At 39.4% G+C, this 72,089-nt stretch overlaps 2 protein-coding genes and 1 long non-coding RNA gene across 8 annotated transcripts; 1 reads left to right on the top strand and 2 right to left on the bottom strand.

Moving 5' to 3' along the window:
- Positions 1-15,776: 15,776 nt before the first annotated feature.
- On the bottom strand, positions 15,777-53,002 carry fam114a2 (family with sequence similarity 114 member A2). 4 transcript variants are annotated; one of them, XM_043703518.2, is made up of 14 exons: positions 52,983-53,002; positions 39,548-39,872; positions 38,772-38,871; positions 35,198-35,299; positions 33,572-33,678; positions 32,181-32,315; positions 29,335-29,493; positions 28,017-28,140; positions 26,412-26,497; positions 25,111-25,260; positions 22,323-22,462; positions 19,910-19,982; positions 19,424-19,477; positions 15,777-17,708 (listed from the first exon to the last, which is right to left on the bottom strand). In XM_043703518.2, exons 2-14 carry the CDS (start codon positions 39,860-39,862, stop codon positions 17,607-17,609), a joined length of 1,647 nt encoding a protein of 548 aa, XP_043559453.2. In that variant the 5' UTR covers positions 39,863-39,872; positions 52,983-53,002; the 3' UTR covers positions 15,777-17,606. The 4 variants fall into 4 exon arrangements, with proteins under 4 accessions (XP_043559453.2, XP_043559451.2, XP_043559452.2 ...); XM_043703516.2 differs by lacking the exon at positions 52,983-53,002 and adding an exon at positions 52,941-52,962; XM_043703517.2 differs by lacking the exon at positions 52,983-53,002 and adding an exon at positions 52,824-52,941.
- A 110-nt stretch (positions 53,003-53,112) lies between these two features.
- Positions 53,113-66,657, top strand: LOC122556614 (microfibril-associated glycoprotein 3-like). Of its 3 annotated transcripts, none has more exons than XM_043703522.2 (3): positions 53,113-53,580; positions 59,769-60,242; positions 64,065-66,657. In XM_043703522.2, the coding sequence occupies exons 2-3, from the start codon at positions 59,948-59,950 to the stop codon at positions 64,859-64,861; spliced, it is 1,092 nt and encodes a 363-aa protein (XP_043559457.1). In that variant the 5' UTR covers positions 53,113-53,580; positions 59,769-59,947; the 3' UTR covers positions 64,862-66,657. The 3 variants fall into 3 exon arrangements, with proteins under 3 accessions (XP_043559457.1, XP_087851433.1, XP_087851431.1); XM_087995307.1 differs by lacking the exon at positions 53,113-53,580 and adding an exon at positions 57,046-57,066; XM_087995305.1 differs by lacking the exon at positions 53,113-53,580 and adding an exon at positions 57,259-57,638.
- Positions 54,765-57,351, bottom strand: LOC148147523 (uncharacterized). The gene is made up of 2 exons (XR_015759728.1): positions 57,228-57,351; positions 54,765-55,642 (listed from the first exon to the last, which is right to left on the bottom strand). It is a non-coding gene; the product is annotated as an uncharacterized LOC148147523 (long non-coding RNA).
- Positions 66,658-72,089: the final 5,432 nt, after the last annotated feature.

Below are 72,089 nucleotides of genomic sequence, written 5' to 3'. Positions count from 1 at the left end.
ACTCTCACTTAGAAGATACTCTGAGTTCCAGCAGCATGTATAAACAAATCAAGGAAGAACCACAGAACAATAATTTGCCTAATAAGCTGCAAGTAAGAAATCTTCCACTTATATCACAGATCCACAAGGGAACAGATGGAGTTAGTGCACACAACACATCTGGAATTATGTCCAGTACTATCCAGTCTATCCTTGAGCTTCATAAATCACATGGTGACATACATGTTCATATTCATGATAGTCCACCACAGACACATTTTAAGTGTATCATCATCAGATCTGAATGTGATGATGACTAAGTTTTCTTCCACCAAAAAAACGTAATCTTTACAATGTAAATATGACATTATTAATGTTGCATTTATAATTTTGGAATTTAAATTTTGCATACCAAATTTTGCAATTTGGTATCTGTTGTGTCATTGTTTATTTTGTTAAGAGATTTAACCTCTGCTGTATTGCCAAGTTGTATACTGTATTGTACATAATAATGAATGAAAAACTGTATCAGGTATTTAATCATTAGTTTCACTTGCCATTGGTTAGATAAGATTCCTTTTAAGTATTTAGACTGCTGTGAAACCACAAGAGAAAAAAACCATCTAGGATCATTTATACTATTCAATTTAGATTATTATTCTTGATTGTAAATGCTACCATGGAAAACTTGATGGACATCACCTATACTGACATATATCATGCAAAACATTAAATACTGACTCTGTGTACTGTCTGTATATATGCTGTTTCTGTTGTGAAACTAAAGTTGCTCAATACCTTTTAGTTACAACCACCGAAATGGAGCCCACAGATTTAAAATTAATTGACTGACATTCAATCCTGACTGTGAAATTATCTTATTGATTTAATGTAAGGGGGAAATATTTACATTAGATTGAAAGATTTTCAGTGTGATGTATGCTAGGATTGAAGTTAAATTCACGGTCACTTTATTATACTACTCAGTGCACCCAGAATTCTGAACTCAAATTTAATCAGAAGTAAGATTGTACTTTATTTAATGGGAAAAAAGCATGTTATTTTACCTTTGGGACCTGGGTTTAGACCCAGCCCTGAATTAAACTGCAAAGCTATTGTCTTTTTGTACTCATTAGTAAAAGGCTTGGACATTCTGAAGCCTTGTTGCAGCATCAAGAGTTCAGAACAGAACACTTTCTGTATTTTGATGTCTTTCAGTTGTTTCACACAGAGACCAAACAGTATACCAAAAATAAAAACAGTAATTTCTGTAGAAACTCAGGGTCTGGCAGCATCTGTGAAGAGAAAGTAGAGCTAACTTTCTGGGTCCAGTGACCCTTCTTCAGAATCAGCAGTAGCTAGGCAAGTTGGCCTTGCTACTCTGAGTTCTGAAAAAGGATCACTGGATGACACTGCACCCAAAATGATAACTCTGCTATATCTCCACAGATGCTGCTAGATTTGCTGAGTTTCTGCAGCAATTTCTATTTTTGTTTCAGATTACCAACATCCACAGTTTATGTCTTATATCAAAGACGACTGAATGTAATCTTTAAAAGAGACCCAATCTACTTGCAATAATGCTATGGGATTTTATGAGAACCTTTTGGCATGCATGTGTCTGAAACATATAGAGTATATGATTAGTCATTGTCGAATACAAAGCATGAGCTGCAATCAATTGCTCACCTATATAGCTACTTCTTTCATTATGATTGGCTTAACCAGAATTTCCAGTTCAGTTTTGTTAAGTTTCTAATTTTAAATTGTAGTATCTAATTGATGAACATACAAAAGGTTAATAAACCTTTTGACTTAAATCTTTTAACTCATTCACTGCCATTTTGTTTATTGATATGTATTTCTTCTAAAGAATTTGGCAAGGTAGGACCTAATATGGAAGATTAATGCACAAAACAATCTGTCAACATAATTCATCATGTATTCTGTTCAGATAGGGATTCACATTATTATTAATTTGTGACTGAAAGCTAGTGACTAATAATGTTAAATAAAACATTCACATGAATAACTTTGTTTTCCAGTTTCTGGTTATATAAAAAATGTGCTGTCACTTACACCACTTGGAATGTGAAATGTGTCGAGCTGAGGAGTTGAATTTTGATTGGGAGATCACTTCTGTCTGAGTCAAAAGATTGTAGGTTCAAGATCCATTTTGGAGAGCAGCATAAAATCTAGACTGACACTAAAACACATTAAAGGGGAGCTTCTCGTATTGAGGATAAGACATTAAACCAAGATCCTGTGTGTAGCTGAGGTGAACAGAAAAGAACACATGATAACTGAAGGGGAGCAGATGAGTCCTCCCTGATGTACTTACAAATATTCATGCCTTGCTCAAATAATGAGAACAATAACTTGTATTTAAGTGGTACCTTTAACATTATAAAATGTCCAAAAACATGTCCCAAGAAAATTATAAAATTTGATTCTGAACTGCATAAGAGATATTAGGATCCATAAAAAACTGTCAGACAGTAAGGTGATACAGAGCAATGTTTTGGATTATTTAAAGCTCACAGAACATGTAGTATCAGAAACCAGCCAGGAGTGCATAGATGTAACAGAGAACTTACATGGTCCTAGATGATGGTGGAGAAAGACAATCCAGCCGGAGCTCATCCGCTCCACACCTTCTTCCTGTTCTTTTCTTTCTTTTCCTATTAGTGTTTTTTCTCTTCTTCTCTCCTGGCCTCAGATGACTCTTAGCCTCCAACAACTCCTGGCCTGGAACAGCGGCCTCCCGTAGCAGCCTCGTGACATGGCATTGTTTCCTCCCAGCTTGGCACAGCCGCCTCCCGGCATGGTGTGGCAACCTTCCAGCCTGGCACAATAGCTTTCCCAGATGGCCTCATGGCATGGTGTCCTCCTGGCATGATGTGGGCATCTTCAGCTCAGCGTGATGGTCTGAAGTGATCTCTCAGCCCTAAGATCCTCAAGGTGAAGCCCGGCTCGGCCTGGAGTCAGGCACCAGTGCGGACTGGAGGCTAGGTGCCAGTGTGTTCTGGGTTGGAAGACCATGGTTCTGAACTTTTATTTCTACAATACTGTACCTTTTATTTCTCCATTTTCTAAGAGAATTAAAGTAATTAAAGTTGTAGAGTTGAAGAGTGCGGTGCTGGAATCGCACAGCCGGTAAGGCAGCATCCATTGAGCAGGAGAGTCGACATTTCGGGCATAAGCTCTTCATCAGGAAACTCGGATGCTGCCTGACTGGCTGTGCTTTTCCAGCACCACACTTTTTGACTCTGACCTCCAGCACCTACAGTCCTCAGTCCTCAACCTTATATGATTGATTGTAACCTTACTGCGAAGCCTCTTCCAAGCATGCCTACCTTGAACAAGTTCTCCTCGTCCCTTTACGAGGATCTCAGTGAGTCTCTCTCTCTCTCTCTCACTCTCCCACCCACCAAAGTCATTTCCTCTGCACTGAAGCTCTTCAGCCAGATCCTGAAGCAGACTCGCTACCACAGCCACATCTTCTACAGCGCCTGCCTGCGGAATGGACCAATGCCGCATGGACTCTGGTCTACATTCAGACCATCACAATTTGGACATGACCAGGACAACAGCAAATCCAAAGCCTCCAGAAATGACTTTCCCTCCGAATTCTCCACTCCATGCTTGCAGCCATGAACTTCCACCTACACTCTCTACAGTCATCCCTGCCCCAGCTCAGGGCCACACTTTCCCAGACGTGCAAAGGACCTCTGTTATTCTTCATCCTTAGAAGAATTCACACCCTCAACAAATGTTTTTTTTTCTCCATCATATCAGACATCAAGGAACTTTCATGTACTTACCTCTGAACTCGAGATTTCTCAACCATTCCAGAAGCTTCCTCTGGCACTGGAACCATTTGGGTGCCGTTAGCCATGTGGCTGCTCCAGCCAACACTACTTCAGTGAATGATGACATCACTCCTGCACCCGTCACCCCACAAACTGCAGTCACTGCTGACTATGCTGCCTTCATGATCTTTGTCCATACAACTGCCTGCGCGACCGCTGCAAGATCCACCACTGCCGAAACCAAGGTGAAGTATACCCAGCATGTCACTTCCACCCCCGTTGTTGCTGCCTCTGCAGCCACTTCCGCCCCCACTGATGTCACTCACCTGAACACAGACAGCCAACATTGCCTACGTCCTGAAGGGCTTATGCCCGAAACATCGACTCTCCTGCTCCTCAGATGCTACCTGACCGGCTGCACTTTTCTAGCACCACACTCTTCGACTAGATAGACAATAAAGGCTAATTCTAATTCTAAAAATTACATAGTCAGGCAAAGTTGGGTCTTATAACTGAGGCAGAAACTGGTCGTCTTTGTAATTAGATTACTTACAGTGTGGAAACAGGCCCTTCGGCCCAACAAGTCCACACCGACCCGCCGAAGCGCAACCCACCCATACCCCTACATTTACCCCTTATTACCTAACACTAAGGGCAATTTAGCATGGCCAATTCACCTAACCTGCACATCTTTGGACTGTGGGAGGAAACCGGAGCACCCGGAGGAAACCCACGCAGACACGGGGAGAACGTGCAAACTCCACACAGTCAGTCGCCTGAGTCGGGAATTGAACCCGGGTCTCTGGTGCTGTGAGGCAGCAGTGCTAACCACTAATGTCTTGCATATGTGCTCAAAAGCTCATCTCAAGATCAAATATGATATCAAGATTGTGAACAGCCTGGTTCAATGTCAGGTAGATGCCAGGGAGATATAAAGACGAGGTACCAGGACTAAAGGCAACAGCTTTGTGCCTTCCAAAACTTAATCAGGAGATATTTCTGTTCCTGCAGCACCAGATATTGGACATGCAGTCTAATCATTTACCAGTAGACAGTTGAGAAGTCAAAAGACACGATGGTGAGGTGGAGCTGAATGTTGACAGCATTTGTATGAAAGCACATGCACTTCTGTTGGTGTCACCAAGGCAGAGCATATCATTGTGAAATGGGAGGATTCAAAGATGGATCATCCAGGCACACCAGTGGTAACTAGGAGAAAGTGAGGACTGCAGATGCTGGAGCTCAGAGTCGAGTGTGTAGTGGTGGAAAAGCCCAGCAGGTCAGACAGCATCTGAGGAGCAGGAGAATTGACATTTTGGGTATAAACCATTCATCAGGAATGAGGCTTGTGTGTTGGGGCTGAAAGATAAATGGGAGGACGTGAGGTTTGGGGGAAGGTAGCTGAGAAAGCAATAGGTGGATGAAGATGAGGGAGAAGGTGATAGGTCAGAGTGGGGAGTGATGGAACGGGTCCAGAGGGTGGTGCTGAGTTGGAGGCTTGGGACTGGGATAATGTGGGGGCAGGGGAAATGAGGAAGCTGCTGAAATCCACATTTATCCCGTGTGGTTGCAGGGTCCCAAGGCGGAATATGAGGTGTTCTTCCTCCAGGCATCGGGTGGTAATGGTTTGGTGGTGGAGAAGGCACAGGACCTGCATGTCCTTGACGGAGTAGGAGGGGGAGTTGAAGTGTTCAGCCATGGGGTGTTTTGCCTAGTTGTAACTTGGCAAAAGAAGGCAGATAAGTAATTACAGAAGTAATTAAGGCTGGAATTAAATAAATGTGCACGGAATCTACAGAGAATAGTTCCACATAAACAAATAATGGAGGAGACACTTTGGAAAAACATAGTGTTATGATTGTTGGCTTTTAATCACACAGGTTGTAATTGTGATAAGAACATAACAGTATAATGGAAATTAAATAAGATTTCATAAAAAGGGTTACAACAACAAGACAAATTTTTTGTTCTAGTCTTTGCACAAGAATGAAATAACAATGGATGTACATAAATGTCAATGAAGTTATGTACATATTGGATTGGTTAGATCAAGATTGGATGGATGTGGGCCACAAACAGCATAAGACTATAAGACCATAAGACATAGGAGCGAAAGTAAGGCCATTCAGCCCATCGAGTCCACGCCACCATTCAATCATGGCTGATGGGCATTTCAACTCCACTTACCCGCTTTCTCCCCATAGCCCTTAATTCCTTGTGACATCAAGAATTTATCAATTTCTGCCTTGAAAACATTTAGGGTCCCAGCCTCCACTGCACTCTGTGGCAATGAATTCCACAGGCACACCACTCTCTAGCTGAAGAAATGTCTCCGCATTTCTGTTCTGAATTTACCCCCTCTAATTCTAAGGCTGTGTCCACGGGTCCTCGTCTCCTCGCCTAACGGAAACAATTTCCTAGCGTCCACCCTCTCCAAGCCATGTATTATCTTGTAAGTTTCTAATAGATCTCCCCTTAATCTTCTAAACTCCAATGAATACAATCCCAGGATCCTCAGCCGTTCCTCATATGTTAGACCTACCATTCCAGGGATCATCCGTGTGAATCTCCCGCTGGACACGCTCCAGTGCCAGAATGTCCTTCCTGAGGTGTGGGGACCAAAACTGGACACAGTACTCCAAATGGGGCCTAACCAGAGCTTTATAAAGTCTCAGTAGCACACCGGTGCTTTTATACTCCAACCCTCTTGAGATAATTGACAACATTGCATTCGCTTTCTTAATCACGGACTCAACCTGCAAGTTTACCTTTAGAGAATCCTCAACTAGCACTCCCAGATCCTTCTGTACTTTGGCTTTACGAATTTTCTCACCGTTTAGAAAGTAGTTCATGCTTGTATTCTTTTTTCCAAAGTGCAAGACCTCGCATTTGCTCACGTTGAATTCCATCAGCCATTTCCTGGACCACTCTTCCAAACTGTCTAGATCCTTCTGCAGCCTCCCCACTTCCTCAGTACTACCTGCCTGTCCACCTAACTTTGTATCATCGGCAAACTTCACTGGAATGCCCCCAGTCCCTTCATCCAGATCATTAATATATAACGTGAACAGCTGCGGCCCCAACACTGAACCCTGCGGGACACTGCTTGTCACCGACTGCCATTCCGAAAAGAACCTTTTATCCCAACTCTCTGCCTTCTGTCAGACAGCCAATCCTCAATCCATACCAGTAGCTCACCTCGAACACCATGGGCCCTCACCTTGCTCAGCAGGCTCCCATGTGGCACCTTATCAAAGGCCTTTTGGAAGTCTAGGTAGACATCCACTGGGTTTCCCCAGTCTAACCTACTTGTCACCTCTTCAAAGAACTCCAACAGGTTTGTCAGGCACGACCTCCCCTTACTAAATCCATGTTGACTTGTTCTAATGCAACCCTGCTCTTCCAAGAATTTAGAAACCTCATCCTTAATGATGGATTCTAGAATTTTACCAACAACCGAGGTTAGGCTAATTGGCCTATAATTTTCCATCTTTTGTCTTGATCCTTTCTTGAACAAGGGGGTTACAACAGAGATCTTCCAATCATCCGAGACTTGCCCTGACTCCAGTGACTTTTGAAAGATCTCAACCAACGCCTCCGCTATTTCCTCAGCCACCTCCCTCAGAACTCTAGGATGTAACCCATCAGGGCCAGGAGATTTATCAATTTTAAGACCTTTTAGCTTTTCTAGCACTTTCTCTTTTGTAATGGCAACCATACTCAACTCAGCCCCCTGACTCCCTTTAATTGTTGGGATATTACTCATGTCTTCCACTGTGAAGACTGATGCAAAGTACTTATTAAGTTCTCCTGCTATTTCCTTATCTCCCATCACTAGGCTTCCAGCATCAGTTTGAAGTGGCCCAATGTCTACTTTTGCCTGTCATCTGTTTCTTATGTATTGAAAGAAACTTTTACTATCATTTCTAATATTACTGGCTAGCCTACCTTCATATTTGATCCTCTCCTTCCTTATTTCTCTCTGTGTTATCCTCTGTTTGTTTTTGTAGCCTTCCCAATCTTCTGATTTCCCAGTGCTCTTGGCCACTTTATAGGATCTCTCTTTTTCTTTGATACATTTCCTGACTTCCTTTGTCAGCCATGGCTGTCTAATCCCTCCCCGGATAATCTTTCTCTTCTTGGGGATGAACCACTGTACAGTGTCCTCAATTTTACCCACAAACTCCTGCCATTTTTGCTCTACTGTCTTCCCTGCTAGGCTCTGCTTCCAGTCTATTTTTGTCAGTTCCTCTCTCATGCCCTCATAATTACCTTTATTTAACTGTAATACCATTACAGCCGATTTTGCCTTCTCTCTTTCAAACTGCAGACTGAACTCTACCATATTATGATCGCTGCTTCCTAAGTGATCCCTTACTTTAAGATTTTTTATAAAGTCTGGTTCATTACATAGCACTAGGTCCAGAATAGCCTGCTCCCTTGTGGGCTCCATGACAAGCTGTTCCAAAAAGCCATCCTGTAAGCATTCCATGAATTCCCTTTCTTTGGATCCACTGGCAACATTATTTACCCAGTCCACCTGCATATTGAAGTCTCCCATGATCACCGTGACCTTGCCTTTCTGACATGCCTTCTCTATTTTCCAGTACATGTTGCGCTCCTGGTCCTGACCACTGTTAGGAGGTCTATACAAAACTCCCATTATGGTTTTTTTGCCTTTGTGGTTCCTCAATTCCACCCACACAGACTCCACACCATCCGACGCTATGTCATTCAGTGCCATAGATTTAATTTTGTTCTTAACTAACAAGGCAACCCCGCCCCCTCTGCCCACCTCCCTGTCTTTTCGATAAGTTCAAAACCCTTGGATGTTTAACTGCCAGTCCTGACCCCCCTGTAACCACATCTCTGTGATGCCTACAACATCATAATCATTCACGATGATCTGTGCCATTCGTTCATCTGCTTTGTTACGAATGCTACGAGCATTCAGGTAAAGTGCCTTAATGCTAACTTTCTTATCATTAGAGATATTGGAAGTCATAAGATGTCCTAAGTTATCCTTCCTTTTTGCTGCATTCCCAGTCTGTCTCAAGTTTAAATCTGCCTGCACATATGCTATCCTGCCGCTTATCTTTCCATTTAACTCCATACTCCCTGTCGCTTTCACTTTCCCTTACCCCCAACTCAGAAGTTTAAAGTCCTACTGACCACCCTATTTATCCTCTTTGCTAGAACATTGGTACCTGATCGGTTCAGGTAGAGACCGTCCCAACAGTACAGATCCCCCCGGTTCCAAAACTGATGCCAATGCCCCATGAAGTGGAATCCCTCTTTCCCACACCAATCCCTTAGCCACGTGTTTACTTCCCTAATTTTCTTATCCCTATGCCAATTGGCACGTGGCTTCGGCAGTAATCCGGAGATTATGACCCTTGAGGACCTGTACTTCAATTTCCTTCCTAGTGCTCGATAATCCCCAAACAGGTCCTCCACCCTAGCTTTGCCTATGTTGTTAGTCCCAACGTGGACCACAACAACTAGATCCTCCCCCTCCCGCTCCAATATCCTTTCAAGCTGGTCAGAGATGTCCCGCACCCTGGCACCGGTAGGCAACACACCATGCGAGACTCCCGATCCAGCTTGCAAAGGATACTATCTGTCCCCCTAATTATAGAATCACCTATAACAACTACTTGTCTTTTTGCTCCCCCCTCTTGAATGGCCGTGGTCAGCTGGCTCATCCTGTCCAGAGCCCTTTTCCTCATCCATACAGGGAGCAAGAATCTCATACCTGTTGGACAAGGTCAAGGGCTGAGGCTCCTGCACTCCTGAACTCAGGTTCCCCCTACCTGCCTCACTTACAGTCACATTCTGATGTCCCTGATCACTAACTGAATGTGAATTACTTAATCTCCCAGGTGTGATTGCCTCCTGCAACAAAGCGTCCAGGTAACTCTCTCCCTCCCGGATGTGCCGCAGTGTTTGAAGCTCAGATTCCAGATCATCAACTCTGATCCGGAGTTCTTCCAGCAACCAACACTTGCTGCAGATGTGGTCACTGCCATTCACAATGGGATCAGCCAGCTCCCACATCATACAGCTACAGCACACCACCTGCCCAGCCATCTCTGCTTAGTTAATTACTTTATTACTTTGTACAGGTTTGAGTTAAAATACTTTCTGATACCTCTCAGCAGACAGATATGGAACAGAGCTGGGACAGAATATTACATAAAATTCTGTTTAGCCAGTCTAAAACTGAGATTGTTTGAACAAACACAAAATTAACCTACATGTTGTAGCCTTTTGTGATTTGTGTGAGAATAACTACAACAATTGGCATAGGTTGCAGGATATTTATACCGGATCCTTGGTTTGGCTCCCTTGCGATAATTAATTATTTGGTTTCTTTCAGAGCTGCAATCGTTTTTGTTTTCATATTTTATACAGGTTCAAGCACATATGAGAACGGTGAACTGACTGCAATCACTTACGTCTTGAATATAAAACCACGAAGCCTAGACGTAATTGTTTCTGAAAAGGAGATTGATAAAATTATTTGAAAAATTTGCAAGTGCATGCACACAATGGGAAATTTAATTGAAGTTGGGATAAATTTAAATTTATTTAAAACAAGAGCCAATAGAAATAGCCTAGGTGGTTTTAATTTATATCAAAAATGAAAAAGATTGTTTGGAAAGAAAACTAATCGACCGTTTACAAAACCTGTCAGCCCAACTACACTACTGTTAACCAACAATGACAAAAGAAAGGTGGCAATATCGAATGGGAATGAGTCATTTGATGTTTAGTTAAAATGTAATATATCAAGTGAAAGTAAAATGTAGTCTTTGCCCTGAGGCTTTGTTTTTAAACACAACTGAATTGGATGATTTGACCACCAGACAGAAACTAGCAGTGAGGGTTGACATGCCGTGCCACTCCTTCCAACCTCCCCAAATTTCTATTTTTCCCAAAAGATTATCTGAAAGTCAATAATGCACGCTGTGATCTTCGGATGCATATGTAAGTGTACAGAAGTGAGTGTAACATTTGAAGTAACTTATGGGAGGGAACGCATGATGAAAATGCACTAAAGAACAGGTCTCAGACATGTGTACCTACTTGCAAAATGGTTATTGTGGTCTGAACAAGAAGGAAACATTTTTAATGATAACAGTTTAATGCCTTTTGCCAAACAAACGTGTGTCGTTGCATTAAAGAAGAACAACAGTTTTCTGTGATTATTTTTAGTAATGATCCACCATGGTAATCAATTGCAAATATTAAACTTCAGCTATCAAGCATCATTTTACCATAGGATTTGACTAGTCCAGAATTATCAGAATCTTAAAAGATCACAACGTGAATTTAAAATAACTACAGTTGTGGTTTTGTCCAATTCCACTTTGGATCCTTCTCTTTTCGACGAACTACCACACCCAGTTTTGATTATTTTCAAAGCCATCAGATTATCATTGGTATGCATATGTCTAAGTTGATAGCTGGCATTAACTGCAGAATTCACTCCACTTACAACCAGTACACAATTGATTAACAATTGTGGGCGGCACGGTGGCACAGTGGTTAGCACTGTTGCCTCACAGCTCCAGAGATCCGGGTTCAATTCCCGCCTCAGGCGACTGACTGTGTGGAGTTTGCACGTTCTCCCCGTGTCTGCGTGGGTTTCCTCCGGGTGCTCCGGTTTCCTCCCACAGTCCAAAGATGTGCTGGGTCAGGTGAATTGGCCATACTAAATTACCCGTAGTGTTAGGTAAGGGGTAAATGTAGGGGTATGGGTGGGTTCGCTTCGGCGGGTCGGTGTGGACTTGTTGGGCCGAAGGGCCTGTTTCCACACTGTAATGTAATCTAATCTAATCTAATCTAACACAATTGTCCTCAATTTTAGGATAAATTCCATGACTGGACAGATAGACCAACAGATTTTTTTGAGATCACAAGCTTTCGAAATGCTGCTCCTTTGCCGTACTTCACCTGACAAAGGTGCAGCTCTCCAAAAGCTTTGAAATACATCTGTTGGACAACCACCTGGCATCTCATGACTTCTGACTTTATTTCTGAGCATTATTTATATATTACAACTGTGTTTGGGTTTATAAACTAATGATTTATCATTTATCAAGTTTATCATTTCCAATTACCAAAATTCTTTAGTGACTGATTTTAAGTTTGCTCTCTGAGCTGGTAGATTTGTTCTCAGACGATTCGTCACCATGCTAGGTAACATCATTGAGCCTCCATGAAGTGTTGATAAATGGGGGCCAAATCAATGTGTTTGCTGATGGAGTTCTGGTTAGAATGCCAGGCCTCAAGGAATTCTCACGAGTTTCTTTGTTTAGCCTGTCCCAGGATGGATGGATATATTGTCCCAGTCGAACTGGTTTCCTACTTTGTTTGTAAGGATACTAGTGATAATTGGTCATATCGTTTGGCAGCTAATTGGTGCTTGTGTATCCTGGTGGCTAGTTACCTGCCCGCCTGTCCAACATAATGTTTGTTGCAGTCCTTGCAGGATATTTTGTATACGGTGTTCATTCTGCTGGTTGTTGGTACAGGGTTGTTTCAGTTTGTTGGTAGGTTTGTGGGCTACCATGATGCCAAGGGGCCAGAGTAGTCTGGTCATCATCTCAGAGGTGTCGTTAATGTATGGTAGTGTGGCTGGAGTCTCTGTGCATGTTGTGTCTCTTTGCTTAGGTTTGTTGTTTAAGAATGAGGGGAATTGTGCTTATTGGATACCTGTTGTTCTTGAATACATCGTAAAGGTGTTTTCCTTCGGCTTCTCGTAGTTCCTGGATGCTACAGCATGGTGTGGCTGTACAGGACATTAACTAATATCCTGTACAGCCAAAACATGACTTCCCAAATCCTGTACTAAATACTATGACCAATAAAAGAAAGCATACCAAACACCTTCTTCACTATCCTATCTACTCCAAGGTCTCTTTGTTCAGCAACACTCTAGCACCTTACTGTTAAGCGTATAAGTCCTAAGATTTGCTTTCCCAAAATGCAGCACCTCGCATTTATCGGAATTAAACTCCATCTGCCACTTCTCAACGCATTGATCTATCTGCACAAGATCCTGTTGTAATCTGAGGTAACCTTCTTCACTGACCACTATACCTCCAATTTTGGTGTCATCTGCAAACTTACTATCTGTTCCTCTTATGTACATAAATGATTTGGATGCGAGCATCCAAAAAGTAGAGGACCCAGCATCAATCCTTAAGGCACTCCACTGGTCACTGGCCTCCATTCAGAAAAAACAACCCTCCACCACCACCTTCTGTCTTCTACCTTTGAGCCAGTTCTGTATCCAAATGGCTAGTTCTCACTGTATTCACGCAGCGGGTGGTACGGGTATGGAATGAGCTGCCAGAGGATGTGGTGGAGGCTGGTGCAATTGCAACATTTAAGAGGCATTTGGATGGGTATATGAATAGGAAGGGTTTGGAGGGATATGGGCCGGGTGCTGGCAGGTGGGACTAGATTGGGTTGGGATATCTGGTCGGCATGGACGGGTTGGACTATAGGGTCTGTTTCCATGCTATACATCTCTAGGACTCTATCTAACCTTGCTAACCAGTCTCCCATGGGGAACCTTGTCGAATGCCTTACTGAAGTCCATATAGATCACATCTACCGCTCTGCCCTCATCAATCCTCTTTGTTACTTCTTCAAAAAAACACAATCAATTTTGGGAGACATGACTTCCCACGCACAAAGCCATATTGACTATCCCTAATCAGTCCTTGCCTTTCTAAATACACGTACACCCTGTCCCTCAGGGTTCCCTCTAACAACTTGCCCACCACTGAGGTCAGGCTCACTGGTCTATAGTTCCTTGACTTGTCTTTATCACCCTTCTTAAACAGTGGCACCACATTAGCCAACTGCCAGTCTTCCGGCACCTCACCTGTGACCATCTATGATACAAATATCTCAGCAAGAGGCCCAACAATCTTCTAGCTTCCCAGCATTCTAGGGTACACCTGATCAGGTTTTGGGGATTTATCCACTTTTATGCATTTCAAGACATCCAGCACTTGCTCCTCTGTAATATGAGCATTTTGCAAGGTGTCACCATCTATTTCGCTACTTTCTATATCTTCCATATCCTTTTCCATTTAGTATCTCCCTTATTTTCTGTGGTTCCACACAAAGGCCGCCTTGCTGACCTTTGAGGGGCCCTATTCTTTCCCTAGTTATCCTTTTATCCTTACATGTATTTGGAAAAACCCTTTGGTTTCTCCTTAACTCTATTTGCCAAAGCTATTTCATGTCCACTTTTTGCCCTCCTGATTTCCCTCTTAAGTATACTCCTACTGCCTTTATTAAGTAATATCCTTGTGCAGCTCCGTTTGTGGGTATTAGGATGATTGCTCCTGTAGTTCAGCATTTGGTCTGTGTATCGCTTTCCTGTAGATGCTCATCTGCAGCTCTACATTGGCGGTTTGTTCTACTGTGGCATTTCGGAAGGAGAGTTTGTTGTTGTTCTGTTCCTCTCGGGTGAACTTTATCCCGGAAGGATGTTGTTTGTGTTTCTTCTAGTTTGTTCCATTTCATGACAACAAAGGTTTCATCCACATAGTGGATCCAAAGCTTGGGCTGCATTGTGGGGAGGGCTGTTTGTTCCAATCTCTGCATAACTGCCTCTGCCAAGAATCTGGATACTGGTGACCCCATGGGTGTCTTGATTTGTTTGTTGGTCTTGTCATTGAATGTGAAGTGGGTAGTGAGGCACAGGTCTACCAGCTTGAGGATACTGTCCTTGATGGGATTGGTGCTGTCTGGTGTTTGTGTCCTTGGTTCATCTAATAATGAAGCCAGTGTTTCTTTGGCCAGGGTGATGTTTATGGATGATACGAAGGAAACCTTGACCTCACCATCCTCTACTTTAGTGTTGCTGATGTTCTGGAATTCCTAGGTGGAGTGGCGTGAGTCTTCTACTAGGTATTTCAGTTTACATTGCAGTTCCTTTGCTAGTCTGTATGTCAGTGTGCCAGAAAGTGAGACCATGGATCTGAAGGGGGAGAGATTACCTTTGGTAATCCATAGAAACAGTGTGTGTTGGATCCATAAGGTTTCATATTTTGGAGGTGTGTCTGGTTAATTTCGCCCAATTGTTGAGTTTCTTCAGGTGATGGTGTAATACAGTTTTCTAGCTGTTGAGTCAGATCTAGCGCCACTGTTGGTAGGTGTCGGTATCTGTAAGTAGTGTGTTTTTTCAATGTACTGTGTTCTGTTCAGGATGACGGTCATGCGCACTTTGTCTGCTGGTAGGATTACAATATGTGTCTTTTCTGACTCCTTCCAGAGAGTTCCTTTCCTGTGTCTTTCTCCCTGCTTAGTGTTGATGTTACTGCCTGTCTGATGGCCTGGTGGGTTTCTTCAGCAAGTCCATTGTCCTTCAGGGTTGATTTTAGTGTCACTAGGAAGTCTTTTTGTCTGCCTACCTGTAGTTGTAGTTCATCCCTCATACTAGGGCAGCTTTTTCCGTATCGAAGTGTGGTCGGTCCAACAGGTTCTTTATCCAAACTTCTGAAGTGTCTGTTATTGTCCTGATGAAGGGCTTTTGCCCGAAATTTCTATTTTCCGGCTTCTCGGATGCTGCCTGACCTGCTGTGCTTTTCCAGCACCATTGTAATGTGGACTACTATTGTGTGAAAGTTTGTCCAGTTTTGCTTGTAGAGCTAGTCTTTTCTTTGTCTTGGTCAGCTGTTGTTTAGTGTTGATGGCTCATTCTAATATACTTGTCCATTCCTGGACGGTAATGTTAGTGTAGAGTTTTTTGGCTCAAAATTTCCCCTTTGTATTTGTGTACACCATTTATCATTTCCTGTAACATTCTGCAGCCATTCTGTTCTGCTGTTCTTCTGGCTTGTGGGGTGTTGAGAAGTAGTTTATATTTGACACATCGCAGTAATATCTTTTTTCTGACGTAGTGACGTAAAAAGATTTACAAAAAAAGGAAGCTTACATAAATGGATAACATCAATAAACAATAATGTTCCATTTATTTTTATAAATGAAACCAAAATTGATATACATCACTACATATTACAGATTCTAAATTAAAATGCAGAATATTTACGACAAAATGAATTAAGTTCCCCTTATTCCTTGGTGACCACCAACTTCCTGATATTGAAAATAAGATTTAGTAAATACTATTTTCTCTAGGCAATATCAGACTCAGTTAAAGGAAGAAGGTGCTATAATTTGTAGTAACTAATGAATGGGAACCCAAGGAACTAAGAATAATATATCCTCCATTTGCTGGATGTGAATGTAATATTGCTGCTACTGCAGGTGAGTGATTAAACTTAATTTAAGATGATATATTAAAAGGGTTGTATAACTAGATAGGCCAGCACCAAAAGATCAGGCTTGAACACTTAAAAGCTTCTTAATTCCTTCACAGAAGAGAAGCAAATGCTATAAATTGTGGCAGCTACAAATATACTTTACCCATAACTATGAGCTGAACTCACAGATGATCAAGCTATCTTGATTTACATAGAAACATGTTTATATAAAATGCACATTTTATCCAGAAGAGTCATGGGCCATTGCATTTTACATGTAATTAATTACTTTGAACTGCATCTGCTTTAACACACAAGATGAGGGACTAGTTTATCTTTTTCTTTATAAAAAAAAAGGTTATGGTTGAACAAGGAATCAGGTATGACACTGACATAGCTCCCTGCTGCTCTCTGAATGGTGCCAGAACTATGGCATTATGAAAAAATCTAGAACATGTTAATAATAGCTCATCTGGATAAAAGACAGACAAAGCTCCATGGGTTTCTCACAGCATGAATTTAGATCTATTTATGAGTCAATTCTTAGTGTATTCAAAATAATTCACTGAATTATCTCAAATATTTGAGATGCAAAATAAGAATGTTTAAATGCACCTAAAGTGAATTTAGTTAAATGATCAGACTGGCAACCGACATTAAACTATAGTGAAATACTGCCACTAGGTTAATTACTTCTGTGCATTCTCCATTACTGTATTTACTTTTATAAAAGCTGATTTCATGTAAACTTAACTTCAAAATTTGTGGCCTAAAAATAGAAAAGTTTCATTTAAAAGTCACCCCTAGAGTTTGAAGGTTCAAATGACCAAACATTTCAGAACAGAAATATAATGCTGGAGACCTTAAATAACTTGATTTGACTGTAAATATATAAATACTAAATGAAAATAAAAGTGTAAATAAAACCTGATTTATTTACAAAGTGGGCAATGTTTAAAAATGTTAGCTAATCAATACGAAGTCTTTAGTGTTTTTTTTACTTTATTCCATTACAATGTTTGTTTATGTATTTCATTTGGGGCCTAATCTCAAATATTTGATTTTTACACAAGTCCTTTATATTGTATATAACATACTTACAAATAACATTTCATTTTGTACAAATGCAATTAATAACTGAAAAAATATGTATTATTTTATACTGGACAAAAATATATTTAGAGGCAATTAAGGCATGAAGCATTCTGTCACTTAAAGACAAAAGCTTTAATTTCAAGAAATCTGAGCTAACTCTTATCCTGACTTTAATATTGGAATCTTGCAGAAATCAGACCAAAAGAAAGAAAAATGTTTTTCCAAAAAAAATTCAAACTCATCAAATGTCCAGCTTTTATTTGGAGCAGGATTGCTTTTCCTTCACTGTTAAACTCCACCTCCCATCAGAATCTGTCTAAAACAGCCTCCACTGCTCACAAAATGCAACCTTAAATAATCCGCACTTGTTAATCAAGTTTTGGCAGAGAACTTGAACAAAAATTTCGTATCAGGCAAATGAATAAAGTCAGTGTACAGTGATGTCCGAGCGAATCTGGATTTCAGAAATTTGAAGAACTGGAAGCAGGAGCTGAAATGCGTCCTGAATGTAGGTTGCACTATTGGAAGCCTGAAAGAGAAGTGAAAATATGTTACAAATACAGCTGGAGAGATTTACCTTTGCACAAAAATACATAGATATTGACTAGCATGACTGAAGAAGGATGAACTGCTAAGTTTTGCAGTTCTGCCTCTTCATTTGAATTATTGAATGAATCTTACTAGCATAATATTGAGATCTCAAAGTCTGAATGCATCCAACTTTGACTATTCTCCCCGCCCCAAGTTTTATTTTATAATCAACCCAGGGTAAAAATCAATACTGATTATCAGACATCCCCAAATGTTAAAGGAAATTGAGTGAATACCAGGTAAATTACAAAATTATGTTCATGCAAGATCAAGTCTTCTGGCTCATCAGAAATAGCAAACACCAAAAATTGCAAGAGGTGTGCACTTCAGGATCAGCATTTCACGTGGCCACCAGTGTTTTCAATATTTGATCCTCTGAATAATTTGATGTTTTCTTTTGTGCTGTTAATGGCTGCTTTACACAAAACAGTTGTTTCAACTGGCAGTTTTCTTTTGTGGTGATGATAGAATTGCAAAAATAAAAGATATGCATTTTAATATTTCACCTTGTGTAACTTTGCAAGTTAGATGCATATAAGCACAGCATTTAATAATTGGGGAACAGTTGCATTGGAAGAGCAATGGGCCACAGGTACAAGATAGGTGATACCTTTTATTAAGAAGCATTTAAAGGAAATTCTCTCCAGTAAATTACGTAATTTCCCAATATATTTTATGGTATCCTATCCACATTGGCTCTTTTTACTAGCCTTGCTGTAGACAAATATATTTACAGAGTTCTGCAAAATGTACTAAAAATATTTCTGCACAATGAAATGTTGTGGTAACTCAACTTCAATAAAAAAAACTTGCCTATATATTATATACCTGGGATGTTCTAAACCACTGGTGATGCAACAAAGTACTTTTGAAGTGTCACCACTATCATAAAATCCCTAAAGTGTGGAAGCAGGCCATATTGGACCAACAAGTCCACACCAGCCCTCCAAAAGAGTAACCCACCCTTTATTCAAGTAAATTGAACAATCACCTGGACATGGGGCAATTTCTCAAACAATGTGAAATGACTAATAGTGTTCTTTGTGATACTGTGAACAGAGATATTGTGCTAAATTTGTTATTGAAGTGAGTTAGGTTTTCCTTAAAATACATAAACTATCTTCAATCACAAAATAATTACTTTAACATTTAACTGGATGCTTTGGATATCAACGAAATGATGCAGAAAAAAAGAATTTTGCACTTGTGTAGCAGGTGACAGATCCTTAGGTCTTTACAAAATGTATCACAGCTAATTAAGTGCAATTATTGTTATTATGCAAGGAACTAATTTACATACCCCCAAGGACACATATCATAATGATATAAAAGTGACCAGGTACTCTGGTTTATTTTTGGCGTTGATTAAGAGTAACAACATTTAACTAGACATCCTCTGCTTCAAGTAATGCTCTGCAATATTTTACCTCCACGTAAATGAGCAAGTGGGGCCTTAGTCTTTCCTCAAAGTCAGTACCTCCAACAATGTATCATTCCTCTAGTTCTACACTGATGTGTCAGTCTACACTCAATACTCAGATGCTGACACTGAGAATGCCATCACTGAGCCACTGATATATCTGTAGTGGAACTTTGGTTAATGTAGCGAATTCAACCAGATGCAGTGCATACATTGATCTTGATATAAATTACCTCCAAAAATACTCCAGTAATTAATGGATTAAGAACCTCTACCTTCGCTTTAGCCTGTAAAAAAAAAGTGATTGGTGAGTATATTTGTACAGGAAAGCATCAAAAATAAAATACTGCAAGGAAAGCCAGGAAACACACATTTTTAATATTACAACGAGGAAACCAAGTCATGACCAAGAAACAGGAAACAATGCTTTTTATTTTCAACTGAACAAAAGGTGCAATCTCGATTGCAGGCTTTGTTACTGAGGAGAGAGCCAGCATGCTTGGAGCAACAGGCAAATTTTTAAAAATTATCTTCTCCAAGTTACAAAGGTTCAATAATAAAGTTAATGTAAAAAAAAATCTTACGACAAGCTGAATGAATTCTACTGGATGTAACTATTTGCTTAGCCAGAGTTGTAAGTTCTACACATCTCTGCCTACTTCGAGAGATATAACCTGATTTACAGTTCTGCACAAGAGGAGAAAAGCTCAGTTCCTTACCCCTATTGTTGTCAAACAGGAGGTAAATTGTTTCGAAAGAGCAGCCACTTCCTTACACAAGACAATAGTCACTCTGTAAATAGAAAATGGATTTAGGAAAAAATGTTCAACAATTCAAAAGACATTAATACTCATGAGGACAGATACACGAATACCAGATTTCAAAGAAAAAGCCAATTCATACTCCATAAAGAAAATGGTTCTGATTAGTTACCAAATAGCTTCTGATTGGTTGAATACACCAGTGAACAATTGTATCCCAAGTTTAATTGGGGAAAGTCTCGGTTTGCAGAGGACAAGGCATGTAGCTTCTAGCAACCATGAGTGAACCACATTGAGAAACTGAATGGGTTGTTAGGGTAATTCTTAGCATAATTCATATTGTTTGAAAGGTGTTATCCAATTGTGGAATCAGATCTATATAGACTTGTTTAGTAGAGTCACTATTCTGCCTGTTGCAAACAGTGCGGAGACATGCTGTTTGGTATTAAGACTTAAGGCCAACATATCTAGCATTACAGCAGCATTGAGACTCGGTTGGGTGGGGGTGGGAGGGATCAAATATATAGGTATACATGAAAAGTTAAGAAAGAAAACAAAAAGGAGCATCAGTTCTTTCCACTTACAAGACAGAATGTTGTATCAATGTAATACATTCCATCAAAGCTGTTTACTGGCAGCCCCATTATGACAAATCATGGTGAAGGAGAGACCAGTATCACAGTTTGTCTAAAATAAACTCATTCAGAAGATTAAGAAAAAAATCATCTTTTATTCTATTTAAAATGTCATTGCCTCTTCTGAACAGGGGTGGCCAAACCTGGATGCAGAACTCAAAGAAACTTAACCATCACCTTGTTAGAAAGTTTTCCATTGTTTGTTTACAACTTGTGCTCTTATTTACAAAACCTAAAAACTGAAGGAACTTTTTTGTGGCATTATTTTCCTGATACTTAAGGATTTTTAAGAGGTGAAATCAGGTCTTGATAGTGTAAAAAGTGGAAAAACAAGACAACATCTCATTTCAGACTCTGTTTACAATGGAAAGCAAAATCAGATCAACTATTCCTTGATTCCATCCAAGACTAAGTTTGCCAGTTAAATATTTGATTTCCCAACTCATTCTGTTCCTCTACATTCACTCCAGAACTCAAATGTAATTGGGAACAAAGCTCAAGATTCCATTATAAAGTATATGTTCATCAATTTAAAAATGCAAAGCAAGCATTCCCTTCTATTCTGGGAATGTTTAAAACCTCCTATGAACAGAAATGCTAGATATAATCAGCTGACCAGGCAGCATTTGAGGAGAGAAACAGTGTTAACATTTCAATTTGCTGACCTTTAATTAAAACTGCAAATCATTAGAAATGTATAGATTTTAACTAAGTGAACAGGAGGAGGTTGGGAAATGAATAAAATTCTGTGACAGGGTGACAGAGAGGAGAGGTTAATGACAGAAGAAAAATTAGACCAAAAACAAAACTTACAACAAAAAAAAAGCAAACAGAAGAGACTGCAGTCTGAAATTATTGAACTTAACATTGAGTAGGGAAGGCCACAAAATGCTTAATTGAAAAAGGAAGTCCTGTTCCTCATGTTTGTAACATCAGTTCCAAAATGCAATGCTTTGTATAGGTGTTCTTTAACCCTCAACCAAAGACTCTCCTACTATGGTTGATAATGTCCTCAACAGTGTTTGCCCCATTTCCAGCCAGCCATTCTGAACTCACTCCTCCCCAGAATCTCGTCATCACCTTCTACCACTACAGCCTCCATATTCAGCAAATTATCCTGCACTTTTTCAATCATGATGCTACTACCAAACTCAGCTTCTCCTGCTCTTTCAGCACTCCCATATGATCACTGCCTCCATGACACTTGGTCCACTTATCAATCACCTCCAATACCCATCCAGTTCCTACGGCCCATTTCCAAAGTAGCTCAGGAGACGCAGCACCTGCTTTTTCACTTCCTCTCTCCTCACTGCCCAAGGTCCAGGTGCAAGTGTGATTTTTTTTTTTTTAAAAAGGATTTTAGTTTGTTTTGCTTTTCGGATGGCAGCTGTTCAAACTACCATTCACATCTCCCTTAGATGCACCTTTTGTTTCTTTACTATTCCCTTTGGCATTGAGCTGTATATACCCTTTCTTCAATTAAACTTTCTTTCCTTCCAATGTACCGTAAGTACAGTTTCTTTTATTTTCCTCCAACATCCTCACCCCACCATTTCACTTGCTTAAACCTATTACATTTCTAACTTTTCCCAACTTCAGTGAAAAATCAACTTGAAATATTAACTGTTTCTCTAGCTACTGATATTGCCTGAGTTGGTGGGTAACATTTTCTGATTATGTTTCAGAGTTGAGCATTTACAGTATTTTACTTTTGTAATAGTATTAAAATATCATACTTTGACAGTGTTTTTGCACGATCCAGTGCACCCACATCATGGTCCTGACCGTGAAGAATTAGTACTGCCACTTTATGGAATTGTTCAATGGATCGAGCAGTAAGTTCTGCCAGGCTTCTGATCGCAGATGTATGGATGTTCTGTGAATTTTAGAAACAAATTATGTATTTTGAGGTTAGATCAAGCAGAACTATTTCTCCTCAATCAATTTATCTATTTAAAACCAAGAAGTATAGCTGAAACCATCATCCAACTTTCTTATTGGGTAATATAATATAATGGAAACTTTGACATTCAGATTCTGATTACAAACCTTTATCATCCTTGTTGAATATCAAGTAGCAGGCAGTGGACAAAATACGTGAAAATTACAGTGTCTGCTTACAAGGTATATATTTGATTACAGTATAACAATGTGTGCAAAGAATCAGTGAACATTGAAGATCTGCTCTGCATGTTTTGTCCAATGATAGATGGAGCAAACATGATTATTAAATAATCAAATGTCATCACATGGCATGTGTTTGCTGAATATATTTCTAGGTAAAGAATAGATTTCTAGGTAAACACATCATATAGAGTTGCTTCGACAGGGATCTCATCAACAATTATCATGAAGCAGTGCAATTTTCTTGTCACATTTTTAAATGATGTATTGGGTGCCTCACAAATTATTCAGTAATCTGCCTGAGCCAGATGGTGTGTTAGGGCACATAACAGAGACTTTTGTTCAAATCAGACTCTACCTAGAAAATGCTTTTCTCACCAAGTCACTCAGAAGATCAAACTAACAAAGTCGCAACGAGAGACAGAAATAGAATCTCAGATTTGAGTCAACATAACAGGCAGCAGGTTGTCATTCGCCTGAACATAAAGTAATGAGGCATTTAACAATGAAAAATAAAATGATTAAATTTAAGTCCAAATGACTAGCCACTTAAAGATTGTAAAGGGAAAGTTGTTATAGTCTTAACAGACCATAATGCTACACTCTCATTAAAGAGAGACAACAGATGGTGGTTTAACCACACCGTCACCACACCTCAGGGGAGGAGAGAATCCTTCATGGTAACCTCAGCTAATGTGGTAAATGAACACACACACTTTTGGTGTTATTATGCATCACAAACCAGCTGTCCAGCCAATTGAGCCAAAGCTCTAAGTTAAACTCTCAACTGTTATAAGTAATGTATATACTCGTGTAAAAGTTGATCTTATGTAAACGTTGGCCAAAATATGTATTTTCCACATATCTTGTATAAAAAGGTCAACCCTACTATATCACACTATAAAACCTTTTACAAAGGAAACTGCAAGCTCCCATTAACACACTTAAACAAAATCACATTCATGCTGGTAACTGTACTCAATCTGTTTACTATATTGCGTCTCTATTAATTCATAACTCTCCTTAGCCCACTTGGTTTACTACAGCATGTTTTGACTCTCATTCATTCACACTGGTACTAAGTCTACTGGTACTTACCGCACTTTGCTCACTATACATCCAAACGTTAATATCGTTAAAAAGTTAATCATGTCATTACATCTGAATAAAAGTGAGATACATTAACTACATATATCTTTAATTCTTCGACAAGTTTGTTAATGTTGTGAGGTTCATTACATAAGAGTAAATGGGAAGGAAACGGAAGAATTTGGCAGGAAAGTTCAAGATGCAAAATTTAACAAATGTTTAATTTTAAGTGCGCTATTATACCAGGCCATGATGATGTTGAACAGTGCAATTTTGCAGGATTTCAATGAAACTTTGATATGTTAAATTTTCATACCAGTATGTATAATATAAATTTATTACCAGTAATTAATTCTTGTTTCTCTTGCTTTTATCTAGTAATTACCTTTACCACAATTCATTGTGTTTTTCTTCTTTACCTGAGATTAGTTGAGTGATCAAATTGACTTTTCAAACTGCAGCATGATAGTTTCATTTCTTTCATGTGTAAATGACATTTTTTTTAAAAAAAGTAACATTCACAGGTTAACTAACAATTAGTAACATATTGTAACATATTATCTGGCTGACATCAATTGTTACAGTTAACCTGTGAATGTAACATTCAAAAAAAAAATTGTCATTTACACATGAAAGAAGTGAAACTATCATGGTATTTGAACAGATGAAAGATTCCACAAACAATCAAGGTGATTTTCAATGTATAATTTCAGTTACATCACACTGTAAACTTCTGCTATAAATTCAGTGTCTTACAATTGTGTACTCCACAATCACCTGATGAAGGAGCAGCGCTCCGAAAGCTAGTGCTTCCAATTAAACCTGTTGGACTATAACCTGGTGTTGTGCGATTTTTAACTTGAAATAGTGTTGCCGATCTTTCACTGTTGCTGGGTCAAATTTCTGGGGCTCTCTCCCTGTACCAAATGGACTGCAGTAGTTCAGGTTGGCTGCCTACCAAGTCATTTAGATTTGAGCAAAAAGTATTGACCTAGCCAGCAATATCCCCATTTCATTTCTTAAGAAATTAAAAAAAGCCATAGTCTTATTAGAAGTGAAAAGACCCACCTACTGATCTGAACAGCACATTACCAACAGTCATTACTGGAAGTAATGTGCAAATCTGTCTCCTATTTTAGCACAGATGTTTATTTATGTAAATAAAATTGGTAAATATCAGAGTTAATTTGGGATGTTAATATGCTGCAAACACAAGCAAAATGTTTCACTGTATATTATGGAAACAATTTCTAAGCTAGTTAACCATTATTGGAAACCAGTTCTCAAAAAGTTTAAAGCAGTTTCCGTTACCTCAATTGAAAGTTTATGACCTTTGCTCAAATCATCAGGTTTAGATTCTTCGCTGTGCTCTTTCTTCTCTGGATCTTCTGACATATCTTCTACTTGCGTCAGTGACATAACATTTATTTCACTTATACGATCTTGAGCATGCTTTCTGGCCTGAAACAGTTGCAAGTCTTGGATTATTTAGCAAAACAACAATAAACAAAAACAGATTTAAGTTTGAAGATAAAACAAATCACTGTAGCAGGGTAGAGGGGATCTGATTTACCAATATTCCAGCAGATGCCAGAATGCTTGGTAACTAAAATAATAAAGCATATTCTTCCCCTGAAACAAATATAAATAAAACCTATTGACTATTTGTTAAAATCAAAGGGTTTGAATATTTTGTAATCCCTACAGCATGATCATATTGTGGATTGGACACATTAAAGTTTCTTGACTTGTAAAGAAAAACAACTATCTTAATGCTTATATTTTCAATGTTTAAGGGTTAAAAACAAAAACATCTGATGTTGCAAGGTTAATTCAAATGAAAGGTCTTGTGTGTCTTAACTGTTCTTCAATCTGTCAACATTTTCCAACCTTATTTCTCTGATTTTTATTTTCTATTTGTGGTACCAATATCTTTCTGGCATTTTTTTAAAAAAATGGGTAATTACAGATTTATAGATTCAGAGAATTTAAAAGGCTTTAACGTAGTAATAATGCATGTGTGTTTGGCATCAACTGTTTGAAAACAGCTAGTTACCTAATTGATTTAAATAGACAGGGTAAAACTGTTAAAATTTCACCTTTTTTTAAAAAAGAATGATTTCTCTCCCTTCATTTTCCAACAAACAATCCAAGTTCGAACAATTCCTTGCAATAAAAAACCCTCCAAACTGCTTCTTATCCTTAAGTGTCTAATATTATAAAGCCATTAGACTCAGCAGAACTAAGCCATTCGGTCTTCAAGTCTGCTTCCCCATTCAATGAAATCAAAGTTGATCTAACAATCTACAACTTCAATTTCCTGCTTTATCTCCATAATCCTTGACTCTTACTGAGTAAAAATCAGTCTATTTTAGCCTTGGTTGCTATTGACTCCTTACCACCTCTCTGTATCTAGCCTATCAAGCCTCTTTTTGAATAAGGGTGTTACATTGGCAGTTTCCCATTACTCTTCGATTTTTTTCTAAATTTCGAGATTTCCTGGAAGATTACAATCCGTGCATCCACTATCTTTGTAGCTACTTCCTTTAATATCCTAAAATGCAACCCATCAGATCAGGGGACTTATCAGTGTCATATCAATCTACACTTACTTGGCCCAGTTTGTCAGACGTAGCAGCAATTTTCATCTCTGATAACAACTCAGACAATTCTTTCACAAATCCAGACCCGTCACCCCCTGCAAGGTCAATCACATTGTTTAGAGTAAACCTTTAGTTCACACTGGCAACATTGAGCAACTATGAATAGGCATTAAATTATGGGTATTGAGAGGCAATGTCTTAATTGGGGAGTTAACAAGGAACTTCAAATCAAATATACCAGCCATTTTTTTTTGGGGGGGGGAGGAGGTAGGCATTGCAAGGTCTTTCTTGAAAGATAGCAGGATTTTTTGAATAACTCAGCAGCATTTTAAAAAAGGTGAAGTTCCACAATCCTATGATTTTTGCTGCAGCCACACAACTATGTTATATGTTCAAGTGCAGTTTCACTACTTTCATTTAAACCCAAACACCCCCCAAGAGTTGCTGGTTGAGTACCAAAACAATCAAGTGCACATTAATGTTGATTCACATTAACATGTCATTTGGTTCAAATAGGATCGAAATATAGAATTCTATGATGTAAGCAGACTCTAAAGTTATTGAATGTGATGTTGAGTCATAGAAACTACAGAAACTCTAAGCTAAAGAGGAGATGTTGTTCTTGGAGCTTGCCAACTAGTGAAAACAGAATTTCCTTCTTTACCCTGTCAAAATTGTTCAGAATTTTGAACATCTCAATGAGGTCACCTCTTGACCTTCTCTGCTCCAAGGAAAATAAGCCCAATTTCCTCTAATCTTTCCATGTAGCTGAAATCCTCCATTACTTGTATTGTTTTAATAAATCTCCTTTGCACCCTCTCTAGTGCTTTAACATCCTTAAAGTCCTTCATGTTTTTTACCCATCTGCACACTCTGATCCTGTCATGACATGGGTTGCTTTCAGCATAGCCAAGTCAATCTCACACTTTTAGTCCTAGTAGCATATAATGTGTTGCTTTCAGCTCATCTACACATTCTCTTAGCGCTTATGATTACTTATTCAGATTCTCTTCAGTCCTGTCTTACCATCTTTAATCCCCTTTTCTGCCTACCCCTTCCACATCTCTCCCTCTGGCCCAGTTTCAACTCGTCTCTCCGCTCCGTTCCCTCTTCTCCTCCCCCCCCACCATCTTCACCATAAATACCGCTTTTACTTTGCTGCTATCAGTTATGATGAAGTATCAATGGATTGAAATGTTAACTCTGCATTCTCCCCACAGATGCTGCCAGACCTGCTAAGTTGCCCCAGTAATTTTTGATCCAGTTTCAGATCTCCAGCATTCGCAGTTCTTTGTTTTATTTCAACTCTGATTTATTGAGGTTATTCCAACTTAACAATAAAAGTTTATGTAGGTATAAAATCAGTAACATATGGGCAAATTTTAGGTTGAACACAGAATAAAGTAAATACAAAAAAAATGCTGGATATACGCAGTAAATAAAGTAGCATCCCAAGTAGAGATGAGAAACAGAATTAACATTGCAGGTTAATAACTCTCTGATGCTGCTCGACTTGCTGAGTAGTTCTAACATTTGGTGTTTATACTTTAGATTTACAGCATCTGCAATATTTTGCTTTTGATATAGAAATTATTCATTCATTCTCCTTTTTACCTTTGTTATCTTCTTCATCCTCATCATCAAATTCAGCTAAACAAAAGGCTTCTTTTATGGCTGTTAACTCCTCCTTCAATTTTTCTACATCTTCTCCCGACAAGGCATTCAGTACTGACTTAACCTACAGAATATAATGAACATCCCACACATGCACAGTGTGAACAAATATAAGTAAATAAAATCAGTATTTGGTAACAATTTATATAAATTGTTCATGCAAAATCGAGAGAATTAATATCACGTATGTAAAGGAAATTAAAATAGACATGAAGGCATGACATATAGCAGACCAAGAAAATTCACTATATACAACAACCTCTATTAACTGAATGAGACAGGCAGGGAGTATTTTGTTCAGATAACTGATCGTTTGGATAATGATCTGATCATAAAGGAAGCATTCTCAAGTGTAAATGGACCCCATGACAAAGCCTCAGACAGATGCACCGACTCGTATACTACACCAATCAACTTGATCAAATCAAATCGAAAGACACTCTGGGATGGAGCAGGGCTGTCTTTGCTGTAGTTTTATATGGGTTCTCAAATGTCTGCCTGGGTTTCTGTCAGTGTCTCTGCTCAGAGCTGTGCTGTTTCACTCAAGCATTGATTGAGGTATCAGAGTATAAAACCAATTGATAGTCAAACCCAAACTTCGGATTGTAATTAAAGTACAAGGGAAAAAAGCTGTATACAAATACACCTAAAAGAATAGCTGTCAGAAACTTTCAGCTGTGTATGGGAGACAGAGGGCGAGGGAGACAGAGGGCGAGGGAGACAGAGGGCGAGGGAGACAGAGGGCGAGGGAGACAGAGGGCGAGGGAGACAGAGGGCGAGGGAGACAGAGGGCGAGGGAGACAGAGGGCGAGGGAGACAGAGGGCGAGGGAGACAGAGGGCGAGGGAGACAGAGGGCGAGGGAGACAGAGGGCGAGGGAGACAGAGGGCGAGGCAGAAGGGCCGGAAAGTCGGAAGGAAAGATGAAAAGAAAATTAATGACAGAGGTAGAGCAAGAGAGAAGCTGCTGAGTTCACTGGTGGGCAGTCTGTCTCGGAAAGAGTTTCTGCAGGTAGTTACAGAGTATGATTTCTGAACTCAAACTTTGGGACCTTGAGAACTTGTTCGGATAATCCGAATTTGATCAACTAAATATAAATTAATATATACAAAGTTGGAATTTTATTTAATAATCACAAAATATATTAATGCATGCCTGGATAGTCCAGATTTCTAATGAAGTATGATTTCCTGTACTTGGGACTTAGTTTCATCAAATTACTAAACAGGCAAAAAACAAAAATCATATCCCTTATTTACCTTCACTTCACTTTCATTTGACAAAATCTCCAAAGCTTCCAGATGGGATAGACCTTGAAACTCATCAAATAACATTCCATAATGAGCCTTCTCTTCTGTATCCACAGAAACCTCCTCGGCTGTTTGTTGGTGTTCTCGCTCTTTAGCCTCTCGAAGAACCTGGACAGAGAAAAATAAGGCATAATCAACTTCAAGAAAATGATTTAGGTTAAAAGGGGTTTAACATCATTTTCTCCGATTTATCTATATTCCAGTTTGGCTAATAAGACATATTGGAGGACTTTACTTCAGAAAATATCAAATGATGATTAGAGATAATTTCCATCCTGTTCCTTGAAAACCTAAAATTACAGATGAAAATTACCAAGTATTCAGTTGAGTACTCCAACATTCAATTTAACAACTTAATAGCAACTTAATTTACAACACTTGGAGTTTAGTAACATCGTGCAAGTACTGGCATAGTTCTTGCCTCAGTGCCATTGTTTTCGAGAACAATTCCTATTTGTTATTCCAACACCCAATATCCTCACATTCATCAGCATTACACTAATTCTTGCACAAGTCAATACCACCTCCGCCCTTTTCCATAGACAGTCCTAGTTCATCCCGACACAATCTCCTGCATTCTAAAAGTTACAGAATTGCCTTTCCTTTCTTTCAAAATTGCAAAGTCATCCTCCCAATATTCCAATATCTGCTCCTCTTACAAAAATTCTTCCCACTGTAGCTAACCTTTATTTAGGACTCCTAATGAGTTCCTTAAAAATGGGCTAGAAAACGAAAGTGATTTTCCATGAGAAAACATAGAAAGGTGGATTATCTTCCTGACCTGTATTTTTTACACGAAAATCTGATTGGTGCTTTGAACAGAACTGCACAAAATTCTCTTATTAAGACTGAATAAATTTATGAGTTCTTTCTATTTAAATGTGTGATTATATCATAGCTTCAGCTCACTGCCTCCCATGAGCTGCCTCGTCCAATCTTCCTGCTGGCTGACTCTCCTATCATTGTTTCTTTCCCCTAACACTCCCACTTGTTGGTCCCTCTGCTCAGTGCCTCTTCAGTCCTGAGCTCAGGTCCCCAAACCCTATGAGAGTAACAGGGGAAGGAAGAAACAGGCGAGTAGTAAGCATGAGACTTGCAGAATAGAGCTGGGAAAATATTCAGGATATGTAGCAGCACGCAGAAAGACTCAGGGTAGGAGGTAATTTCTTTGAAGGACTGAGAAAGCTCAATAACCAGTTATGATAAGGTGAATATGGATCATTGCTCCCACCTTAAACTCCTCTTGATTAGTGTCAATGTTTTCTTTCTCTTGTTTTTAGTGGGTAGCTATCACACAAACTAAACTTTGGTTACAAAAGATCAAAAACTGAGGAAAGTCAATTTTAATTTTTCTTCATGAAATTAAGTGGACTTCTATTACCTACCACCCTGAATAAAATAATAAAATTTGATATCAAACGCAGGTATAGAAACAAAAGGACATGAGCTTATAAATAAGAAATGGGAAGAGGGGTGTCTACCTTTACCTTCCTGTCATGCCTAAAGGTAAAGGCAAATGCAATTACAGATCCTAAGAATCCCTTGGGTTGAAAGAATGAAAAGATTAGTCCAACTGTTTTTTTTTGGATGTAGCACAGTTCACAGATCTTAAATTCTCAATTTTGTCAGGTTGCATTTTCATCAGAGCTAATTTCTGTGACTGGGGTTGAGGCTGATAGAAGGACAAAACTAAAATATAGTATCCTTGCTGTTATCAATCCATTTTGCTTTTTGCTTAAAGGCCGATGTTGGTATGCCATTCCCTAAAAAATTCTGGAAAGTTGTAAAGAACGTTTCATCGCTCAGTATGGGCAGTAAACATGCAAATGAGACAAACAAGAGATTCTTGATGCCTCAATGAGTTTAAGTGCCACTTCATAAAGTAATAATTCTGAGGCAGCTGCTTATGTATCTTACATAAGTCATCTGGGCTTGTCTCATGATCACACCAGCTATTTTAGGTCAGCTGTGCTCGTTTCTGAAGCAAATTTCAGTCCACAAAAGTTTCAGCTATTAAAAGGCAAATGATTAAAGTTGCATATTATTAATCCATTTTCACTATAATTATAACAGTAGACTAAAATGGGAATGAGTCACACTTGGGAACACTTCTAATTTAGAAACTATGCTAAGGCAAAAACATTCCAATACAATGTTCTTAATGGAAGAGTGTATTCTCACATCTAGTCTACTCTCCCAACATGAAAACAAATTAGACCAATAGTTCATCACAGTTCATTCCTACCAGCAACCTAGAATAGCTCTTACCATCTGCTTCTTAAAAAAAACCCATAAATTTCAAGACATTGTTATTTAATACAGGTGATGATTTCCACAAGAATGTAGGTATAAACATAATTTGAACTCCAATATATAGCCAGCACTTCCATGACATTTCATATTAATTTAATATATTCAATTGCTGTATGTTATCTGGGTCACCAAATTTATTATACACTGTAAAGTATGCAGTCTCAAAGAGCAGATTCCTTAATGTATTATTAGAATATGTACACAATGGACCTTCTGGGGAGCTGTTAGACAGGTTCAATTCCTGTAATAACCCACACTGAAAAACTTAATGTTACAAATGTATTATTCTTTAAACAATCATAGCCCAGTAAACTCTCTCACTCAGTTTTCAATGGAGTACAAATGTATTTAATAGCATTGCAATAACTATCATTGCAACATTCCTATCATAGCTCACAGGATGATCAAAAATGGTCAAGTAAACAATGCTTCAATACCAAATAATTATTTTATTTTACTCACTACCAAAGGTTAGAGAATACCTGAGACAATGTGGTTGTCCTATACATTAGTCCTTTTGTCTTTTTGAAACCAGGATCTCCTTCTGCAATAACATCCATGGTCTTTTTACCGATAAATTCAAGTGCATCCAAACCACCACTCAGGACAGATTTCCCCTGAAAATAAAGTAATTTATATTTATATTTTATTGGATAAATATACACAAATTTGATTAAATACTTCTTTTGAATGTAATGGCCTAGATTTTCTGGTTACTGTGAAAACAGATCCAATCAATGGTAATCCTAATCAGGATTTCCCACCAACCTGCCACCAGGGTTTTGAGCCATCTGATTCTGGGTCTTTCTCAAAAGCCTCCAGCATAGAAAACCAGTAATGAATCTAACCATGCAGTAGGTGTTCAAGGCCAAAACATCTTTTTTTTTTCAAAAAACAGCAATAGCAGCCATGTTCTAGTGTAAAATATTTAAAAGACCCAAAGCCACTGTCAGGTTTTGCGAGAAGGGAAATATGCAAATTAGGAGGGACAGTGAGTAGGGGTAGGTGTAGCATCAGGGTGACTGGTGGGTGAGGGAACACCAGTGGCAAGTAAATGAATGAGAGCGTTGTGTGGCGGTCCACAACAGATATCTGATCTGGGGATGAGGGGGGTGGGGAGAGATTCAGTATATGTTAACAAAAGCAAAGTACAGAAGATAGTGATCTAAAACACAAACAAAAAGTTGCTGGAGAAACTCAGCAGGTCTGGGTGATCAACAGTTCACCTGCACATGCTGTTAATGATGTAACAATACAAGCTTTAAAATTTCCCCTGCTGGGGAAAAAAAACAGCCAGTCTGGCAGCATCTGTGAAGGGAAAAAAAAAATTGGGAGTTAACATTTCAGTTCTAGTGACTCTACATCTGAATGACCTCAGGTCACTGGATCCAAAACAGTGACTTCTCTCGACAGATGCTGCCAGACCTGCTGAGGTTTTCCAGCAATTTCTGTATTTGTTTCTCAATTTCCAGCATCCGCAGTTCTTTCAGTTTTTATTTATGCTTTAAAATTGTTGGATGCATTAGGTCATTAACATTTGCATCAGTTAATATTTCAGTGATATCAGCCGTTCCAAACATTCTTAGATATGAATAACCAATTATGCATATATATGTTAACTTTGCAATACATGAAGGAATCATAGTATAATGGAGTAGGTCTTTAAACTGATTAAAACTGATCTAAAGATGTGGGAATAATTTAATTAAAACCAGAGTTCAAAGTCACAAATGAGATATGCGGAAGGAAAATGCTTTACTGGTTAAATATTCCCAGACTTCTCTTGACAGCTTTAAATTATTCTAATATAATACTAATTAGTGACATTTGTATAAAAGACATTAACTATCAGTCAAATAAAATACATACTCACAGTGCTCTGAACGGCATTAGTGATGGTAGAAAACATCCCAAATGCTCCACTGCTTGGAGAAGTGCTTATGCTCTCTGCTTTCGGGCTATTCTTACCATTCTTGAATTCTGTTTTACAATTAGAAACAAGCATGAAGTCCTTGGAATTATTCCAAGTAAAAATAAACCACACATCGCATAACTATTCAAATAAGTGAATTCTTGACAACTACTCATATTTCTAAGGAACTTTTAGCTTCTACTTCACTTTCCCCCTTTAACAGATTCCTTAGTCCATGGTCAAAATTTTTGGTCACTTGTCCTTTCAAAAAAAAAAACTCCTTTAAGAAAAGTACCACAAATGCTGCTGCTAAGGGAAGATATTCAAAATACTCAGGCATCACATCTGGAGAGAGGTTAACGTATTAAGGTTGAAAAGACTTCACACACTTGACCTGAGCTGTGTAGTGTTACCAAAATTTGTTTATATTTCTAATATTTCCACTCAGTGGCTCAGTGTCAAATTTGGTTTGAATACTTTCTTGAAGTGTTTTGGAATATTTTACGATGTTAAATATACTGTACAATTGCATATTTTTGTTATTGCTGCTTTTAGCATAGCAAAACACCCAAATGAATTTCAAAGAAACAGTCAGATTTAGACTTTGGAGCATAATTTTAAGAAGCTTACCTGTCAGTCTATTACCCAACAGTACATTTTTATTTGTGCATATATTATTGATGGCTTTAAGAATCACAAGAGTGATCAGGCCCTATTGGCATGACCACCCTACTGTGAGCACTAACATGCTGTATAGTAACTTTTCAAAATATTTATAACATTTAATCAATTTCTTGATATTATAAAGCAAGTTTTCAGAACAACCTACTGTCCAATAATTACAAAGGACAGGGGTATTCTCTCTGTCAAGGACCTGTCTTTAACCCAGATATGGCAGTTAAGGTTCAATTTCATGATCCATACATAAACTAACCATCAGAGATAAAGTTATCATAGGCTCTTGAAAGGAAAAAAAAATCATTTTGATAGAGTTTTTCTTCGTCATCTTTTCTGAGCAAGAGGAAAGAAAAAGAAACAAAACAGCAAAAAAATTTGCAAACAGAATAGATCAGACTGTTAGCCCAAGCTGCAAAACTTGACTTCAAACATTCAATTGCCTTCTAGAACTTAGAAACTATCACTTCACTGTCCATGTTGCTTATACATCATATTTCAGCTGGTGCTTCTTCAAAATTATTCCCAAATCACTTATGTACTTGAGCTCCTTCGCAGAGTATTTGGAGACTTCCAAACATAAATCTTATTGACCGTCTCTATTTACTGCTATTAGCATCACAAAATCTAACTCATGAACAATTGGTGCTTTGGCAAGATACCAGAGCCCCAAGAAGTCATTAATTTTAAACTAGAACAGGGAAAAAAACTAAAACTTCACTATGTACAGCAAAAACAAAATACATAATATGTAAAAACACAAAATCATTTTACGTGAAGTTCAAGACTGACTACATTTGCAGATTCCATCTAAATGTTCCTCACAGCATCTTCATTTTAAACTCAACCATAGGCTTGACCATTGATACAGCCTAACTATTCAGAATTCAGATGTAGCTCTTTTGTCATCACCTTTGTCTTCATTGAACACGTTCACTTCTGTTGAAACTTCTGTGGGGCTGGGAATCCCAAGAGTGGTCTCAGCTTTTTCAATCACATTGGAAATCCCATGACCTTAGTGATAAAAATAAAATAATCTATAAGAAAAGTTAGTTAACAAAGGAAGCAACTCAGTTTTGTTAACTAACAGTGGAATTATCAGAGATGGCAGTTGATGGTATTTAGACAATAGGTGCAGGAGTAGGCCATTCTGCCCTTTGAGCCTGTACCACCATTCAATATGATCATGGCTGATCATCCTTAATCAGTATCCTGTTCCTGCCTTATCTCCATAACCCTTGAATCCACAATCCTTGAGAGCTCTATCCAACTCTTTCTTAAATGAATCCAGAGACTGGGCCTCCACTGCCCTCTGGGGCAGAACATTCCACACAGCCACCACTCTCTGGGTGAAGAAGCTTCTCCTCATCTCTGTCCTAAATGGTCTACCCCGTATTTTTAAGCTGTGTCCTCTGGTTCGGCACTCACCCATCAGCGGAAACATGTTTCCTGTCTCCAGAGTGTCCAATCCTTTAATAATCTGATTTGTCTCAATCAGATCCCCTCTCAGTCTTCTAAACTCAAGGGTATACAAGCCCAGTCGCTCCAGTCTTTCAGCGTAAGGTAGTCCCGCCATTCCAGGAATCGACCTCGTGAACCTACGCTGCACTCCCTCAATAGCCAGAATGTCTTGCCTCAAATTTGGAGACCAGAACTGCACACAGTACTCCAGGTGTGGTCTCACCAGGGCCCTATACAGCTGCAGAAGAACTCTTTGCTTCTATCCTCAATCCCTCTTGTTATGAAGGCCAGCATGCTATTAGCCTTCTTCACTACCTGCTGTACCTGCATGCTTACCTTCATTGACTGGTGCACAAGAACACCCAGATCTCTCTGTACTGCCCCTTTACCTAAATTGATTCCATTTAGGTAGTAATCTGCCTTCCTGATCTTGCCACCAAAGTGGATAACCATACATTTATCCACATTAAACTGCATCTGCCATGCATCTGACCACTCCCCTAACCTGTCCAGGTCACCCTGTAATCTCCTAACATCCTCCTCACATTTCACCCTGCCACCCAGCTTTGTATCATCGGCAAATTTGCTAATGTTATTGCTGATACCATCTTCTATATCATTAACATATATAGTAAAAAGCTGCGGTCCCAGTACTGATCCCTGTGGTACCCCACTGGTCACTGCCTGCCATTCCGAAATGGAACCGTTTATCACTACTCTTTGTTTCCTATCAGCCAACCAACTTTCATTCCAAGTTAGTACTTTGCCCCCAATACCATGCGCCCTAATTTTGCTCACTAACCTCCTATGTGGGACTTTATCAAAAGCTTTCTTTATACACTTCTTTGCACTATAAACATTCCAATTCATCTGTATTTTGTTTATCCTGGATGAACTAAATATCCTTGATGTCAGTATGCTCCACTATCAAATTTGAGATTGTAAAACAAAAGCTGCAAAGCATTTTGCCTCTGCAATAATGCACTTTCCCATTTACTTCCTACTCACAATAGTAAATTGTTACCAACTTCAAAGACTTTTAAACTTCATGTGACCAGTGAATATTCTAAAGACTGTACATTTTCTGAAACACGAAAGGGACTGTTTTAAATCAAGCATGGTGGCAAGGATCACTGCACTTTTTAAAAAGTTACTTAATACTCAGTGTAAGTGGTGTTTATTCAACAAGTAGGGGCAGTCTCTTTGCAGACAAGTTGGATCAAAGGGGTATGTAGAATTAGCCAGCAACAACGATCTGATTGGTGACCAGTTTCAATATCAGAGATGTTCTGCCTGCTAACATCTATGTGATTGGCTCCCAGGCAACTGAACTGTTTGTGGATGTGAATTAAACCTCTGGATAAACAGAAGCTATCCTCCTTTCTTCAGTAAAAATACCGAAGAAAGCCAGTGTATGTCCCTTCAATCAATTGCAGTAAGCAATGGCTCTTAACCAATAAGTCAGGTACTTCATAAGTGTGAATGAGTCACTCTGTGCTTCTTGCAAGCAAGTAAAAAATACTTGGAGAAGGAAGGAAGGAAGATATATCAAGCAGCAGCAAGTCCTGACAAGCTAAAAGGATCATCCGTGCACCGGGACCACTGAACTGCCTTCCTAGTGTTCCACTTCACCACGATACTCTTTGTTTCTGTATTTATGCACGTGCCACAGGAGGTGCGTTCTCTGGTACTGAGTTTTATAAGAGAGAGGGTTTGAGTTACATGTCGATAGCTCATATAGTTTATCTGTAGCTAGAATCTATTTATTTGGAATAAGTATAATTCTTATTAAGTTCAGAAAACTGGTTTATGCTTTGCCTCACCTAGAGGTAAAAGACAAAATCATTGAGGAACTTTGGGTACTTACTATATAATCTTTTACTTTTGTGGTAAGTGCAGGAATAGTGAGATTTGATTTCTAGTACACTACCCCAATGACGTGTAACATTGGGCACAAATTGGATTACAGGATTCTAAGAAAACTATGAGAAGAGTTGAAGGAGCAGATAAAACTTGGTTTAAGAACAAACTCTCAGGCTGAATCAAGAGTACTGAAAAGGAAGAAATTTTAAAGTCAGGCTTTGACTTTAACAGATTTCTTTTAGCAAACAATAATATAAAACAATGTGCATGAGAGTAACAGCCTTTTCAATAGCTTTCTCAAAAATGCAGTCATTCAAATAGATAATAACTAAAACTAAGAACAGAAGTAAAAATTATTTTATACTTCCAAATCTTCAAATCAACTTGATAAATAAGCAATGCGTTCAGTTCCATTCTACACTAGAATCAAGTCATTGTGTTGTCAATCTTGGCTGACCTGCCACCCTCTGATCTTCTAATCAAATTATATTACAACAATTTTGTATTTATTATTACACACAGAAAGCAGCACAAGCTATTTCATAATGCCCTACACAGTCAGTCTAGTTAGTCTTGATTAGCTTCAAGGTTTTGCTCTTCAAACTCTTTGAAAGTAGTAAGAAAACATTTCTAAATATTATGTTTTACAACTATATTGAATAGCCAAATGCTAATAGTTTTAATGAGAATATTTTTACAAGAGGTAATGTGGATTGGGCCTTTCAGATCGGAGGCTCATGGTTAAATCTAATACAGTAATGAGATCAAACGTTTCTGTCTGCTGCTGTAAAACGCTGTATGTGGAAAAAGCTAGGGCAGTCCGAACAAGTACAAGTAGGCATCAACTTACCATGCTTATTGAGAATGAATTAGAAACAATCCTTGGAGAGGCCACAGAATAGCACAAATGGAAAATGGAATAAGTCACACTGGTGATAACAAAGGTGATTCAAACATTGTGGGATGGGACTTTGATAAAGTGATACCAGGCCAGTTTGACAAGAGTTTCACATCATATGAGCTTACTCATCAAACTTAATAACATTCTCTAATCAGACAAAGATTTTATACTTTCTATGTTTGAAGTATTGCTTCACCTCTCATCAAATGAACTAGAAGATAATCTGTTCAGAATTATGGTTAACAGCAACAGGGAGCTCACCAACAGATGCAACAGTGGCTGTTGCTGTTGTAAGCAATGACTTTCCCCAGTTTCCCCAGTAGCCCCAACTTCCTGTCTCTTGATTAGGGAGATCTTGCACCTGGAAAATAAATGGAGTAAAGTTACTGCAGCTATTGGATTGTTAGTCATATTTTTCAATATCAGATTGAAATATATAATTACATTTTGTAACTCAAGTAGGCAAAATTATCAAGCACAGTACGAATCCAGATTTGGAGGTTAAAATAATTTTTTGTGGAAGTCAATGGATCAGGGTGTAAGTTTTCTTGCTGAGTTGGCAGGTTTGTTTTCAGACGTTTCGTCACCATGATCGGTAACGTCATCAGTGAGCCTCTGGTGAAGTGCTGGTGTCCTGTCCCATTTTCTATTTGTGTCTTGGTCTCTTAAGGTGGGCGATAAATTTTCCGGTTCTTTTTCAGAGGTTGGTAAATGGGGTCCAAATCGATGTGTTTATTGACGGAGTTCTGGTTTGAATGCCAGGCCTCTAGAAATTCCCAATAAACACAGACTTGGACCCTATTTACCAACCTCTGAGAAAAAGAACCGGAAATGATACCACCTGCCTTAAGAGACACACAAAGAGAAAGCAGGACTAAACACCAGCATTTCATCGGAGGTTCACTGATGATGTTACCTAGCATGGTGATGAAATGTCGGAAAACAAACCCGCCAGCTCAGTGAGCAAACTTACAACCTGAACCTCAACTTGAGCTACAAATCTTCTCAAAAATCGCAAGTCAATGAATATTGCTTACCTGGTCAGCAACTCCCAAAGGTGGTTGTTCAGATAACCCTGGCTGACTGGATCCTTTTGATTCCGGTCTTTTTCTTGTCCTGTTGACAGACTCATTCCCCTTACTTGGACTGCTTTCAAGTATGCTTCCAGCAGACCCACGCTCCTCATTTTGTGCATTGCCTGTCGTGCACTTGCCAGTTTCAGTCTCAGACTCAGAGTGCTGTTCTAAATCAACACCTTGTTGATGCTCTTTTTCCCTGCATGTTGAAACACTTCCTTCCAGTGCCACAGATTCTTTATTCATAGATTCGTCACTCGTCCCATTATCTTCCATTTTTGTTTATCTGTAAAAGAAATAAATAAATCACTTCATAACAGCATAAAAAACAGGATCAGGAATAGGTTATCCAGCCCATCAAGCTGTCTCCATTATTTAACCAGATCGTAGCTGAAACTCTAGCTCAATTCCACTTCCCCATCTACAAGATGCATTTGAGAAACTACTAAAGGTCAAACCATCTCGAAGGACAAGGGCAGCTGATACATGGGAATAGCAGCATCTGCAAGTTCTTCTCCAAGACACTATCTTGGCTTGTGAACATATCACCATTGCTTCAGTGTTGCCAAGTCAAAATCCTGGATTTGCCTCCCTGACAGCACTGGGTTCTACCTACAGATCATTGAATTCACTGGTTCAAGTGGGCAACTCACCACCATCTTGTCAAGAGCAACTAGGGGCAGGCAAGGAATGCCCAGCCAGTTATGCGCACATCCCATGAGTGAATTCAAAGAAAAGCTTTTGAATCCCTCAAAGCCCAAAAATCTATCACTCTCAAGGTTGAATATAATCATTGCATATGAGCATCCATGTATATCAAAAATTCCAAATATTCATAGCACTTCAGAGGCAAGAAATTTCTCCTCTGCATTCATAAATTGCAAACCCCTTATCCTGAGATAATGGCTAGTTGTAGACTCTTCAACTACAGTCTGGAAAGACCATATAGACTTTTGCACGTGTCAGAGATCACCTTTCCTTCTTCCAGACTTCAAACACTAGGCCCATTCTACACATTCTATTTTCATGTGACAGCCTTTTCAGCCTCGAATTAATTCAGCTCACTATTGTTGCACCCCTTTAAGCACTCATACTTTGCCTCAAGTAGGGAGACCAAAACTGTACATGGTACTTCATACATTATTTCTCCAAGGCCCCATGAAATTTCAAAGCTTCCTTATACTAATACTCTAGCCCCCTGGCAATAAAGGCGAACATATTATTTATGATTAAGAACCACCGGATTGAAACATTAACTTTGCTTTCTTCCCACAGATGCTGCAAGACATGCTGAGTTTTGCTTGCAGTTTATATTTTTGCCTTAATTGCTGACAGTAGATTACTTTTCTGCGATGAATTTACAAGAACATCCAGATCCATTTCTGTTTTTCAGCAGCAGCAACTCAAAGGGTGGGAGCTTGGACCAGCGGCCTGTCGGGAGCAGTGAATCACTAATTTGAGTCTTTACATCTGACATCAGACAGCAGAGGTTTCTGGGAAAGGAGGGACTTTTTAAAAAAAATTCCCTCCAGCTATATAAGTGAGTTTTGTTTCTAAACCTGAGACCCTACCTTTGTAGGGCCTCCCACCAAACCATCTCCTTTAATCTTTACACCAGGGACACATCAGGTAAGCTTCTCTTTTTTTTAATTAAACATTCTGATAAGGGGACTAGCAGGGATAGCAGTGCTGGGAGAGGAATGTTCCTCCTGCATGATGTCTGAGGTGAGGGACGTCATTAGTGTCCCATCCAAGTACATCTGCAGGAAGTGCACCCAACTTTCGCTCCTCCAAGACTACGTTAGGGAACTGGATGAACTTTGGATCATTTGGGAGACAGAGGCTGTGATAGATAAGAGTTATAGGGAAACAGTTACTCCTAGGCACAAAGAAAGTTGGGTAACTGTTCAAAGGGGGTGCAGGGAAGAGTCATTGCAGGGATCCCCTGTGGTCGTTCCCCTGAAAAACAAGTACACCGTTGGATACTGTTGGGGGGGGAGACAACGACTTACCAGGGGTATGCAATGGGAAGGAGAAGAGTGTTAGTCATTGGGGACTCAATAGTTAGAGGATCAGATAGAAGGTTTGTTGGGAACAAACGAGGCTCACGGTTGGTGTGTTGCGTCCCAAATGTCAGGGTCTGTGATGTTTCATATTATGTCTTTGGGGTCCTGATGGGAGAGGGTGATCAGCCCCAAGTCGTGGTCCACATAGATACAAATGTCTTAAGAAAGAAAGAGAGATAGAGATGTAAGGCAGGATTTCGGTGAACTAGGGTGGAAGCTGACAGCTATCACAAACAGAGTTGTTATCTGTGGTTTCTTACCCATGCCACATGATAGCGAGGCAAGGAATAGGGGGAAGATATCAGCTGAACATGTAGCTGCAGGGATGATGCAAGAGGGTGGGTTTCAGGAATATGGATAATTGGGGCTCATTTCAGGGAAGGTGGGGCTTCTACAGAACAAGGAATGCGGTAAAAGAGGGGGGAGGTGTGGCTTTGTTAGTCAAGGATAGTATAGCAGTGGCTGAAAGAACTTTTGACGAGGACTTGTCTACCGAGGTAGTATGGGCTGAGGTTAGAAAGAGGGAAGGAGAGGTCACACTGCTGGGAGTTTTTTTTTAAACAGTAGAGCTTCGCACGGTACCAGGGATGTGGAGGAGAGGATCGGCAAAACAATTCTAGGTAGGAGTGAAAAGAACAGGGTGGTCATTATGGGGGACTTTAACTTCGCCAACATTGACTGGAAATGCTATAACTCTAGGGGGGTGGGGTCAATCAAAATGTCGAGCTGGTTTAAGGAACAGATATTGCATGTCCTTGATAGCTATGTCCCTGTCAGGCAGGGAGGAAGTGATAAAGTAAGGGAACCTTGGTTTAATACAGAAATTGCATCTCTTGTAAAGTGGCAGGAGGCGGCTTATGTGACGATGAGATGACATGGTTCAGATGAGGTGATGGAGAGTTACAGGTTAGCTAGGAAAGACTTAGACTGAGAGTTAAGAAGAGTAAAGAGAGGACATGAGCAGTCTTTAGCAGGTAGAATAAAGGAGAACCCTAAAGCTTTCTATAGGTATGTGACGAATAAAGGAATGACTAGGGTAGGAATAGGACCAGCCAAAGACAGAAGTGGGAAGTTGTGTGTGGACCCCGTGGAGGTTGGAGAGGTGTTAAATGAATATTTCTCATCTGTTCTCACTCAGGAAAAAGGAGAATATTGTAGACGAGAAGAATGAGGTACAAGATTAGACGAGAAAGAATAGAGGTTAGTAAGGAAGAGGTGTTATTAATTCTAGAAAGAGCAAATGTAGACAAGTCCCCTGAGCCAGATGGGATTTATCAGAGGATTCTTTGGGAAGCTAGGGAGGTGGTGTTGGAGCCTTTGGCTTTGATCCCCGAGTAGTCATTGTCTACAGATTTAGTACCAGAGTACTGGAAGATTGCAAATGTTCTGCCCTTGTTCAAGAAGGACAGTAGAGATGACCCGGATAACTATAGACCAATGAGCCTTACGTGTGTTGTAGGAAAAGTTTTGGAAAGGATTATGAGAGATAGGATTTATAATCATCTAGCAAGCAACAATTTGATTTCAGATAGTCAACATGGTTTCGGCAAGGGCAGGTCGTGTCTCACAAACCTCATTGAATTTTTTGAGAAGGTGACCAAGCATGTGGATGTGGGTAGGGCAGTTGATGTGGTGTACATGGACATCAGTAAAGCCTTTGATAAGGTCCCACATGGTAGGCCGTTGGAGAAAACGCAGAGACGTGGGATTAATGGCGATTTAGCAATTTGGATTAGAAAGTAGCTTTCTATAAGAAGGCAGCGAGTGGTGGTTGATGGAAAATATTCAGTCTGGTGTCCGGTTACTAGTGGTGTGCCACAAGAATCTGTTTTGGGACCAGGGCTGTTTGTCATTTTTTTTATATAAGTGACTTAGACGCATGCATAGATGGATGGGTTAGTAAGTTTGCAGATGAAGTCAGTGGATTAGTGGACAGGGTGGAAGAATGCTGCAGGTTGCAGGGGGACTTGGATAAACTGCTGAATTGGGCTGAGAGGTGGCAAATGGAGTTCAATGCAGCTAAATGTGAGGTGATTCACTTTGGGAAGAATAACAGGAAGGCAGAATACTGGGTCGATGGAAAGATTCTTGGTAGTGTGGATGTGCAGAAGGATCTTGGAGTCCATGTACATGGATCCCTGGAAGTTGCCACCCAGGTTGATAGTGCTGTTAAGAGGGCATACGGTGTGTTAAGTTTTTTGGGAAGGGAATTGTGTTCTGGAGCTGTAATGTCATGCTGCAAATATACAAAATGCTAGTGTGGCTGCACTTGGGAATATTGTGTACAGTTTTGGTTGCCCCATTACAGGAAGGATGTGGAAGCATTGGAAAAGGTGCAGAAGAGATTTACCAGAATGTTGCCTGGTCTGGAGGGAAGGTCTTATGAGGAAAGGCTGAGAAGATTTCGGTCTGTTCTCATTGGGAAGGTGGCGGCTAAGAAGGGATTTGGTAGAAATATACAAGATGAGCAGAGGATTAGATAGGGTAGACAGTGAACGTCTTTTTCCTAGGATGATTACGTTAGCTTGTACAAGGGGGCATAACTACAAATTGAGGGGTAATAGATTTAAGACAGCTGTCAGAGGTAGGTTCTTTACTCAGAGTGGGAAGGATGTGGAATGCCCTGCCTGCCAATGTAGTTAACTCAGCCACATTAGGGAGATTTAAACAACCCTTGGATAAGCACATGGATGATGGGACAGTGTAGAGGGATGGGCTTAGATTAGTTCACAGGTCGGCGCAACATTGAGGGCTGTATTGTTTTATGTTCCCTCTGAATGTTAATATTTATCAGTCTCCCACCTTGATAAAACATTTGTTTCATCATTCTTCCTACAAAGTACATAATTTCATGTTTCCCTACATTACTTTATTTACAGTCTACTTGCACAAATACTTAATGGATCTATATCCACTAGCACTTTCTTTGCAATCTCCTTGCAGCTTTCTTTTGCACCTAACTTTGTAAACTGAAAATTTGAATATTTTTATTAAACATGGTATCTCTGATTTAAATTGTAAGCAGTCACAACTCTCGCTCTGATCTTTCTGGCACCCAAATACAAAAATGCCAAATTGTTTAATCCACACTATTTTCAGTCATCATAGGCGAGGTTCATAACCAAAACACCAATAAGCACATTGAACTTTAATTCAAACAAGTGCCTTAACAAAAAAAAGATTTAGAACCCAAACATTGATTACAACGTAAATTCAGTGGCTGTTTGAAAAAAAAAGATTCTGAAATATCACATGATGTGATGCCAAGGAAGCCAAAAATGCAGTACAAGTTAACCTGTGATATTCCAGAGGTTATCTCAGACCGTGAACATGAAGATAAGACAGTATTTAGGGGAGATGTATGCATTTACTGTCCTCCTTCAAGAAGGCACATGGACAGGTCTGTGTTTGCTACTGGAAGATGATGTGCCCATGAGTTGAAGTGTTCATGTTCAGTGGTGGGCTGGGATACAGATATACTAATCCAGGTTTGTGCACTAGTGTGCTGTGAAGGACACAACTGGAGATGTACTACCAAGGTACCATAATGTTCTCAGTAAAGGAAGCTCTCACTTTGTTGTAGAAGTTGTAGAAGCTAGCTGCTAAAGGAAATAGGACAAAAGGAGGATCTTCTTGTTCTGAGAACGGCCAGCCAACCACCACCAAAAGGTAACAGGGGAAAAGGATTTCTACAAAATAGTTAAATACCCTGAAACTGACTGTTCAACTATAAATATTGTACTATACACTCTTCACTAACGACCCATAGAAACTCAAATATTGATATTTTTTATCATGTCTCATTTCTAATTTTGTTTTGCATTATTATTTCTTCTTGTGTTTAGTAACTTATCCCACTCGTAATTGGTTTCTTTTAAAATAAATTCATTAGCTCTGGAAGAAAGTTATCTACAAGATGATCCTTTATAAACTAACCTTATAACCAATAAAGGTGCTGTTGAAATTGGAAGAGCAGCCAGTTTATAACTCCTCACCCATGAATTTGACAATTTGAGGTATCTCATCTGGAATAATACTGAAATGAGAAATGTCACCCAGGATTTGATTGTAATATCTATTCATGATAGAATGCTTCATCTATGCTTCAGAATAGTTCTAGTGCAGAAGGAGACCATTTTGCCCAGCGTGCATATGGTGGCCTTGTGCCTCTCCCCTTTTTGTGTCTATTAGCATCATATACAATTAGCCAATAGCATTCTGAATATCTCTACTACACTTTCAGGCAGTGCATTGCAGACTCAAATCACTCCTTGTGTGAAAGTGTTTTCTTACTCCATTTCATTATATTTGTGAATCCCTTTAAATCTTTGCCATTTTGCTCTTGATCCTTTTATGATTAGGTTCAGTTTTTCACTTCCTATTTTATCCAGACCTCTCATGATTTTGAAAATTATCAGATCGCCTCTTAGCTACCTTCTCCTCAAGGAAAACAGTCCTGACTTCTGAAATCCATCCTCATAACGGAGGTTTACTATCCCTGTTTTTATGTCTCTTTATATAACAACATAAAAAGTTACTTGCATTTTTAAAAACAACATTTCAAACATGGGTAGAGTTCTTCAATTTATTTCATTTGAACTTATAGAATGTATGGATAACTGACTATGCAATGGGAATAACATGTTTGAGAGAAAATCAAAATGAGACAGGATTACAAAAACATTTACACACAGTTTGTATCTTTATCAAAAATAAGCAAATGTCAGACTTTATAATCTTTCCACTTAAAAAAAATTCATAAAACTTAACTTCTATTGATACAGTGCTTTTAACTTGGTGTAACAGTTAGATGTGATTTACAGGAGGATTACAAAACAAGTGTGATACCGAGGTAAGGAAGAGCCATTAGGTCAGATGATCAACAACTGGATCGAAGAGGAAGGTTTCAAGAAGGGTCTCAAAAGAGGGAAAGCAGGGGAGAGCAGTACAGAGGGTATTTCAGTGTTAGGTCTCTATAGTAGAAGGCAAGGCCACTACCAATAGTGGGTTTATTAAAACTGGGAATTGGCTTGGCGGCAGAATTGAAGAAACATGGATATTTAAGTGTTTGGAGGGTGGGATGAAATTAGAGATGGGATGAGTGGGACCAGGGGCTGAGTATTACATGTCCCTTCCAGATGTGTACTCATCCCATTACCCATCCCAAGCTCACTCCCATGTCATAAAGTGGGCTGGTGACAAGGGTCAATTGAGTTTGTTTAAAAACTTTTGTGCATTAGAGGCTTACCAAAATACCCCAAACCCAAACTGAATAGTTTTCCCTTCCAAATTAGATTTCAAAACTCACTCATGACCCAATGCACTTTTTTGACCAGGGTCCGAAGATCCTTGGGCCTTCAACCTGCAGTTAAAAAGATATTCAAACTGCAGTCCCAGCAGAGACTGTTAAGGAGCTCTGGAGCTAATATGCCTACTGCTGTTACTGGGCAAACACAGGCCAACGAATCCAGATGATGGAACTTGCTTCCACTGAGGTGTAGAAGTCTTATTATTCACTAACTGAGTTGACATGCAGTGCATTCAGGCTGCAAGACCGGCTTATTCGGTGTTGGCTGGATGTTAACTTCCCTTCTGTCTGGTCCATGTCGGGATTTGAAAAAAATGATTATAATATTAGCAACCATGGGTAATTAGGAAAATAAGACCTGGTATTTATTTAAAATACCACTACCGGATGATTTTAAGTTCACAGAAGGTAGAACGCAGGATACCAGTCAGAAGTAGTTTGAAACATCTAAGTTAAGGTAACAACTGCTTTCGGTAACAAATGAACTGAGACAGAAGTTTGGAAAATTGCGGACTGGGAAAATGGATGACTAGAGTAAATGACTCAAGCAGTGACTAGGTTGCTAGATAGTTGAAGGAAAAAAATCAGATAAAGGATTTGAAAGTAGGAGCACTTTATGTAAAGGATAAAGTTCATGTAACGGTTCAGGTGGATGTTTTGCATCATGAAAGGTAACTAACCTAAAAAGTTAAGTAATTTTCTTGGCATAGATGCTTCCTAACATGAATAATTACACACTGTTTTAAAGGAAAGTTTTCAGCATTTTTTAAAATTTCAATTGCTATATGATTATATGATCTCTATTTTCTGGGTTTGTGTTCTACTCCATTGGTTTCTGTTCAGCATGAAGTTTATTTCTCGTAGAAATTTCCATCTCCTTTCAAAGAATTTGTGATCTATTCCCAAATAACCTAAAACCCATTAAACGGCTATTTCAAATAAGAGCATTCAAGTGTTTGAGGAATTCTAAGTGTATCACATTTCGGGCTTTACAGAGTCCACTTGAGCTTCATTATTTACATGTCTCCAAAGATGCACCCCAAATAGTTTTACGGAGCTATCAGTTAAGGCTCATTCAGTTGTACTTGAATTAAGGCGGCTGAGAGTTTAAGTTCAAATCAAATAACAAGTACATAATCTAGGCAGACATAAACATTGTAGCATTTCTTTGGTAGACTATTAAGTTGTCATGTAAGATGAGAAATTATATCAAGTTCATTTGTGCTCTTGGACAGAAAGAATCTTGTGGCAAAACATGTACGACCAGGTGAATTATCCCTGGGGTTCTGGCCAAAGTTCCCTCTAAATTTTCTTTGTTTACTGAGCAGGTTACAAATGCTTAAGCACTATATTTTACCCATAGGCAGTTTTGATTTTAAACATCATAGCTTACAATAGGCTGAAAGTTCCTCCCGAGGAACTGGTTGGTCAGCTTATTCTCATGCACATCACATTCCAGATCATAACCTGGACATATACACGGATCGTACAAGGAAACATTGGCCCTGGCCAAACATCACTAACATGCACTGCTCATTATGATGTTTATTTAATGGGACATTGTTGTTTATAAATTGGTTGTTGAGTTTCCTAAACTAGCACAGTCACAACCTTGGCTGTAAAGTGCTTCAGAACATCCTAAGGTTGTGAAATTCAAGACTTTCTTTTAAACTTCTGTAACATAACCCAGATAATTGCAGAAGCAATTAATTTCACTCCCTTAAATCATTTTATTCTTGGAAAAAATGCTTACCAAGATTAAGCAAAAGCACTAGGCATTAGGGATGGACAATAATGTTGGTCTAGCCAGTGATGATCTTTTAAAATATCATTTATCAGATAAGGGCAAAGGCTACATATTTATGAGATTAAGATTAATCTGATTAAGAATAACTCCCACAAGAAATTTTACTGCTTTTAGAAGTGATATTCCAAGTCTTTGCACCCTTTGTTGTTATGGAGCTGAGTTATAGATTATAGTCTGGACTCTGGGTTTTTACAAATACATTAAGGACAAAAGGGTAACTAGGGAGAGAGTAGGGCCCCTCAAAGGTCAGCAAGGCGGCCTTTGTGTGGAGCCACAGAAAATAGAGGAGATACTAAACGAATATTTTGCATCAGTATTTACTGTGGAAAAGGATATGGAAGATATAGACTGAGGGAAATAGATGGTGACATCTTTCAAAATGTCCAGATTACAGAGGAGGAAGTGCTGGATGTCTTGAAACGGGTAAAAGTGGATAAATCCCCAGGACCTGATCAGGTGTACCCAAGAACTCTGTGGGAAGCCAGAGAAGTGATTGCTGGGCCTCTTGCTGAGATATCTGTATCATCGATAGTCACAGGTGAAATGCTGGAAGACTGGAGGTTGGCAAACGTGGTGCCACTGTTTAAGAAGGGCAGTAAAGACAAGCCAGGGAACTATAGACCGGTGAGTCTGACCTCAGTGGTGGGAATCCTGAGGGACAGGATGTACATGTATTTGGAAAGGCAAGAACTGATTAAGGATAGTCAAAATAGCTTTGTGCGTGGGAAATCACCACTCACAAACTTGATTAAGTTTTTTTGAAGTAGTAACAAAGGATTGATGAGGGCAGAGCAGTAGATGTGATCTATATGGACTTCAGTAAGGCGTTTGACAAGATTCCACATGGGAGACTGATTAGCAAGGTTAGATCTCATGGAATACAGGGAGAACTAGCCATTTGGACACAGAACTGGCTCAAAGGTTGAAGACAGAGGGTGGTGGTGGGAGGGTTGTTTTTCAAACTGGAGGCCTGTGACCAGTGGAGTGCCACAAGGATCAGTGCTGTGTCCTCTGCTTTTTGTCATTTACATAAATGATTTGGATGCAAGCATAAGAGGTACAGTTAGTAAGTTTACAGATGACACCAAAATTGGAGGTGTAGTGGACAGCGAAGAGGGTTACCTCAGATTACAACAGGATCTGGACCAGATGGGCCAATGGTCTGAGAAGTGGCAGATGGAGTTTAATTCAGATAAATGCGAGGTGCTGCATTTTGGGAAAGCAAATCTTAGCAGGACTTATACACTTAATGGTAAGGTCCTAGGGAGTGTTGCTGAACAAAGAGATCTTGGAGTGCAGGTTCATAGCTCCTTGAAAGTGGAGTTGCAGGTAGATAGGATAGTGAAGAAGGCGTTTGGTATGCTTTCCTTTATTGGTCAGAGTATTGAGTACAGGAGTTGGGAGGTCATGTTGCAGCTGTACAGGACATTGGTTAGGCCACTGTTGGAATACTGTGTGCAATTCTGGTCTCCTTCCTATCGGAAAGATGTTGTGAAATTTGAAAGGGTTCAGCAAAGGTTCACAAGGATGTTGCCAGGGTTGGAGGATTTGAGCTATAGAGAGAGGCTGAACAGACTGGGGCTGATTTCCCTGGAGAGTCGGAGGCTGAGGGGTGACCTTATAGAGGTTTACAAAATTATGAGGGGCATAGATAGGATAAATAGTCCGGGGTCAGGGAGTCCAGAAATAGAGGGCATAGGTTTAGGGTGAGAGGGGAAAGATATAAAAAAGACCTAAAGGGCAACTTTTTCACGCAGAGGGTGGCACGTGTATGGAATGAGCTGCCACAGGAAGTGGAGGAGGCTGGTACAATTGCAACATTTAAGAGGCATTTGGATGGGTGTATGAATAGGAAGTGTTTGGAGGGATATGGGCCAGGTGCTGGCAGGTGGGACTAGATTGGGTTGGGATATCTGGTCAGCATGGACGGGTTGGACCGAAGGGTCTGTTTCCATGATGTACATCTCTATGGCTCTGTGTAGGCTAAGAAACAATAGAAGTATTTGTTGCAGCACATCAGATTCATGGACAAATATAATAAAAATCTCTATATGGTGTTCATTAACTGAAGTTTGATCATAAATCATGAAAGACTGTGGAAATTGGTATACGATATGGCTGTCATTCAAAGATATTCAGCATAATTTGTTCATTTCAGATCATGTACCAACCCACTTCTGGCCATGTATTCAAAAACCTCAGTCACTTCAACAATACTGAAGTTTTGCTATCTTGAGAGTTTCTTATCAAGTACCATTATCTGGGTGTTAAAATCAATCGTCACCTTACAAAAACAAGATCATTTGGCAGACTCACTCACATACTTTAGAAAGAGTATGATTCTGTCTCAGAAGATTAAAGTCTACTTGGCAGTGGTTTTTTACAACACTTCCTTAAGGGTGTGCAACTTGACCAAAATATACCAATGTCACATAATGCAACTTGAAGCATTGCATCATTGCAGTTGGAGATCTACTTGCATCATCATGAGATAGAACAAACTAAATACCAAGGTCTTGTGATGCACTATATATCTACACCAACAGCATGCTCTTCAGAGCTTAGCTTCGCTAGCTCAGACATTTAGTTCATGTGGTGGACTCCTAGATAGCAAAGGCAGTACTCTAGAGCAAACTGAGCATGAGACTTACATCGTAGAATATCCTAAACTAATAAAAAGTCTGAAAACCAGTGTTAGAAAGATGAGTCAAGTTAAATGGGGGAAAAATCTTGAATAAAACAGAAGTCCGTCATCAAACAATTTTGACACTTCAAGAGAACAGAAAAAACTGTAGAGTACGTGTTCAAAATAAACAATTAAAAAAGTAACTTTTACATATAAAAACAGGGAATTGAGTACAAGAGTCAGGTTCGAGAGTGTGGTGCTGGAAAAGCACAGCAGATCAGGCAGCATCCAAGCAGCAAAATTGATGTTTTGGGCAAAAGCCCTTCATCAGGGATGCTTTTGCCCAACACGTTGATTTTCCTACTCCTCGGATACTGTCTGACTTGCCGTGCTTTTCCAGTGCCACATTCGCCACTCTAATCGCCAACATCTGCAGTCCTCACTTTTGCCTATAAGAGTCAGGTTGGCATGTTGCAGCTTTGTAAAAGACTTCAGTCAAGCCACCAGCATATTGCATTCAATTCTGATCACCACATTACAGGAAGGATGTGGAGGCTTTGGAGAGGGTGCAGAAAGGATTTATCAGGATGCTGCCTGGATTAGACGGTAAAAGCTGGAGGTTAGAAAAACCTTGGTTGTTTTCTCTGGAATGGCAGAGGCTGAGGGGAGACTTGATAGAAGTCTATAGAATTATGAGATGCCAAAAAAAAAGTTGATGGTCAGAATCTCTTTTCCCAGAATTGAAAAATCTCAAGTTTGGGGCAAAGTCAAAAATCACACCACCCCAGTCCAACAGGTTTTTTTCCGATGACCAACTTTCAGAGCACTGCTCCTCCACAACCATCCGATGATGATGGAGTAGAACTCCAGAAGCTAGTGCGTCCAAATAAACCTGTTGGTCTATAAACCTGGTGTTGTGTAATTTTTAATTTTGCTCACCCCAGTCCAACATCAGCACCTCCAAATCTAACATTAGAGAGCTTGCACTTAAGGCGAGAGAGGGAAAGTTCAAAAGGAGATGCGAGAGGTAAGATTTTTTTTAAAACCCAGAGTGGTAGGAGTCTGGAACACGCTGCCAGTGGTGGCAGAGAGGAAGCAGGTAGATCGGGGCGTTTAAGAGACTTTGAGATAAGCGCGTGAATATACAAGGTATGGAGGGACATGGATCAAGGGCAGGCAGGAGAGATTATTGCAATGAGGCGTCATGCTCGGTACAACATCTGGACCGGAGTGCCCGTACCTGTGATGTACTGTTTCATGGTCTAATTAAGATAAAGCGGACAAGTTTCCACACTGTAGGGAAACTAATCTAATCTAAAGTCGCACCTTTAAATATGACGTTGAATTCAAAATGAGAAAGTCGCAGTTTAAATATATCCACTGACACTAGATTGCTGTCCTGGCAGCTCAGAATGGTTGGGAGACATTACCCGCATTTGCCGGTCTCTATTCCGTCCGAGCCCTAACACCTGAAACCTCAGAGACCGAACCGAGTGGCCGGTGACTGATAGCCACATTGACAGCCCGAATCCCCCTCCTCCTCTCACCTGCCACTTCCCGACCTCAACTTGTCTCGCCACGTCACTCACCTTTCACCCAGGAAGCGGTAAGTGGGGTCAGCCGACCGCGTTTGACGTTAGGGTCGGGGGCGGGGCCTTGATGCGCACGCGCCAAATCTGTTCGCCCTTTGTTTAGGCATGCGCATAACTTTCAGTCCTTCCAGGAGAAAAGGGATTGTAAACTAAATACAATACAGATACTGTTTTAAATCCGAGATTACAGGAATAACAGTAGGTGCACACTGCAGACAGGTTTACATTCAAATGTAGAGCAATAGCTGCACTTCGTTACTAAAAGAAAATCCATGGTTAAGTCTTTTATAGCATCTCCCGTAGAGGTACATGGACATTTGAAGACAGCTGCTTCCCAAGACATTAACGGATGTGAAATATAACTCTGTCAGCTGGTGCCAGAACTACAGAGTTTTTCCAGCACTTTCTGTTTTTACTTCAAATCCACAATATGTTGCATTTATTTGATTAGCCACTGTTCGTTGCGCATGCTCCGCAGTTACTCCCTAAACACCGCCATCTGTTGGCGGGGGGAGTGGGCAGGATTCCCAGCGGGGTTCAGTGCGCATGTGTCAGTTGTTAGACTCCAGCCAGAAGAAAAACAAAGGAAGCCAAGGTCAGTCGGCAGAAAGCTTAAAACGATTGACAAATTCATCTTACTTTTCGGTTATCTGGATGTACTATAATGTAATTAATCGCTAATAAGTAAGATAGAGTAAACGTGTTTCATCGCCAGAGTTGTGGAATTCCTTTCTTCCTGTTTTAATACCGTTACCAATATCTGAAATTGCCCACGGTACTTCAGTTCATAAATCGTTTTTATTTAATATCAGACTTTTAGTTCCAGTAATTTATATTAAGCTAATTTGAGGATTTGTCCTTTTATTGTTCAATATATTTGATTGCATGATTGTTAGTGTGATTTACAATGAGCGTTTGTTATTCCAACGGTTTTATGTCTGCTGGAATAATCAAATCAGCTTTTTAACAACATTTTGGCTAAGTAAGCCTTTCCAGTTTAAAATTAAAATGGCGGTTTTGAGGTATATGTATTCATTACCTTGAATATCCAAAGTTCCACTTAAAGATTATTAATACAGGAAGTTGAAATAATTTGGCTGAAAATAAAATCTGTCAATTGAATATAGTTATTATTTTGCTGGGATTACACCAGCATTTTTCTGATATATCTAAATGATTAATCTTTCTCTTCAGTATATATGTTGTTAAGGAATCAATCTTACTTGATTCATTTAATGAGAAACATAATATAACATAACATCAACTTAAAAGTCCCACCAAATCTGAATTTTGAATTTCACCGATTGTTATAGAAGGTTAAGAAAAGAAATCTGACATTTAGTGGGGATCTTTTGCAAACACAAGATGTCCTGATGTGGTTTACAACGACTTAACTGCAACAGGCAGTTGCACACTGCAATGTCCCACAAAGTCAGGAGTTAATGATCAGATAATATCTTCCAGTAATATCAGTTGAAGAATAAATCTTGATCAAAACCGAATTCATCAGCTCTTGCTCAAATTAGTGGCATTAACTTCGCTTAATGTCTTAAGTAAAAGACAATGACTTCAGCAGTGCAGCACTCCCTCAGTTCTGCACTGAAAAGTATTATGTGACAAGTTTCTTGAGTGGCTTTTTACTCAGGCAACTCATTTGATTCATTTATTGTTGTTACATGTACCAAGGTACAGTGAAAAGTGTTCTTTTGTGTGCAGTACAGGCAGATCGTACTATACAAAATGCACCAGAGTAGCAGAACAGAGTGCAGAATACAGATGCACAATCAAATAGAGTACCCTTTATTGTCATGTTCACTTGAATGAGTGCAGTGAAAAGTTTGTAATGTCACCTCTCGGCGCCATCCTAGTTACAGGGTACCTAGGTACAAATACTTTAAATGATTTTTGCAAGGTTTGTAGCTCAGGTTAAGGTTTAGGGTGTAGGTTTGCTCGCTGAGCTGTAGGTTTGATATCCAGGTGTTTCATTGCCTGGCTAGGTAACATCATCAGTGGCGACCTCCAAGTGAAGCGAAGCTGTTGTCTCCTGCTTTCTATTTCTATCTTTCTCCTGGATGGGGTTCCTGGGGTTTGTGGTGATGTAATTTCCTGTTCATTTTCTGAGGGGTTGATAGATGGCATCTAGATCTTCGTGTTTGTTTATGGCATTGTGGTTGGAGTGCCAGGCCTCTAGGAATTCTCTGGCATGTTTTTGCTTAGCCTGTCCCAGTTGTCCCAGTCGAAATGGTGTTTTTTTTCATCTGTGTGTAGGACTACGAGGGAGAGAGGGTTGTGTCTTTTTGTGGCTAGCTGGTGATCGTGTATCCTGGTGGCTAACTTTCTTCCTGTTTGTCCTATGTAGTGTTTGTGGCTGTCTTTGCATGGAATTTTGGAGATGACATTGGTTTTGTCCATGGGTTGTACTGGGTCTTTTAAGTTTGTTAGTTTTTGTTTGAGAGTGTAGGTGGGTTTGTGTGCTACTAGGATTCTGAGGGTTCTTAGTAGTTCAAAGTTTGTGAGAAGATTTGTAGCTCGGGTGCTCGTTGTTGTGGTTCTATTCGCCGAGCTGAGAATTTGTGTTGCAGACGTTTCGTCCCCTATCTAGGTGACATCCTCAGTGCTTGGGAGCCTCCTGTGAAGCGCGTCTATGATGTTTCCTCCTAGGAATACAGAAAAAAGATAACAGCCAGGGAATTCCTAGAGGCATGGCATTCATCCACAGATTCAATCAATAAGCACATCGACTTGGACCCAATATACCGGCCACTGCAGCGGACAGCTGGAACTGACAACCGGAAGCAGCAGATACAAATCACTACAAATGCCGGAGGAAACATCACAGAAGCGCTTCACATGGGGCTCCCAAGCACTGGGGATGTCACCTAGATAGGGGACGAAACGTCTGCAACACAAATTCCCAGCTTGGCGAACAGAACCACAACAATGGTCTTAGTAGTCTGGCTGTCATTTCTGAAACTTCTGAAACAACGGCACACCCATGGGATCTCCGCTATCAGGATTCATAGCAGAAGCAGTAATGCAAAGACTAGAACAAACAGCCCTACCAATCATCAAACCAAAAATCTGGGTCCGCTACGTAGATGACACCTCTGTCATCACAAAACAAAACAAGATAGAAGAGACATTTAACATCATCAACAACACCCTCACAGGCATAAAGTTCACCAAGGAGGAAGAAACTGACAACAAACTCGCATTCCTGGACGTCACAGTCGAAAGAAAGGACAACGGAGAACTACAAACCTGTGTATACAGAAAACCGACACTGACCAAATACTTAACTACACCAGCAACCATCGCAAAACACACAAACGAAGCTCTATCAGAACAGTATTCCAACGATCCACCACACACTGCAGCACAGACGAACTTCGGAAAACAGAGGAGAACCACCTATACAACGTATTCAAGAAGAACGGATACTCAAAAAATACAGTGCGCAGATTCCTCAAGAACAAACCACGACAAGCAGACCAAACACAGCCAGAAACCCTAACCACCTTACCATACATCAAAGAAGTTTCAGAAATGACAGCCAGACTACTAAGACCCCTCGGAATCCTTGTAGCACACAAACCCACCAACACTCTCAAACAAAAACTAACAAACTTAAAAGACCCAGTACAACCCATGGACAAAACCAACATCGCCTACAAAATTCCATGCAAGGACTGCCACAAACACTATGTAGGACAAACAGGAAGAAAGTTAGCCACCAGGATACACGAACACCAGCTAACCACAAAAAGACACAACCCTCTCTCCCTCGTAGTCCTACACACGGATGAAAAAAAACACCATTTCGACTGGGACAACACATCTATCCTGGGACAGGCTAAGCAAAGACATGCCAGAGAATTCCTAGAGGCCTGGCACTCCAACCACAACGCCATAAACAAACACGTAGATCTAGATGCCATCTATCAACCCCTCAGAAAACGAACAGGAAATTACATCACCACAAACCCCAGGAACCCCATCCAGGAGAAAGATAGAAATAGAAAGCAGGAGACAACAGCTTCGCTTCATTTGGAGGTCGCCACTGATGATGTTACCTAGCCAGGTAATGAAACATCTGGATATCAAACCTACAGCTCAGCGAGCAAACCTACTCCCTAAACTTTAAATGATGTTACAGAATTGAAATAGTTTTTAAAAAAGGCTAGCATGAGAATACAGAGTTTAAATAGTCCACAATGAGAATTAAAACTATCTTTAAAGTACTCAAGTTATAGTCCTTTTTTCAGAGTGCGTGCATGCCAGGCTTCAGAACACAAAGCCTTGCTGCCTCCGTGTGCTGGCCTCCATTCGGAACTCATGGCTCCCAGCTCAGCTTATGCTTGGCTCTGCTCCCTGCTTTGGGCTCCAGCCCAGGACTGGTTTCCAGGACTCGGCTCACGCACGCTTACAGCTGCTGTTACAGGCTTCAGCCACGACCTTCTTCCGGGACTTGGCATGTGATCGCTCTTCTCCCGCTCCAGCTGCGACATGATTCTGAGACTCGGCCCGCAATCGCTGTGCTCCCTCGACTCGCTTTCAGGACTTGGCCCGTGATTGCTCTGCTCCTGCTCTGACCATGACTCATCTCCCGTACCAGCTGGTCTCTGAGTCCATGCTCCATTCCCTCCAGCAAAGGTACGTTAAGAGTTGGAGGTGGGGTAGAAAAAAAGCTGCAGAAAAAGGAAAAGGAGCTGGAGAGCAGAGGAGTTCCAGTTAGTCTTATTCTGCCGCCATCTTAACTGGAGAGAAGTGCAGAAAAAGAGATCAGAATTAACATTTGAGAGGTCCATTCAAACGTCTGACAGCAGGGCAGAAGTTCTTGAATCTATTTGTATGTGTATTTTCTATCTTCTGCCAAATGGAAAAGAGTATAACCAGATTGGGAAGGGTCTTTAATTACGTTAGTTGCTTTCCTGAGACAGCGGGAAATATAGATGGAGTCAATGGATGGAAGGCAGGTTTGCATGATGGACTGGGCTGTCTTCACAACGCTGTTGTTTCTTGTGGCCCTGGGATGTGCTGTGATGCATCCAGATAGGATTTTTGGTGCTATCCATGTTGGCACTGACCATCCTTTGCTTCGCTTTTCAACATTATGCATTCACCTTTAAATATTAAGGAACAATCTAAAAAAGGCAGTAAAATAATCTTGTTTCAACATATTAAAAATTGTCTTTTGGTGCATACATTTTCATGACATGCAGCCATTGTTGAAGGTTTGCCTGGGTTTTCATGCTCTAGGAGAAAGTGAGGTAGGGTAGGTCGAATAAAGTTTCAGCTTTTCATGCTCTAGCCGGGTCGAACTCTGCTCTGATCAGTTTGCATGGTCATATGCCCAGGAACAGCAATCTATAATTACCTGTAGTCAAGAATTTTGGCCTGTCTCAGGCATCTTCATATTGGATTTCCCATTCTGGCTTTATGATTAGCTGACAACTTTGCCACACTGAAATTTCTGGTTATCCAGATTTGGCTTATTGTGATTTTGCTGTATCATCTTTCAGAGGTCATGGTGAGCTACCTTCCTGAACTGTTGCAATCTATGTGTTAAATTCATTCTGACATTATTGTTAAAAAGGAAATTCCAGAATACTGTCTCAACATTGATGGAATAGCGATATAATTCTGAGTCAGGATTGTGTGTGACTTGGATATAAATATGCACCTCCTGGCTCATGTCATAATCAGTGATAAGAGTTCATGGGTTTGGCACTTTGCTGCAGTACAACTTTTTTAACTAATACAAATTGAGTAGTGGAAGGAGTGAGTGTTTTAAGTTGAATGCTGGCTGGGCTACCAATCAAGGAGGCTGCATTCTCCTTAAAGGTGAATGAGCTTTTTGAGTGTTGCTGGAGCTACGTCATCTGGGCTTGGAGAGTAATGCGTCACACTGATGACTTGTGTCTTGTAGATGTTAGACAGACTTTGGGAAAGACAGCTAGTAAGTCACTTGCCACAGAATATCCAGCTTCATGTTGTAGTCCCATTAAGTGAATGGATGGTTGAAGTTAAGCTTCTGGAAACCGTAACTCCCAGGATGATGATGAAAGGTCAAAGCCTGAAACTTGTATGGCATAAATATTTCTAACCATCTGTCTGCACAGCCTGAGTGTTGTCCAGGTATTATTACATATTGTCATGGACTGCTTTATTGTCTGAAGAATCGTGATTGAAACTGAATAGTGTACTTCCATCAATGAACATTCCACTTTTGACTTTGTGATGGAGGGAGTGTCATGGATGCAGCTGAAGATGATTGAACCCAGGACACTGTTCTGACGAACTCCTCCAGCCTCCAACAACCACAACCTTATTCCTTTGATACCACTCCTGTTATTGTGTGAAATGAAATTTTGTAGGATATCATTATCAGTTAAATACTAATCTGTCACTATTATTGAAACTTTTGTATTATTGAGATCATAAGTCTCTCTAATGCTACGTAATTGTAATTGCTTTTTCTTCATGGTTTTGTTTAATATTTCTGCAGCTGCTACTTTACAATGTCCTTAAAGCATCAGGTAGTGATTTGCTCTTTTAAAGAAAATTGTAAACAGGCAAAACACAATAAAAGCAAATACTGTTAAAAGCTTGTTTTGGTTTTCTTAACTTGCTTTGTGAGAAATTTATCCATCCTTATTTGTAGCAGAAAGCAATTTTAGTGAATGTCCTTTATAATTTTGTTGTGATTTGTAAAAGATTGTCATGTTAATGAATTTAAGTACATGAATTTGTGTTCATGGATTTCTGTTTTTATAATTCCAGATTTTTGTTGAGCTTGGACCAACATGTGAGAACCTAATCAGGACTCTACATGAATATCACAGAACTGGACAGCTTAATGAACTTCTTTTTGGAAAGCTGTGTTTCCGCATGAAACTTAAATTATATTGCATTGGATTTGCTTGAGATTTAAGTAGTACTTACACTTACCTATTGTGTAAATGCTGAAAATCTCATTCTTTTCCATGAAGCGCTCAGGTTTAACACTAAGTTTGATTTTCAACTGCTGTACACTTGTTTGCACATTATATAATGGTACAAATCACAGTACAGAAAGGACCATTTTGGCAACAAATGCAGGATCACGTCTTCTTTCAAGCCTACCAGCACATCGTGACATAATAGTGAAAGAAGGAACCAGTGTATTGATTGAGTGCAATGTGAACAACAGTCAGTTGCGCAATGTACTATGGTACAACTCGAAGGGTGAACTTTTGGAGGAATCAGGAGAACTAGGTAAAGTGAAGTTTTGATCCCTCAGCTATAAATAATTGAGCATTTTTCTTATGACCGATTACATAATATGTTTACTTTAAAAATGTACAATTTGGATAACATTAAGAATTTCTATTATTTGAAAAATTATACCTTAAAATAAGTTCTGTCCTTAAGGTGTAGATGCCAGTTTTTAGAATGGTAACATAATTTCAGTTTCAGACAGACAGTCAGTATTGGTGTTTGCAAGACAGTTTTGCATCCACTGGTGAAGCTGTACCTGTGCTAATAAAGTTAGGAAATCCTTTTTTGAATAACTTTTAAGTTGGAATTGAGCCTGGCAAGATTGGCTGAAGGCCTTTTATGAATTGAATGTGGATGTGATTGGCTAGGTCAACATTTATTGCTCACTCCTCATTGCTCTGGAGAATATAGTGGTGATTGGTTGCCTTCTTGAACTGTTCTTGTCCTTGAGGAGTAGCAGCAGTGATTTTCAGATGTGAGTTGAAGGATTTTGATCCAGGAAGAGTGAAGGAATAATGATATACTTTCAAGTCAGGATGGTGTATGATTTGAAGTGAAACTTGCAGATGGTAGTATTTCCATACATCTGCCCTTGTGCTTCTAGGTGGCAGAGGTCACATGTTTTTAAGATGCTTCAGAGGAGCCTTAGTGAATAACTGCAGTGTAGCTTGTACTTTGCTGTCATTGTGCATCAGTGGAGAAGGATGTGAATGTTGAAGTTGGCATATGGGCTGCTAATCTAATATGCTGCTTTGTCCCAAATGAATTGAGCTTATTGAGTGTAATTGGAGTTGCATCTATCCAGGCAAATGGAGAGTATTCCATCACACTCCTTACATGCCTTGTAAATGGTGGACAGGCTTTTGAGAAATGGGGAGGGGGGGGTGAATTACTCTTTGCAGAATTCCAAGCTTCTGACCTGCTGTTATATTCAGTGGTATTTGGATGGCTCATCTCATAGAGTCCTAGAGATGTACAGCATGGAAACAGACCCTTCGGTCCAACCTGTCCATGCCGACCAGATATCCCAACCCAATCTAGTCCCACCTGCCAACACCCGGCCCATATCCTTCCAAACACTTCCTATTCATATACCCATCTAAATGCCTCTTAAGTGTTGCAATTGTACCAGCCTCCACCACATCCTCTGGCAGCTCATTCCATATACGTACCACCCTCTGCATGAAAACGTTGCCCCTTAGGTCGCTTTTATATCTTTCCCCTCTCACCCTAAACCTGTGCCCTCTAGTTCTGGACTCCCTGACCCTAGGGAAAAGACTTTGTCTATTTATCCTATCCATGCCCCTCATGATTTTGTAAACCTCTATAAGGTCACCCCTCAGCCTCTGACGTTCCAGGGAAAACAGTCACAGCCTGTTCAGCCTCTCCCCGTAGCTCAGGTCCTTCCAACCCTGGCAACATCCTTGTAAATCTTTTCTGAACCCTTTCAAGTTTCACGACATCTTTCCATAATTCTGGAGACCAGAATTTCACGCAAGATTCCAACAGTGGCCTAACCAATGTCCGGTACAGCCGCAACATGACCTCCCAACTCCTGTACTCAATACTCTGACCAGTAAAGGAAAGCCTTCACAAGCCTGACCAGTAAAGGAAACTGCGATTCCACTTTCAAGGAGCTATGAACCTGCACATCAAGGTCTCTTTGTTTAGGTCAATGGTGACCCCAGAGTGTTGATATTGAGGGATTCAGTGATAATAGTGTCATTGAATGTCGAGGAGCAATAATTTCCTTCTCTGTTTTTGGAAATGTTGTTTGCCTGGCGTTTGTATAGTGCAAATGTTGGATTGGCAGAATAAATTATAGCTTACTTTTATTTTCTGCCACTGAATGGTGAAAGGATATTTTCATATTTTGCAGAAAGCATCAAGGGACAAAATGTAATCATGGAAGAATTATTGCATAATATTATAGGCTTACATTATTGGATAATCCTTTGGTAAACATTTGGGAACTTAGAACATTTTCAGATGCATAATATTTTGAATACAGTACAAAAAGTGCAGAGGAGAATGAAAGGTGGAGTATGGGGGCAAAGAGAGCGTTAGACTCAGTGTCTGTTGAGATTAAATTGGTAACACTCACATCACTGTGTTAGAAGCTTGTGGGTTCCAATTTAGGACCTGACTACAAAAGCTGATGCTCCAGCGCAGTACTGAGGGTGTTATATACTGCCAGAAGTCTCACCTTTCAGATAAAAGGTTAAAGTGCTATTTCAGGTGTTTGTTAGAGCTTGCTATGTTAAATATCTATAGTCATACATCCTACATTACAGCTGGCCCTACGCTTTGAAAGTGCTTTATTGCTGTACAGAACTGTCTAGTTGTGAAAAATGCTATATAAACAATTGTTTCATTTTAATGAGTAACATAAAAGGGATTCAAAACATTGTCTATGAGCAATAAATGGATAATTGAAGAAAATGTAAAGCTTATTTCGGGATAAAGAGGAGACATTGTGCCACAGTGAACAATTATCTACACTATCTTGAGTAAATCCATGTTTAATGTTTTGACAAATTCCATATTCACGGCCTCCATAAGAGCCAGTGTTTCAATAGCCAAAATACTTTAGCCGCCTCATAATTTTCTTTGTTTCCTAAGCTAAAGGCAAATTTCCAATTGTTACTCAAGAAATATTATGAACCCAACTTCAGGTGAAGACTTATCTGAAAGATTAGTTTGTGAAGCGTTGGTTAAAAAAAAACTCTAACAGACCAGAAGCTGCATCTGGTGTAGTCTGAATATCCAGATATTTCATTGACTGACCTGACTTTGTGCCTGTTTTGTCCCTTCTTCTGATACAGCTATCCCCCACTTTTCAAAAGTTCGCTTTACGCCACTTCGCTTTTACAAAAGACCTACACTAGCACCTGTTTTCGCTAACTGAAAGAAATCCGAAGAAGGTTTTCGCTTTTACGATAAAAGACAAAATTGTTCCCATTTAAATTAATGCTTCTTCACTTTAGGCCATTTTGGCTTATAAAAGGTTTTGGAGGAACGCTCTACTTTCGGATAGCAGGGGATACCTGTACACTGTCATCTTCCTATGATGATCTAATATCTTAGCTGCACTTTTCCATTCCCTTTGATCCTTTCTTTTTATATATAATGCACTTTGCTGAATTTTGTGAGAGCTCAGCTTGTGCCCCTGCATGTAAAGCGTTTAAAGTGCGCGAAATTGCATTGATTTTAAAGCAGGAGGATTATCTCACATAATAGAAAACAATTCATTGGCCATGGATTAATTGAATTGAATTATAACCTCCAACAATGTAGAATAAATTCTTTGCATGAACTACCCATTGCTGAAAAACGTGTTGCTGGAAAAGCGCAGCAGGTCAGGCAGCATCCAAGGAGTAGGAGAATCAACGTTTCGGGCATAAGCCCTTCTTCAGGAATGCCATTCTTTGGTTGTCATCTTGCCGTCAGGTTGATCAGTGAAAATGTTTTATTTCATTGCTAGTTACAAATATCTTTCACAGAGTCTTGCTGAAAGTACTTCCAGTTATGTTATGATTAACCATGACGTTCATATTTGCTTCGTGTTTCTGAACGATCATTGGCAAACTCTCCTTCATTATCAGCCTGAATTATTGCTGGTATCTCAAGTGCAGTCTCTATATATTTCTCAGTGAATTTTTCAATAATTACTCTCTTTTACTCTTAAATATTATTGTTGAAAATTTAAATCTTGTTGCTAGGTCTGTAAAATGTAGAGTGAAATTATTTCTGTCATTGTCCTATTCCTTCTACAAGTGTACCTCTATGAATTCTGATTTCCTCCTCTTTATTATACAGATGGAAAATGGCTTATTTTAGACAGTGGAGAGCTAAATATCACCAGAATTACATTTGCCGATCGAGGTCGTTACACATGTGTCTCAAAAAACTCTCATGGAACCTTAAATTATACAGTCACCTTGCGTGTTGTCTTCACTACAGGCGACATGGGTGTTTATTATATGATCGTTTGCCTCATTGCTTTCACAATTGTTATGATATTGAACATCACTCGTCTCTGCATGATGAGCAGTCATCTGAGGAAAACTGAAAAAGCAATCAACGATTTCTTTAAGATGGAAGGAGCAGAAAAATTGCAGAAGGCATTTGAAATTGCAAAACGCATTCCTATTATTACATCTGCAAAAACACTAGAACTAGCCAAAGTAACTCAGTTCAAGACCATGGAGTTTGCAAGGTACATTGAAGAACTTGCTCGTAGTGTTCCGCTACCACCTCTTATCTTGAACTGCAGAGCATTTGTAGAGGATATCATCGAAGCTGTATGGATGGAAGATCCAGAACAGGCAACAAATGAAAATAAAGATGGACAGGTAGTTAGGGGCAATGAGGATATTTACACTATTGGTACTGAAATACAACGCAGCAGTTCACCTGCAGGTGAATCAGATGACTCCTATGTGCATGAGGAATGCCAAGAGATTGCAGTTCAAGTTTCAGTACATTCCCAATCAGAAAAACAGAGCATTGACACACTATCTCAAGGAAGCAGTCGACTTGAACATAGTGAAGAGAGTTTATCTAAGATACAAACAAACAAAACAGATGGGGTAGTGTATGAAAGCCATATATAGATTGTGTTAGGTATCTTTCATATCAACAATGACTGAGGGAAAGGTTCAGTGGGTGAAGCAATTTGAAGCTGGTTTGCTGACATATTAAGTTACAAATGGATCAGAAGGCAATTATATTCAACCCACAGCAGAATTTATGTAATTGTCACTGTGATATTACTTTTCATAGAAATATGTATGTAATTTGTCAGTTGCAGACTGCTGCTGAAGAGATTAATAGTTGTTTGTATCTAGAAAGATGCAAGGTATGAGTAAGCCTTTTTATCATCGTAAGTAGTTGTTTGATAATCGTGCTCTATTTAATGGATGTAAAGATGATTTGACTGCATTTATGAAAATGAAAGGATTGTTGTGTAGTAGCAAGTCACCAATGCATTACAATGTCATTGGAATTAATGTAGCATCTAGTGCACATATTATTAATAAGTATTGTAATAAGCCTGAAGTTTCCATTGTAAGCAAACTATCTAAAATCTCATGATTTTCCAGCCACTTTTCTTGAGAGTCAATCTGGCTTTGAGGGCAGGGCCTGCACAGTGTAGTTTAAGCAAAGTATTTGAGCATTGATTCATTATTTCCCTAGCAATCCCCACCCACCATATCATACACTGCAGACTTGGAAAAGGTCATGTGAGCCCATGATTGTACAGAAGTATCCTTCATGGTTGTAGTTACGCACTAATTTTTAAATACCAAAAGGGATTAGCAGCAATGTTTCGTTTCAGTCTTCAAAAGTGTATTTTAAGATACGTTTCATGATGTCTGTTTTGCTATACTGAGATGTGGAAGGATTTTTATCTGTGATAGACCTGCATTTTATTTTATGTTCAAGTGCATGATTTGCTTCTGATGTGTCTTTAAGCAATTGAATATTGAATTAATTATTTTCTACATAATGCATGCAACTGTTCTTATACTCTTTATTCCTCTTGTATCACATTAGTTTGCCAATCCAAACATTTCAGTCTAGCAGCTATGATCCAAATCTTTGATAAAATAAGTCTTACTTTGTCAATTCTATGTTTTCTCACTTATACTTCAGAGTGGTGTATTACAAAGCCCAAGCAATCTTGTACAAATGCAGTGGTGCTTTAAATTGAATACTCAGTAAACTGCATTAGTAGACTGACTCAATACCTCATCCATTTTCACTTTACATTTTTGACTGAATCATTATTATTTTATTTCTTCAGTCAGTTTAGTTGTATTTCAAATTCTTCCATGTACGTAAATGATGTTTAAATTCCTGGCAGCATAGAGTAATCCAACAACCAGCAGCAGTCTTCATGACTGCTTACAGTATTTCATATTTTATTTCTCTTTGTTTAACTCAAATGTTCACTTAATCTTTAAATGATGGCTAATATAACTTAGAAATTTCATAGATCTATTTTTTCATCTTAAGCAGTCTGGAAATGTTAGCCATGTATACACTTTTGTAGCTAAAACAAAATTCTTTAAAGTTGTAATTTCCACTCTCATTCTGTGGTACAGCTTTTCTATGAAGTAAAAGTTGTTTGTAACTCATGCTGAAATTGTTTCACAGTTTGTTATGTCAAATAATTTGTTTCATATATGTTCCATTTTGCCAAGGCAGATTTATCTGTTTGTTAAACGTATCAGCTATAAAAGATGAAGCATCCAATGGAATATATGTCAATTTGTGAAAACATTTATTTACTTTCATTCTTTACAGATGTGTAACCCCATGTTCAGTTACTCATTGCTATATTTGTAATAGTTTTGACTTTACTTAGCACAGGCAACAATGAATACAATAAAGTATTTAACCAGTAGTTTACAAAATAAAATTGAAAATTTGTTAGAGGGTTAGTTAAATAGTTCAGTTAGCTGAATGGCTGATTTGACATTTTGGAGTGATGTCAACAGGCTTAAATTCTGTCACCAGCTGAGGTTACTGTGAAGGATCCTTCTTCTGAATCCTCTCCTCTCACTGAGGCATGGTGATCCTAAGGTTAACCATTTACCTCTCTCTAATGAACGACCAGCATATAGTCCAGATGGTTTCTAATGATTTTTCCTATTACTCATTGCCGTTTGGTAGAAAATATGACTTTGTTCCACGGATGCTCTATTTTGTGCTTGTTCAGTCTTCTACCTAGAATTAATTGTGAGTTGCCAATCATTCCTTTGAGATTCCTGAACACCTGTTGTCATAACATACCCAAAACAGCTGTTACAATTTAACAGATTTCTCCTTCCCCTTTTCCCTTGGGCCATGAGAATCAAGAATAGTTCTTGATGCAAACCTGCACACTTGGTTATGACAGGTCAGCACACGAATATGTCTGTAGCATAAGGAATGTATCATTATTAACAGTTGTATATTCCACAAGGTCTATTTTCTGACCTGTAATACTTGCATGACATACTGTTATTTAGTAAGGAAACAATTGTTCTTCCCTAATTTTGAGATGTACAGAGACTTGGTAAGACTTGTCTGTTCGGATAAATAAACTTTCAGATGAATAACAATTCCAATAATTCTACTTGAGATGTCCTTACCATAACATTATTCACTTTATAATGGTAATAAAGGAATGAGCTTAATATAATTTTATAATACATTCTGTAGGAATTTAATATTATAAATAATAAGGGAGTTATTATTCCTCTGAATTGTTTTACAACCGTTGCCAGAGGAGTGAAAGAAAACTGTGTTCCTTCCATTTGTGAAAAACTGCAGATGCAGGAGATCTGAAACAAAAGCAGAAAATGCTAGAAATACTGTACATGCTAGGCAACATCAGTGAAGCGAGAAATAGAATTAACATTTCAGGTCAAGGGCCTTCTAACTGAAGATACAGTCAGTTCTGCTGTAATGCATAGTTCAATTCTTGTGCAACCCAGTGTTATAAGAAAATCATGTAATAGCAGCACCATTTAAACTAATGGGGCCAGAATCGCATTATAACCAATACATAGTTTAAAATTTTGCACTTTAGAAACAGTGTCCCTAATTCGTCAAACATGTTATAGCGAATTTGTGTTAACAAAATATAGTAGAACGACCTGTACTTAGAAATGTATTCAAGCAAATGTGGACGGCAAACACGAGGGGACACAACTTTAAAGTGAGGGGAAATAGGTATAAGACAGATGTCAGGTAGTTTCTTTACTCAGAGAGTAGGAGAAAGTAAGGACTGCAGATGCTGGAGATCAGAGCTGAAAATGTGTCACTGGAAAAACGCAGCAGGTCAGGCCACATCCAAGGAGCAGGAGAATCGATGTTTCGGGCATGAGCCCTTCTTCAGGAATTCCTGAAGAAGGGCTCATGCCCGAAACGTCAATTCTCCTGCTCCTTGGATGCTGCCTGACCTGCTGCGCTTTTCCAGCAACACATTTTACTCAGAGAGTAGTAAGGGGGTGGAATGCTTTGCCTGCAATGGTAGTAGATTCGCCAAGTTTAAGTGCATTTAAGTCGTCATTGGACAGGCATATGGACGTACATGGAATAGTGTAGGTGGATGGACTTCAGATTAATATGACAGGGAGTTGCAACATCGAGGGCCGAAGGGCCTGTACTGCGCTGTAATGTTCTATGTTCTGTTCTATGTTAAGTGAAGGGCGAAAGAACAAAAAGCAAGGTCTGTAATAATGTGGAGAGATTATATGACAGAAAAAAATGTTGGTGGTGCAAGGTGAAAGGGAGTGGTAATGGGAAAAATAAAGAAACCAAAAAAAATGTCAAAGACCTGACCATCCAAAAGCAAAATGGAGAGGAAAAAAAGTTAAAACCAAAGCCTGCAATGTAGAAGGAAATAAAATGGGGTCAAGGTTAAAATCTGAAGTTTTTGAACTTAAATATTGAGTCCAGATGATTGTAAAGCACGTAAGTAAAGGTGAGTAAAAATTAGATTCTTGTATGACTTGGCAGAATATATGTGGAGAGGTTTTTTCCCTTTGTGAGAGGGTCCAGAACCAGAGGGCATAATTTCAGAATAAGGGGTCACATTTAAGATGGAGGTGAAGAGGAATTTCTTCTGAGGTAGTGAATCTGCAAAACTGTTTTCCACTAAGGGTGGTCAAGAATAGGTGGTTATATATATTCAAGGTCGAGATAGAATTTTAATCAGTAAAGGAATGAAGGGTTTTCGGGAGAAGGTAGGAAATTGGAGATGTGTGTTTTAAATCAGCCGTGACCTTATTGAATGGCAGAGCAGACTCAGTGTGCTGAATGGCTTACTGCTGCTTATATATTCCATGATCTTATGAACTTGTAATCTTGACCATACGTTGAGTTTTATTGAAACACTACTGTGGGTCAAAGAGAGGTCAATACTTCAGCAATGATCAGAAACCTGGGGTCACCCTTGCAATTGGAGGTTTTTCATGGAGGATTCACCCAATCTTCATGTTTCCCCAGCATAAATGTGACTGCATGTTGAGCAAAAAATTCATGTTTTGTTTTGAAGAGAACTTATCATGCAAGATCCATGTAATTACAACTTGGCATTAATTGCTTTGTTTTTCTTTAATGGTTCTATTAGTGTTATAGAATATCATTGCAGCAGTACAATCACTCCTGGATAGTTGTGCTTTAATGAAAAGCTCACTATGATCACCTCCGATCGACTGATGAGGTATTTAGATCACTGGCTGCATTCTAATCTTGTTCCTCAGGAAAGCAAAATGTGCCAACAAAAATAAAATTTGTTTTAATATTCAGTTTGGTGCACATTACTGAGTAATAGGGGCGTGGAATGCCCTGCCTGCAACAGTAGTAAACTCGTCAACTTTAAGGGCATTTCAATGATCATTGGATGGGCATATGGACGAGAATGAAATAGTGTAGGTTAGATGGGCTCCAGTTTGGCACAACATTAAAGGCTCAAGTGCCTATACTGCACTGTAATTTTCTATATTATTGAATTAATACAGTTTTAAACATTGAATTCTTAATGATTAACTTGCTTTGAACATATGCAATACTCTTGTCCTCAATATGTTTGGTTCTGTATTAAACTTGTAACGTTGGACAGTGAATAATTGACTGGACAGCTAATTAACCACAAAAGATGATCTTCAGGCCCTTTGTTTCACAGTCCAGTTTCTTTATGTTGTTAATGATCAATTCCAAATTCACTTGTGAAAATGTTCCAATGATAGAGAGACTGTCTTAGTCAATAAGACCATAGAAATAGGAAAAAGAGTAGGCCTTTCTCCAAAGGGGACCAAAACTGCTCACAACTGTTTCAACTGTCTCACCAGCACCTTGTCAGTATTTTCTAATCAACTTCTTTAGAGATATGGTGACTGAGGGCATTGTTGCTAAGTTTGGAGATGACACAAAGGTAAGTGCAGGGACAGGTAATGTTGAGAGACTGCGGAAGAACTCGAACAGGTGAAGAGAGTGGGCAAAGAAATGGAAGATGGAATACAGTGTATGCACATTGGTAGGAAAAAGAGGCATGGACTATTTTCTAAATTAGGAAGAATCTAAGAAAGGGACTTGAGAAGCCTAGTTCAGGATTTTGCTAAGATTAGCAAAGGGTCTGTTTCCGTGCTGTACATCCCTATGACTCTATAGGTTCAACTGGCAACCAGGAAGGCAAATGCAACATTATCATTCATTTCAAGAGGGCTACAATATAAGAGCAAAGATGTTGTGCTGAGCCCTGTTTAAGGCTCTGGTTAGACCGCATTTGGAATATTGTGAGTAATTTTGGGCCCCATATCTAAGGAATGATGTGGTAAGAGGGAGTCCATTGGGGTTTTACAAGAATGATCCTGGGGATGAAGTGCTTGTCACATGAGAGCAACTGTGGACTTTGGGTCTGTCCTCGGAGTTTAGAAGGATTAGGGGAACTCTCCTTGAAACTTACAGAATACTGAGAGGCGCAGGCAGAGTGGGCATGGAGAAGATGTTTCCACCAGTAGGAAAGACTAGGATGCAGCCTTGGAGTGAAGGGATGACTCTTTAAAATGGGGATGAGGAGCAATTTCCTCGGCAAGAGGGAAATGAATCTGTAGAACTCTGTCACAGAAGGCAGTGGAGGCCGAGTCTTTAAGTGTGCTTAAGACTGAGTTAGATAGGTTCTTGGTTTGTAAGGGGATCAGAGTTTACAGTGAGAAAGCAAGAGAATTGAATTTAGAAATGTATCAGCCATGTTCGAATGGCAGAGCAGACTCAATAAACCAAATGGCTTAATTCTGCACCTATGTCATATGGTCTTATGATACACTTCTAAAGCAGACGGGACGTGAACCTAGGCCACCTCGCTTAGAGATGGGAATGCTACCACTGCACCACAAGTGCTCCATCAACTGTACCTTGCAGGGGCACCGTAAGATATCCCTACTCTTATACTCTAACACTCTTGAAGTAAGGGCCAACATTCCATCAGCCTTTCTGATTACCTGTTACACGTGTGTATTTGCTTTGTGTTTCATGCAGAAATATCCCTGAGTTCCATTGTGTTGCAGCTTTTGTCCATTTAATTAATGCTATTTTATTGTCCAATCTAACATGAACAGCCTCACATTTTCCCACATTGTTACTACACTTGCCAATTTTTTGCCACTTACTTAACCTATTGAAATCTCCTTGTGGATAGTTGGTATATTCTTCACAAATTGCCTTTCTACCTATTCTTGCGTTGTCTGCAATTTTGGCTACAGTACATTCATTTCTTTCCTCCAAATCATTTATGTATATTGTAAACAGTTGTGATCCTAGCACTGATCCCTCCAGAACTCCATAGGTTACAGATCGCCAGCCTGAAAAAGAACCCCATTCCCTATTTCTTGCCGATTAGCCAATTCTTTATTCATGCAGACATACTACATCCAACACCATGGGCTGTTTTCTCTTGAGTTTAACATTTTGTGAGGTATCTTATTGTATACCTCCAAGAAGTCCAAATACAAGATGTCAATCTGCTGGTTCCCCTCTTATCCACTCTGGCTGAGACTTAAAAACTTTTTTAAAGAAAATATAATCAGACGTCATTTCTCTTTCACAATGCTGACTCTGCTTGATTAGATTGATTTTCCACGTGTTGTTATTACTTCCTTAATAATTAATTCCAACTTTTTTCCAATAATTGATGCTAGGCTTGTTATCCTTTTGTTACCTACTTTTTGCCTGCCTCCCTCTTTTTTTTAGAAAAAGAGTGTCACATTGGCAGTTTTCCAATCCTTTGCCACTTCTCCAGAACCCAAGGAAAATTATAAACAATGCATTCAGCAGCTACCTATCTTACAT

This window comes from Chiloscyllium plagiosum, unplaced genomic scaffold, assembly GCF_037043375.1.
Source record: "Chiloscyllium plagiosum isolate Xiang-an unplaced genomic scaffold, Cpla_swu_hap1 HiC_scaffold_16, whole genome shotgun sequence".
NCBI lineage: Eukaryota > Metazoa > Chordata > Chondrichthyes > Orectolobiformes > Hemiscylliidae > Chiloscyllium > Chiloscyllium plagiosum.
Note: the sequence above shows the minus strand (reverse complement) of the source record. Positions and strands in the feature narration are given on the sequence as shown.

Bases quoted from the DNA above. Each gene is read 5' to 3' on its own strand.
- fam114a2 (XM_043703518.2), bottom strand. From the start codon at position 39,862: ATGGAAGATAATGGGACGAGTGACGAATCTATGAATAAAGAATCTGTG. The intron at 38,872-39,547 runs GTAAGCAATATT...TTTATTTTCCAG, and splicing joins CTTTGGGAGTTGCTGACCAG to GTGCAAGATCTCCCTAATCA. The intron at 26,498-28,016 runs GTAAAAAGGAGA...TTGACCTTGCAG, and splicing joins GGATGAAGAAGATAACAAAG to GGGGTGACGGGTCTGGATTT.
- LOC122556614 (XM_043703522.2), top strand. From the start codon at position 59,948: ATGCTGAAAATCTCATTCTTTTCCATGAAGCGCTCAGGTTTAACACTA. The intron at 60,243-64,064 runs GTAAAGTGAAGT...TTTATTATACAG, and splicing joins GGAGGAATCAGGAGAACTAG to ATGGAAAATGGCTTATTTTA.